The following is a 57,346-nucleotide window of genomic DNA, read 5'->3' as shown; positions in this document are numbered from 1 at the left end:
TGAGTGAAATGAGTATTGGGCAACTTTTTTTTTTTTTCCTTAAATGAATTAATTTAAAAACTGTTGTATATTCCGGTTCCCTTTGTCTAATATTACATTTTGTTTAAAGATTGGAAAATACAAAAAATAAAAGATGGGAGTATAAAGTTAAAATTCCTAAACTGTTATGAACATTAGCTCTATTATGAAGTTTGGGTAAAAAAAATAGTTTTTTTTTCATACAATTTTTTTCATACAAGCCAAAATTGTTTAATAAAGCTGATAAGTAAATAAATGTATGTGCTCAGAAGTACTTTGTGACACGTCAAAAAAATGAGAAAGCAACTCATAAGTCCATTGCTGCACATCAAATCACTTTTATACATTATATTGTTAATAGAAACATAAAAGGTGGGCTGCACTATGACTAGTATGTGGGTTTCCCTGCACACGGAGTCGACTTTTAGTGTGCGGCTGTTAAAATGGCCAGTTTATTTCATTTCCTCAATGGCCATGCGCTGATTTTCAAGTTAACAAGTGGCCATTAACCCGTGAGCCCTTACCAACACCTATTTAGTAGGCGGAAAGGACTCATTTGCTAACACACTAATCGGGTGCCACCTGGCAATGTAGCGGCGCTAAACAATTAGTGTTGGGCACGCCTACTCTCCACTCCCCAAACACACCTATCACTAGAAAAAATTACACACACACACACACCCTCGGTTACAAAGCCACACAGCAGTACCACACTACCAGCTGCTATCGCGGCTTTGTAAACAGGGGCCTAAGAAGTTGTTTTTTGGGTTTTTTTTTTTAAGCTTACGGGAAGCATACACAGATGCCAAAACTACTGTGGGATGCCTGAGCATGCCCCACAGTAATGCATTTTCCCACACGGTAAGTACATGTTAGTGCTTACTGCCGCTTAGTAAAAGGACTTCATTGTTTGAAGTTTTTTGTATGCAAAAATTAAAAGCCAAAAAAAAACCAAGATGATAGAGTTAGAATTTATAGCACTAAATGAAAATGTAGATACAATAGACATCTTTGAGACCTGGTGGAAGAAGAATAATCAATGGGATAGTGTTATACAGAGTACAGATTACGTCACAGTGATAAAATGGATCAAACTGGTGGAGGGTTAGTGCTATATGTTGGGGAGCCTTGAGTCAAATAGAATCAAAGTTGAGTAGGAAATAAAATATGCCTTGGAATTCTTTTGGATAGAAATTCCATGTGTAAAGGGGGAAAGAATAGTAATAGGGGTATACTATCATCTGCCTAATCAGAATTAATAGATGAATGTTGAAATGTTAGCAGAAATTAGTGAGGCTAACAAATGGGTGAGAGAATAATAATGGATGATTCAATTACCAAAAAATCATTTGGAAGGTAACAGAACTGTCAATACTTGATCACCACCAAAATATTATGTTAATCCACTGATTTGTATTGTAGACAGGCTCACAAAACACACAAAATCATTCAATCAAATATTAAATCACAGCATAAAAAGTCCTACTACTACTATTACTAGTCACTTTTATAGCACTACTAGACGTATACAGCACTGTATACTAAATAAGATAGTTCCTGCTTGACAGAGCTTACAATCTAATCAAGACAGACAAATAGGAAAAATAAGGGATTAGTGAATTTCTTATGGTGGGAATGATTAAAACAGACATGGGTACTGTGGAGAGAGAGACCTCAGAACACATGAGAGATCCCAGCACCTTGTACTCCTGGGATCTGTGATATCAATCATTAATTAAAAAAAAACAACAACAACTTTACTGCTGCTTAATTGAATCAGATTACAGATGTCAATTTATTATTCAATTATTCAACTTCATTTCATAAGCAGAAAATTTTTCATCACTGCAAAAAGCTGCTGTATAAGTTCAACTATAAATATATATATTATGGGAGCCACCATGAAAACTATTAAAAAAATACTTATCAAGATGTAAGCAGTTCTTTACGTTCATTCTAAAAATCTTCAGTGATGACATTTCTCCAGAATGTCTCCCATTACTCTGACAAGGGCCCCTATTTTACCCAGCAGCTGCCTCATGGGAAATTAACTATTAGTTTCTCTGTAAACCACATACAAAATGACTGGCCATTATATAGAGGATGCCAAATTTAAAAATGGTCCTTGCTAATATAATTCACAAAAAAAGTACAGAAATCCTCACTGCCACAAAATGTCAGGGAAAATAAAAGCACATTCTCCGAGGACAAGCAGGCTGCATGTTCTCACTGATGGGTGACGTCCACGGCAGCCCTTCCAATCGGAAACTTCACTAGCAAAGGCCTTTGCTATCTCTCGCGCGCCCATGCGCGGCTGTCTTCCCGCCTGAACCGGCTCGTGTTCGTCAGTCTTCTTTTGTCCGCGCTCGGGACGGTCGTGTTTTGCCGCCGTTTCGTGCCCCTCAAGTTGACCCTCGCGCGTCTTCGCGATTTCACTTAAAAAAAAAAAAAAAAAAGAGGCCTTCGGTCTTTGTCCCTTCCCGTGTGTCCAGTTTTTTTCCCCCAGCGTAAGTTTCTTTTCGCTTTCGGGATAGGCCTTTTTGGCCTCGGTAGGGGTTTTCTCTCCCTTATTTTTGGTGCCTTCCGTCATCATCGCGAATTTTGATTTCGCCGGCGTGATTTTTCCGCCCATGTCATCGAAGTCTCCCAGCGGCTTCAAAAAGTGCACCCAGTGCGCCCGGGTAATCTCGCTCACTGATAGGCACGCTTCGTGTCTTCAGTGTCTGGGGGCAGACTCAGGTAGCGAGATTGGCCCAGTGGAACGTGTTGTTCTCGGGCTCTTCGTCGACAACAGCACGGGAAGTATTGAGTGCATCGACTGCATCGACAGCAACGAGGCTTCGACCCTCTGCATCGTCGGTACCGAGACATCGGAAGGCTGCGTCGACGTCAGTGGTACTGGGACCTCCGCTGTTGCTGATGTCGTCGGACGGTGGTGCTTCGACTGGAGTGCAGGTGAGGGCTGTCCATTCCCCTGCTGGTGGCGGTGAGCCTTCGGGTGGGTCTCCTCCTGCCCTGAGGGCTCCTGCGGTACAGCCCCCCCCCCCCCCCGAGACCGACCTTCTTCGGCCTCGGCCCCGAGGAAGAGACGGTTGGATTCTACGTCCTCCTCGTCGGTACCAGGAAGCTCCGGTGACATGCTTCGTTTGAAGAAATCAAAGAAGCATCGGCACCGGTCTCCTTTCCGCCTCGGTACCGAGAGCTCTGGGTCGCCGAGGGAGTCGGCACCCGGTAGGCATCGGCACCGGGAGGATCGCTCACCCTATGTTCAGGAGGTGTCGATGCGCTCCACCTTGGACAGCCCGGAACTGCCTCCACGCCCGGAACAGACTCTGATCTCGACGCCTGCATCGGCTTCCCAGTCTTTCTCCACAGCCGCTCTGCACGAGTCTCCGGGCCGTTCTTCCAGAGATTCTGGGAGAGCTGTTGCGCCCTTCTCCGGTACTGGGGGTGCTTGCGCCACCGGTACCGTCGAGCGAGGCGACGGCTGGCCCTTTTTCCCGGGGTGAGGTCTCCAACATCGGTGCCGCTTGCGGTACCGGCTGCGGCCGCCTCCCAGGAAGACTCCCCGACGACGTCGGTGGAGGGAGCTTCGCCGGTGCTGGCGAGGGAGTCTACCTCTCGGCGCTCCCACCGTGGCCGTGTTTCCACGGAGTCGAGTCGGGCACGGCTTCAGACACAGGTTCATGAACTTGTGTCTGATACCGATGGTGAGGCCTCGTGGGAGGAGGAGGAGGACATCAGATATTTCTCTGACGAGGAGTCTGATGGCCTTCCTTCTGATCCCACCCCCTCCCCTGAAAGGCAGCTTTCTCCTCCCAAGAGTCTGTCTTTTGCGGCCTTTGTCCGGGAGATGTCTATGGCCATCCCCTTCCCGGTGGTCGTGGAGGATGAGCCCAGGGCTGAGATGTTTGAGCTCTTGGACTATCCTTCTCCACCTAAGGAAGCGTCCACAGTACCCATGCATCATGTCCTAAAAAAGACATTGCTGGCGAACTGGACCAAGCCTCTAACTAATCCCCACATTCCCAAGAAGATCGAATCCCAGTACAGGATCCATGGGGACCCAGAGCTGATGCGCACTCAGTTGCCTCACGACTCTGGTGTGGTGGATCTGGCCCTAAAGAAGGCTAAGAGTTCTAGGGAGCATGCTTCGGCGCCCCCGGGCAAGGACTCTAGTATCTTGACTCCTTTGGGAGGAAGGCCTAACATTCTTCTATGCTCGTGGCCAAGATTCAGTCTTACCAGCTCTACACGAGCATCCACATGCGGAACAATGTGCGGCAGTTGGCGGGCTTGGTGGACAAGCTCCCTCCTGAGCAAGCCAAGCCATTTCAGGAGGTGGTCAGGCAGCTGAAGGCGTGCAGAAAATTCCTGGCCAGAGGGGTATATGATACCTTTGATGTTGCGTCCAGGGCCGCTGCTCAAGGTGTGGTGATGCGCAGACTCTCATGGCTGCGTGCCTCCGACCTGGAGAATAGAATCCAGCAGCGGATTGCGGGCTCCCCTTGCCGAGCGGACAACATTTTTGGAGAAAAAGTCGAACAGGTGGTAGAACAGCTCCACCAGCGGGATAACGCTTTCGACAAATTCTCCCGCCGGCAGCCTTCAGCATCTACCTGTTCAGGTAGACGTTTTTATGGGGGAAGGAGGACTGTTCCCTACTCTTCTGGTAAGCGTAGGTACAATCCTCCCTCTTGACAGCCTGCGGTGCAGGCTAAGCCCCAGCGCACTCGCTCTCGTCAGCAGCGTGCGCCTCAGCAAGGCCCCACAGCTCCCCAGCAAAAGCAGGGGGCGAGCTTTTGACTGGCTCCAGAAGAGCATAGCCGATGTCAAGTTGTCCGTGCCGGGCGACCTGCCGGTCGGGGGGAGGTTGAAAGTATTTCACCAAAGGTGGCCTCTCATAATTTCTGACCAGTGGGTTCTCCAAATAGTCCGGCAGGGATACACTCCCAATTTGGCCTCGCAGCCTCCAAATTGCCCACCGGGAGCTCAGTCCTTCAGCTTCCAGCACAAGCAGATACTTGCAGAGGAACTCTCCACCCTTCTCAGCGCCAATGCGGTCGAGCCCGTGCCATCCGGGCAAGAAGGGCTGGGATTCTATTCCAGGTACTTCCTTGTGGAAAAGAAAACAGGGGGGATGCGTCCCATCCTAGACCTAAGGGCCCTGAACAAATATCTGATCAAGGAAAAGTTCAGGATGCTTTCCCTGGGCACCCTTCTCCCCATGATTCAGGAAAACGATTGGCTATGCTCTCTGGACTTGAAGGACGCCTACACGCACATCCCGATACTGCCAGCTCACAGACAGTATCTGCGATTTCGGCTGTGCACACGTCACTTCCAGTACTGTGTGCTACCCTTTGGGCTCGCCTCTGCGCCCAGAGTGTTCACCAAGTGCTTGGCTGTAGTAGCAGCGGCACTTCGCAGACTTGGGGGTACACGTGTTCCCATATCTCGACGATTGGCTGGTGAAGAACACATCCGATGCAGGAGCCCTGCAGTCCATGCAGATGACTATTCGCCTCCTGCAGCTACTGGGGTTTGTGATAAATTACCCAAAGTCCCATCTTCTCCCAGTGCAGAAACTCGAATTCATAGGAGCTCTGCTGGATTCTCGGACGGCTCGCGCCTATCTCCCAGAGGCGAGAGCCAACAACTTGTCCCTCGTCTCGCGGGTGCTAGCGTCCCAGCAGATCACAGCTCGGCAGATGTTGAGATTGCTGGGCCACATGGCCTCCACAGTTTATGTGACTCCCATGGCCCGCCTTCACATGAGATCTGCTCAATGGACCCTAGCTTCCCAGTGGTTTCAGGCTGCTGGGGATCTAGAAGACGTGATCCACGTGTCCACGAGTTTTCTCAAATCCCTGTATTGGTGGACAATTTGGTCCAATTTGACTCTGGGACGTCCTTTCCAAATTCCTCAGCCACAAAAAGTGCTGACCACGGATGCGTCTTTCCTGGGATGGGGAGCTCATGTCGATGGGCTTCACACCCAAGGAAGCTGGTCCCTCCAGGAACGCGATCTGCAGATCAATCTTCTGGAGTTACGAGCGATCTGGAACGCTCTGAAGGCTTTCAGAGATCGGCTGTCCCACCAAATTATCCAAATTCAGACAGACAACCAGGTTGCCATGTACTACGTCAACAAGCAGGGGGGCACCGGATCTCGCCCCCTGTGTCAGGAAGCCGTCAGCATGTGGCTCTGGGCTCGCCGTCACGGCATGGTGCTCCAAGCCACATATCTGGCAGGCGTAAACAACAGTCTGGCCGACAGGTTGAGCAGGATTATGCAACCTCATGAGTGGTCGCTCAATTCCCGTGTAGTGCGACAGATCTTCCAGGTGTGGGGCACCCCCTTGGTAGACCTCTTCGCATCTCGAGCCAACCACAAAGTCCCTCAGTTCTGTTCCAGGCTTCAGGCCCACGGCAGACTGGCATCGGATGCCTTCCTCCTGGACTGGGGGGAGGGTCTGCTGTATGCTTATCCTCCCATACCTCTGGTGGGGGAAGACTTTGTTGAAACTCAAGCAAGACCGAGGCACCATGATTCTGATTGCTCCTTTTTGGCCGTGTCAGATCTGGTTCCCTCTTCTTCTGGAGTTGTCCTCCGAAGAACCGTGGAGATTGGAGTGTTTTCCGACCCTCATCACGCAGGACGAAGGGGCGCTTCTGCATCCCAACCTCCGGTCCCTGGCTCTCACGGCCTGGATGTTGAGAGCGTAGACTTTGCCTCTTTGGGTCTGTCAGAGGGTGTCTCCCGTATCTTGCTTGCTTCCAGGAAAGATTCCACTAAGAGGAGTTACTTCTTTCTGTGGAGGAGGTTTGCCGTCTGGTGTGACAGCAAGGCCCTAGATCCTCGCTCTTGTCCTACACAGACCCTGCTTGAATACCTTCTGCACTTGTCTGAGTCCGGTCTCAAGACCAACTCTGTAAGGGTTCACCTTAGTGCAATCAGTGCATACCATTACCGTATGGAAGGTAAGCCGATCTCAGGACAGCCTTTAGTTGTTTGCTTCATGAGAGGTTTGCTTTTGTCAAAGCCCCCTGTCAAGCCTCCTACAGTGTCATGGGATCTCAATGTCGTTCTCACCCAGCTGATGAAACCTCCTTTTGAGCCACTGAACTCCTGCCATCTGAAGTACTTGACCTGGAAGGTCATTTTCTTGGTGGCAGTTACTTCAGCTCGTAGAGTCAGTGAGCTTCAGGCCCTGGTAGCCCAGGCCCCTTACACCAAATTTCATCATAACAGAGTAGTCCTCCGCACTCACCCTAAGTTCTTGCCAAAGGTTGTGTCAGAGTTCCATCTGAACCAGTCAATTGTCTTGCCAACATTCTTTCCCCGTCCTCATTCCTGCCCTGCTGAACGTCAGCTGCACACATTGGACTGCAAGAGAGCATTGGCCTTCTATCTGGAGCGGACACAGCCCAACAGACAGTCCGCCCAATTGGTTGTTTCTTTTGATCCCAACAGGAGGGGAGTGGCTGTGGGAAAACGCACCATATCCAATTGGCTAGCAGATTGCATTTCCTTCACTTACGCCCAGGCTGGGCTGGCTCTTGAGGGTCATGTCACGGCTCATAATGTTAGAGCCATGGCAGCGTCGGTAGCCCACTTGAAGTCAGCCACTATTGAAGAGATTTGCAAAGCTGCGACGTGGTCATCTGTCCACACATTCACATCTCATTACTGCCTGCAACAGGATACCCGACGCGACAGTCGGTTCGGGCAGTTAGTGCTTCAGAATCTGTTCGGGGTTTAGAATCCAACTCCACCCCCCTAGGCCCAGGTTTATTCTGTTCCAGGCTGCACTCTGTTAGTTGGTAAATTTTTTAGGTCAATCTCAGTTATGTCCTCGCCGTTGCGAGGCCCAATTGACCATGGTTGTTGTTTTGAGTGAGCCTGGGGGTTAGGGATACCCCATCAGTGAGAACAAGCAGCCTGCTTGTCCTCGGAGAAAGCGAATGCTACATACCTGTAGAAGGTATTCTCCGAGGACAGCAGGCTGATTGTTCTCACAAACCCGCCCGCCTCCCCTTTGGAGTTGTGTCTTCCCTTCTCTTTGTCTTGCTACATATGAGACTGGCCGGCACGAGCCGGTTCGGGCGGGAAGACGGCCGCGCATGCGCGGTGCGCATTGGCGCGCGAGGACTAGCAAAGGACTTTGCTAGAAAGTGTTCCGATTGGAGGGGCTGCCGTGGATGTCACCCATCAGTGAGAACAATCAGCCTGCTGTCCTCGGAGAATACCTTCTACAGGTATGTAGCATTCGCTGTTTACAACTGGTTCTCAGCTGATATTTTCGGTCGGGGTCCCCGGAGCTGGTTGCTCCGTGACCTTCAGGTAGCGGCCGTGATGTGATTTAGCGCACACACATTTAACACATGCGCTAAAAATGCTAGCTCACCTTTGTAAAAGGACTCCTGTATTTTTAAATATCTGGCAAGCCAAGCCCCCCTTCAGACCAAGATCCGAAGAACCGCCAAAAGAGCAGTTTAGGTTTAAAGCCCCCCACCCCAGCAAAATTAAGAGAGCAATTTGTAAAGACTGCAAATATCTTTTTGTAAAAGTTTTATAGGTAACATCTGCATGGCATACAACCAGCAAGGAAACTCCATTTTCTTAAATGATTGATTCCTACTTTATTAGGTAAAAGGAAGGTGTATTCACCCTAACAGTGTTTCAGAGGTGCTCTGTAACAAACTATCTATGTTGATGCAATAAATTTACTCCGGTCTTATGGTCTACTGGATACCAAGATAGCAAAAAGAAGGACCTACAATCTAAGGGTAAATGCACCTTGCCACTGCAAACAAACCTGTTCTTGAGACACCAGTGCTAAAGAGTTTGCTAAATTTAATTTAAAACCTGAGTAATCACCATATTTTACAAAGGTTTTCATCAAGGTGGGATGGGAGATCTAAGGATTGACCACATAAACAAAAGATCATCGTCAAATCGGAGATCTTAAAAAGAGAGCCATGAATTAGGAGGTCCAAAGTTAAAACAGAGGAGGGAAACGAGGGACATCCCTGATGGGTGCCCCCAACAGATGGAAAAGCGATCAGAGCAAACACCATTAGCAAAAATAAAAACTTGGGGATTGGAATAGAAGAGACATATTGCATCCATGAAAAAAACAGAAGTACCGTATACGCTCAAGGACTGAAACAAAAAAATCCAAATAAACCCATTCAAATGCCTTCTGTGCATTGAAACTAATGAGCAGAGAAGACAAGTTACGTACGAGCTTGAACATAGTCCAAAGTGAGGATTGCCCTAATATTCCTAGATGCTGTATGACCTTGCACAAAACCAACTTGAGCATCATCTATCAAGGTTAGCAAAACTCAAGCCAACCAACAACTTAGTCTCATAGTTCAGCAATGAAATAGGTCATTAAGATGTTTTCATTTTCTCAATATTTGTATCAGTGTCCACATATACTTCCGTTTTACAATCAACATATTTGCTCACTGTACCGTTTTTCCATACACACATTTGCATCATTATTTACTGTTCGAAGGTTTTACTTGTGGGTCTGTAATTTTTACTTAGATTGACAGTTCCTCTTTTTTTTAATGTTTTGTACATACTTATTGCTATAACACTTTTACCATGGACGTGTACAGTTTTTTCTCCCTTAAGATTGAGTCTCTTGTTCTCTTATGATTTACATGTATGTACGTACATGGCGTCTTTAGTCAAAAGTATTTACTCATAATGTTTCTGATGGAAACTATATTAAAAAAAAAAAAGCAAAATATTTTTTTTACATTTGTTATATTTTCGTCATATAGATGGCTGGCGCCGTTCGATTATGCCCCTCTGTTACTATGTAATAAGATCTACTTTTTTGACACCGTGAAGGCTGCACAGCGTTTTGTGAATGGATTGGCCACAGCGTGTGAAGGCTCCGAGGCTTCGGCTGTTGGAGTTCAACTGTCATGGCGACTAACTTGACTATGGGAAATGTTAAGCCATGTCTGCTGGGCTCAGGGAGCTACTTTTTGAGACCACTCTTGTGAATATCTGACTGAAGCATTCTTAGCAGCTGGAGGCCTTTGGATAATGTTCACCTGGCTCCCTTCTTTTTTGTCAGCTAACTGGTCATCTGCTATCTTCTACTTTTATCCAGAGACTTGTTTGTTCTGTCACTCTGTGTTTAGGTCGCTGCATGGGACACCTTTGTTGGGCCTGGATTCTTGAGAAAACTGCATTACCGAGTCCCCACTTGTTTTTTTTTTTTTCTCTAACCCAGGTGTGAAACGTTTCTATAATGTTTTAATTATAAGGTTTAATATGTTCTGCTTTGCTGTGTGTGCCTATAGCATTTACAGGGATTGCACTCTTAATATACTGACCAGGGTTTTTGTCTGGGTTTTTTTTCTCCCCCGAGTGTGACCCATTTCTATGTCCTATTTTTTTTATATCCAACAACAAAAAAACAGCGAAGATGACTGAAGATGAAAAAAAAGATGACCTACAGAAATCAATATTAAAAAATATTTTATTGATTATAAAAAATTTTTTAAAAAGTAGGTGATTGGGACTCGACAGAGCTGTGTTTCGGCCAAGGAGGCCTGCATCAGGAGTCTTTTCACCATACAAACAATCTTGTTTTCATTCACAAATGATTATAGTGTAAAGCTTGGGCTGAAGCTTCTACTCGGTCTGTTCTTCAAAATTCCAAGGATTTTCAGCCTGCATCTGCTTCACTGTACCCTCTATTTAGCAAATTCGCTTTTTCTTCATCATTATCTACCTAGCGGTTCGCAGCATCTTTCAGTCTCACAATTCCCTTTTTAGTCATTCTCCTTTCACTAATATACCTGAATAAATTTTTGTCACCCCTCCTTACCTTTCTAGCCATTTGTTCTTCTGCTTGTGCTTTCGCCAGACGTATCTCTCTCTTGGCGTCTTTCAGTTTCATCCAGTATTCCTCTCCGTGTTACTCTTCTTGAGTTTTTCTGTATTTAAGGAACGCCAACTCTTTAGCCTTTATTTTCTCAGCCACTTGCTTGGAGAATCATATCAGTTTCCTTTTTCTCTTGCTTTTATTTACTCTCCTTACATAAAGGTTTGTGGCCCTATTTTTAGCTTCTTTCAGCCTGGACCACTGTCCTTCCACTTCTCGTTCGTCCTCCCAGCCCATCAGCTCCTTCCTCAGGTATTCCCCCATTTTACTAAAGTCAGCATGCTTGAAATCCAGGACTTTGAGTTTTGAGTGGCCGCCCTCCACTTCAGCTGTCATATCAAACCAAACCGTTTGATGGTCACTGCTGCCCAGGTGGACACCCACTCGGACATTTGACACACCATCCCCATTTGTGAGCACCAGATCCAGCGTTGCTCCCTCCCTCGTGGGTAATGGATCCGCAGGCATGCTGGGTATAGTAATACAAATTGGACATGAGCCACAAATAGTGCCAAATATATTGGAGCAAAAGTACATCTTTTAATAGCCACCCCTGCATAAGCACTGCCACACTGGGAAAAGACCAAAAGTCCATCAAGCCCAGCACTTTGTCTCCACCAGCGGCCAATCCAGGCCCCAAGAACCTGGCAAAACCCCCAAATTTAATAATGATCAATGGACTTTTCCTTCAGGATCTGTCCAGACCCCCTTTAAACTCAGCAAGGCCAGTTGCCGTCACTATCTTCTCCGGCAGTGAGTTCCAGAGTCTAACTTCGCACTGAGTAAAGAAATCTTTCTCCGATTTGTTTTAAACCTACCACATTCTAATTTCATCTTGTGTCCCCTGGTTCTATTATTGTTAGAAAGTGTAAACAAACGCTTCACATCTGTCCGCTCTACCCCACTCATTATTTTGTAGGTCTCTATTATATCACCCCTCAGCCACCTTTTCCCTAGGCTAAAGAGTCCTAGCTGTCTTAACCTCTCCTCATAGGGTAGTTGTCCCATCCCTTTTATCATTTTTGTCGTCCTTCTCTGCACCTTCTCCAATTCCTTTATATCTTTTTTGAGATGAGGCCCACATTGCTGAAAGATCTCAGATAAGTCTGCCTTGGCAGTAATTGTTTTGGGCACTATTTGGTTCTTGGGTATTTCTGGTGCTTTATTTGTTTTTTTGGGTACAGCTTTGGATAGATTCTACAGATAGATTTTACAGGAAACACAGTCCACAAGTTTTAAGTTTAGGCCCACCCACCCCAGGGTTGACACTTCTTAAATAGTGACTGGGTGGCCTTCTTAACTATCACACTAATTATATCACACCTATACCACTGCTTATACTACTAGTTATCCCAGTTACTATTCATGGCTCCAGTACACTTCCGCTTCTTGGTACGGTCCCTGACTAATCTGTTTCCCCACGCAAAACCACTGTACACCGCCAGAACACATTGTCCACTCTATTCGTTATCTCACCATTTGTCATTTCACCATCCCTTTTTTTCCCCTTCCCTCTTCACAGCTCTCAACCTTCATCATTTCCTTCCGTCCATTCATCCCTCTACTTTCTACCTGAGTACATCTTGCTTTCATCGCCGTCGTCACACCTCTCCTACTCTTCTCCGTACTCTCTTGCTCCTTCTTCTGCTCTCCGCTGGGGATATCAATCCCAATCCTGGTCCCCCACATCAGCTCTCACCCTATCTACGCATGATAGCTCCAATCTACTTTCTGTTCCTCTCCTCCCCCCGTTCTTCCCTGCCCTTCTCCTGTACTTTGTGGAATGCCTGCTGTATCTGCAACAAACTCCCCTATATCCAAGATCTCTTTATCTCTCGCACCCTCCATCTACTTGCCCTAACTGAAACCTGGCTTCAACCTGAAGACTCTGCTTCAGTCTCGGCTGTATGCCATGGAGGCGGTGTCGGGCTACTACTTTCGCTCTCTTGTAGATTTCAACCTCTCCTCCCACCTCAATCACATTGCTTTTCTTCCTTCCATCCGCTTATTCGCTCCTATGCCTCTCCAAGTAGCAGTCATTTATCGCCCCCCCCCCCCCCCCCTGATAAATCCCTCTCTTCTTTTCTCACTGACTTTGATGTCTGGCTTTCCTTCTTCCTTGCACCCTCATCTCCTTCTCTCATTCTAGGGGATTTTAACATTCATGCTAATGATCTCTCTGACTCTCATACCTCTCAGTTTCTTGCTTTAACATCTTCCTTTAATCTCCGTGCTCCACTGCCCTGACTCACCAGAATGGCCACTGTCTCAATCTTATCCTCTCCTCAAACTGCTCACTCTCCCATTTCTGCGCCTCACCTCTTCCCCTCTTTGACCATCATCTGATAACTTTCACACTTAAACACCCTCCTCCCCAGGCACGTCTAATCCTAAGCAACACATTTAGGAATCTTCAGGCTATCGACCCTTCAACCCTATCCTCCGTCTCAAATCTCTTCTCTAACGCTATGGTATCCAAGTCCGTCAATGAGGCTGTCTCGGCCTGTAACACTATTCTCTCCTCTGCGTTGGACACTCTCGCTCCTCCCATGCCTCGTCCTGTAAAACGTACCAAACCCCAGCCTTGGCTGACCTCTACAATCCGCTACTTAAGTTCCTGCGCCCGCTCTGCCGAATGCCTCTGGCTAAAATCTCGTGCCCATACTGACTTCATACATTTCAAATTCTTACTGCCCTCCTTCCATTCTGCTCTTTTCCTCGCCAAACAGGACTATTACATCCAGTTGACAAACTCTCTTGGCTCAAAGCCTCGACGTCTCTTCGCCATTCTCAACTCTCTCCTCAAAGTGCCTTCTCCTCCAGCTCCCCCCTCACTTTCTCCCAAGACACTAGCTGAGTACTTCCAGGATAAGGTCCACAAGAATAAACTTGAATTCTCAACCAGTTCACCCCCACCTCTCCCTCCCTTAGTCCATTCTCTCAACCCCCCAACCCCCGCCTCCTTTTCTTCCTTTCCTGAAATCACTGAAGACGAAACTACACTCCTTCTCTCCTCCTCAAAACTAACCACCTGCTCCTCTGACCCTATTCCCACTCATCTACTCAACACTATCTCACCCACTGTCATCCCTTTCATCTGTCATATCCTCAATCTTTCACTTTCCACTGCGACTGTTCCCGATGCCTTCAAACATCCCGTAGTAACACCACTCCTAAAGAAACCCTTATTGGACCCTACCTGTCCCTCCAACTATTGCCCCATCTCCCTCCTCCCTTTCCTATCCAAGATGCTAGAACGTGCTGTTCACTATCGTTGCCTCGACTTCCTATCATCTAAAGCAATTCTTGATCCACTTCAATCTGGCTTTCGCCCCCGTCATTCAACCGAAACGGCGCTTACTAAAGTCTCCAACGACCTGCTCCAGGCCATATCCAAAGGGCTTTATTCTATCCTCATCCTTGATCTATCTGCTTCTTTTGACACAGTCGATCACAGCTTACTCCTCGATACGCTATCCTCACTTGGTTTAAAAGGCTCTGTTCTTTCTTGGTTTTCTTCTTATCTCTCCAAATGTACTTTTAGTGTATACTCTGGTGGCTCCTCCTCCTCTTCTATCCCGCTGTCAGTTGGTGTACCTCAGGGATCTGTCCTGGGACCTCTACTCTTCTCCATCTATACTTCTTCGCTTAGTACTCTGATCTCATCCCATGGTTTGCAGTATCATCTTTATGCCGACGACTCCCAGATCTACTTCTCTACACCAGAAATCTCAGCAGGCGTCCAGGCCAAAGTTTCAGCATGCCTGTCTGACATTGCTGCTTGGATGTTTCACCGCCATCTGAAGCTAAACATGACCAAGACTGAGCTTCTTATCTTTCCACCTAAACCGACTTCTCTCCCCCCTTTCTCTATTTCTGTGGATAATACGCTCATCCTTCCCGTCTCATCAGCACGTAACCTTGGGGTCATCTTCGACTCCTCCCTCTCCTTCGCTTTACATATTCAACAGACTGCTAAAACCTGTCGTTTCTTCCTCTATAACATCACCAAAATTTGCCCTTTCCTTTCTGAGTATGCAACCAGAACCCTCATCCACACACTTATCACCTCCCGCTTAGACTACTGCAGCTTCCTTCTCACAGGTCTCCCACTGAGCCATCTCTCTCCTCTTCAATCTGTTCAAAATTCTGCTGCACGACTAATATTCTGCCAGTGTTGTTATGCTCATATTAGCCCTCTCCTCAAGTCACTTCATTGGCTCCCTATCTGTTTCTGCATTCGGTTCAAACTCCTCTTACTGACTTACAAATGCATTCACTCTACAGCTCCTCAGTACTTCTCCACTCTCATCTCTCCCTACACTCCTCCCCGGGAACTCCGCTCACTGGGCAAATCTCTCTTATCTGCACCCTTCTCCACTGCTAACTCCAGACTCCGTTCCTTCTATCTTGCTGCACCGTATGCCTGGAATAAACTTCCTGAGCCGGTACGCCAAGCCTCATCTCTGGCCATCTTCAAATATAAGTTAAAAACCCACCTCTTCGATGCTGCTTTTAACTCCTAAACCTAACCCTTCAACTGTCCCCAATCCCTGATATGTCCTGTCTTAACCCTTATCCCTTACTTGTCCTGTCCGTCTGTCATAATTAGATTGTAAGCTGTATTGAGCAGGGACTGTCTCTCCATGTTCAAGTGTGAAGTGCTGTGTACATCCGGTAGCACTATAGAAATGATAAGTAGTAGTGGTATGAGGCGACCAGAACTGAACACAATACTCCAGGTGCAGTCGCACCATGGAGCGATATAATGGCATTTTAACATCCTGCAGAGTAGTCTTGAATCACAAAACGTTTTTGTTTTGATAAGACAAAGTTTTCCCCCAGGGGGAGCTTGTAACATAGCCACTTTATGGGCATAATTAAGGATCTTCAGGATTACCACACATGCCCGGGTATCTGTCAACTTCTGTGCTCCCAACCTGTGCACATGTTCCACCCTCAGGGCCCAAGTGATCTGAAAGGGCCAACTCTCGGGGGAACCAAGCTTCCGAGAAACCAACCAGCTTGGCATCTTTGACCAGCTCAGGAAATCCCACTAAAAGGAAATTGCTGTTACGGGAACGATTTACTAAGTCTTCTAATTTCTTCTGGCAGACCGTTAAGACATTTTTTTTGCAGATGAGCTTGGGAGGTCTCGACCACATTGACTTGGTTCTCTAGCTCTCCCAATCACCTTTGGAACTGGGCCACGTCTCTGGAAAGATCTTCCAATGTCGAGTTCATTTTGCCCAGCTTCTCCTCCAGAAGGGCTAAACGTTTATCCAGGAGTGCTTCCATCATAATGGATATGTCTGTTGCAATTTTGGATACCTATGCTGAACTAGGGGACTGTCCGACCGGGCTCGAGGGAGCCACCATTTTTTCCTCAGCCAAGCGCACAGTACCCTTCTCCTTTCGAACCGATTTTGCAGCCATCCTCAGGGCAGAGAGAACAACCAAGATATCCTGGTATCGTCAGCCGTCCAAGCAATCACTTGTGATAGCAATTAAAGACGTTTGAAGATCACAAAAAGGGGGCTCTGAAGGTAAGTAGCAGGAGAGGTACTGACTAGCATCCTCTTCCTTGCATGGCGTCATGTGTCGCTCAACATAAGAGGGTTTACAAATGTTTTGGACAAATTTGTTGAAGAAATGTCCATAAGCCATTATGAAGGTGGATGGGATAAGCAGCATGGAATCTATTTACTCTTTTGGGATCCTGCAAGTACTTGTGACTTTGGACACTGTTGGAAACAGAATGCTGGGCTTGATGGACCTTCAAACTGTCCCAGTATAGCAATGCTTATGTACTCATGGACCTTGTTTAGACAATACTAGAGAGGGAGTGCGGTTGGGGGCGGGAGGTGCTAGATATCAGTTGAAAAGTTTAGTATTTATGCATCAGCTTCTGGATATTTGGCGAGACTGCCTGAAGGAATGTTTTGGGGGAGACTCTTTCCTACATTTTAAGGCCATTTTTTACAGTGGCCATAAAAAATAAATGATTTTTCTATTTTTTCCATTTATAGCCATGCGCGAATGCTGCCATTAGTGTGCTGCCATTTTTTTTAATGCCAAAAAAAGGAGCAAAGCAGACAAAAAAGTTCAAGATCAGTTTATTAATGATTAAAAAAACAATACGCGACACTGGCCGTGTGTATAGACGATGTTTGTTTTTTGTTAAATATAATCTATATTTTAATGCTTTTATTGACTTGCCTTTTTTTGCATTTTGATTGATTTGCTTTTTTTAAATTTTGGTATTGATTTGCATTTTATACTTGTATTTGGTTTTAGTAATATGTATGTATATTTTTGAATGTAGCCCCTGATGCAACCCATATGTGGGCGAAACATGGCCCGTGTCTGGCATTGTTGGTTTGTTAACCATTAATAAACTGATCTTGGACTTCTTTTTTTTATCTGTTCTCCTGTTTTTGTTTTTGGTTTGTTTTTTGGCATCTTGGATTTTGAAGATAGACTGCCCTGTGGTTTCCTTGGCCATTGTTTTAAAATTTATTGTGGGAGTGCTCACCGATACCTGTTTTGTAGGCAGTAATAGCTTCTGCATTATCTTTGTGGTAATGTAAATGTGCAAACAGAAGAAACCCCCACTCTGCCTCTGCATTGCCTCCTTAAATATAATTCTAAAAAATTATTTATGGTACGCACATTCAAAAACTGTGTGAGGATGTAGCATATTCCATGGTAGTCCATTTTTTTGTTGCATTGGGTGTATATTAGTGCCCCATGCAGCTTAGTAAAAGGGCTCCTTAATGTATCATCTGCTGTTTACCGTTATTGTCACATTCAAGTGAATGAATACAGCAATCAGTTCTATGATCATAGGAAGACATAATCTAGAAACAGAGCCCATTTCAAAATTTAGTTCCAACATCCTACATGGAAAATATTATTTTAAAATGATTTTAAAAACTGATATTTCAGTATTTAATATGGGTTCTGTAAAAGACAGTTTACTTCTTTTTTTCCCAACCTATATTTGAGTTTCTCAATAAGACCCTTGGGAGCAAAAGCTTTTGCCTTGGTTTTATTTAAGAAAATCAATAGTTTGCTCGCTAGATGTAGCAGCCGCTAGTCTGGTGCAAAACAAGAACACAGATCAAATTCTTCAAAACAAGGTAACAAAGCCTTCTTAATGTCTTGGTCTTTTGTACTTTACTAGTTGATGTTACGTCATGCTATCTTAAGCACTGGCTCTAAAGATTGCTACTGATATGCACTGATAGGAGCAAAACTTCTTGTTTAAAATTCTAGTTATTTTTGAGAGCTAAAGAACTCTGAGAAATTTGTTGATGATAATTTATCATTTTTTTTTTAAATCATTTATCTAACTCAGGCCCCTGAACTATTCATTCTGAAATGTAAACATTGATATTGGAGGCAGACTGCCCAATTTGAGAAAATACTTATAATCTTGCAGAACACTGAACAAACGAAAATTACCTGCAGGGAAATATAGTGCTGCTTAAAAGAATTCCCTGCATCTATTCAGTAAAACATAATCATACTGTACACCTGATAAAAACTAGCTTGTGGTGGACAGCTGAAAAGGTACAGGGAAGCACCAGAGGATGCATGCAGCAGGTTTCTTTTTGCTTTGGCAGCTTGCTTAAAAAGGGAGGATATTAAAGCTTTGTGTTCTCATTTACAACTACTGGGAAGCAAAAGTAGTTGATCCACTCTGTACTGTGCTAACATTTGTTCATACAGCTGCCAATTAGAGTACAGAAGGAGTTGGATTCAGTCTGCTATGAATATTGGCATTGTTATTAGTCACCCTAGATAAATAGCAATATGTTTTTTTTTGTTTTTTTTAATGAAGTATTGCTTCATGGCTGAAAATGTTTAGGTGCTGTGCTTGGAATGTACTGGGCGTAGCACGTAAAGTACAGTTAAGCTTGACAAGTTGTAGCTCAATTGCATCTGTACATGAAGTTTTTATTTAAAGTTCCATTTATACAATGGAACCTGTACACTAGGTGTAAACTAGGTGCTCACTTATATATGCATCTTATGCACTTAAATGTTTAGAATAATGACACATACGGGCATATGTGTTCACATGTGTAAATGCCAATATTCTGCATAAGTACTATTCTGCAAGTATCTGCTTAACTTATTTGCAATGGAGGGGGGCAACAAGAGCAGGGCACTTTAGATTAATCCACATCCTTGCTGAATTTAGATGCCCGCACTAGCTTTATGTATGGCTTAAGTGCAAGCACCTACATGTTGGGCATGCTAATACTGGCTTACATTAGCATTCTATGATGGAAGATGGAACATTAGCATTCTATGAAGGTTTTGTTGTAGAATAGGCTCCTACAGTGTGGCCTTGAGCACTTAAATGGGCTCAGTTATATAAATGCTCTCATAGTGCTTATGGGCTTCTGCTTGGTAATGGGCTTCTGTCTTGTTTTCTCTGTTTGGACGTAGCTTAGAGTTGAAGATGGAATGGGAGGTACATAATTTGGATAATGATACTGTGATGGGAAATATTTTTAAGCCTTCTCTTTTTTTTTTCTTAAGGCTAATGTTTATCAGAGTATTTTAATCATATTTTGGTTGGTGGTGGTTTTTTTTTTTTTTTTTTTTTTTTGTGTGTGTGCTTTTTTATTCCTCTTTCAGGTCCTGCTGTAGACTGGTGGGCACTTGGAGTTTGCTTGTTTGAATTTTTGACAGGAATTCCTCCGTTTAATGATGAAACACCAACACAGGTCTTCCAGAACATTCTTAATAGAGGTAATCTATTGTTCTTACTATCTCCATAATTTTGTTGAATTATTTCTTTGGCAGTTTCATAAGCCCTTGTCATTTTAATTACAGACATTCCCTGGCCTGAAGGTGAAGAGCAACTTTCCATTAATGCTCAAACAGCAATAGAAAGCCTCCTAACTGTGGATAACACAAGAAGGGCTGGACTTAAAGGTTTGTACTTTAGGTCTAAGGTACACAGTGTTTCAGCTTTTGAGAGACAGATCAGTAAGTATGCACCAAAGATGAGAGCCATCCTCTCCAGGCTAAACCATTTGACAGCCTTTTTGCTACTTTGAAAGGAGACAAGTTGTCATGAAAATACTATCAATTTATTTTTTATCATTGGATGACTTCATATCAGTTCATTCAAGTAAGCTCATATGACAACCCCTGATACAGGCATATGTTGGGTCCCTCAATAAAGCTTGCTTTCTCTGGTTTGAGGCTCTGCCATCTTTTTCTTGTTCCATCTGGGCCCACTACAATATGTTCTTCTTGTTGCTTGGTTTATGTTGCTACTTTCCTCTGGTTTGTCCAGCATTTTGTGTCTGAGAGAGCTGTTCAGGGAACTATAAAGTTGTTTCTATACATTATGAAGTATGGTGTCAATTTGCTATCCTGAATGTCTTTAGCACTTTTCAACAGCTTGTGTCAGTGTTCTATCCAAATACAAGGGAAACACATTAGTTTCTTTGTTTTTCTCAACCTAATCTGTAGGTACAGTTTCCCTGAAGTTCAGTCTCAATACATTTTCATCATATTGTGTTTAAATTCTTGTCCTAAATAACTTATAAAAGTAGTTCCTCCTGAGTCCATAGTATGGTTGATAGTTTGGCTGCAAGAAGTCCTATTAAAGGGCATGTTTTAACATCTCTCCCTAACAACCAGAACTTGAATTAAAGCATCCTATCAATTTGTAGACTTGTTGCAAATATTCTTGTATATATGAAGATTTTAGTAGGACAGATTGATAAGTGGTTGATTAGATTATCCGAATACACATTTTTTATATTTCACTGAATCAAGTTTTCAAAGTCAACATGGCTATGTCATTAATTGGCAAGGGTCAGCAAGTAATTGTTATGCAGTTTGACCTTTCAGTTTAGTTGACACTTCTCTTAATGAGAATTGCAGATTCAATGTTAGGCTGGTTTGAGAGCTTTCTGGCAAACAGAACATACAAGGTGAAAATAAATGGTCATTGCCGAAATCTTGATGAGCCTCTTGCGGGCGGGGGGGAGGGGGGGGGGTTCTGCAGAGCTCTCCTTTATCGCTCATATTCTTCAATATATTCATGAATTATTTTGGAGAAAGTCTGAGGAATTTAGATGTTAGCTTTTGTGGTTATGCTGACGATATTACGTTGTTGATAACAATTCTGTTAGATCTGTCAGCCATAACTATACTAGTACAAAACTGTTTTGAGATAGTGGATAGCTGGTCTACTAATTTCTTGAAATTAAACAGCGAGTAGATGAAGATGCTTGGATTAGGTACCCATTATAAAACAAAACTTTTGATTACTTGACAGTGAATATTCCATTTGAGAAAACTTGATTTTGGGTGTGGTGATAGATCCATTTTAACAATGGAATCTCAGTCAAGAAGTATGGCTACAAGTGTGTTTTGGAGATTGTAACAACTTAGTTAATATAATAGGAGTAGATTTCAATGCTGCTGCCTCCTTCTGGAGAACAAACAATGAGGAATGTGAAAGTGTGTAATGGAATATATTTGGTTAGCACTCTGAAGTTATGGTTTATTTACTTACGTTCCCCTTTGAGTGGATCTAAGTTCCAGCTCCTGAACAATACTGACAAGCAATGAAACAGGCCAATAATTATAAAAATAAGTTTAATTTATTCAAAAGTAAGTAGCAGCCAAAGGTAAAAACAGTGTAGTTAGAATGTGAGACTTGTGCAGTGAACAACTAGGATGCTCAGAGAAATACAATAAACCTCTGTTATTGCATGGACACTTATCTTTAGAGTGAACACACAATTTTCCCTACAGGCCTTTAAATTGCGCCTCCTAATTTACCCACTAACATTATCAGAGCTGCATACAACCTGTCAGTGAAGAGAGGAGTCTTTGACCTTCTCCCTCGGGAGGCTGCAGGTACAGAGGAGTCAAGAGTGGCAGAGGAACTCTGAAGCAGTGCTGCCATGTAGAGTCCGGTAGAGGTCCACTAGTTGATATGAGCTGCAACAGCACTGGAACCCTTCTCAGCTCGAATCTGTCCAGGGGATCGGATAGCCTGGTGATCCCCAGAGATGCTTTTATTCAGTGCAATAGTGTGTTTGATGGTTTTAAATTTGTGATAGTTTTTTTTTCTTTGAAAAATTGTAATTTCCTTAGCATCCCTCCGGACCGGCCCAGGATTGGACTGATGGGTTGTGCTCGCCTACCAGCAGGTGGAGACTGAGAAAATAATATATATAATAGAGCAATTCCAGCTAGAGTTAAACTACCTGAACATTCTACTAATTTAGTAAATATTAAGCTCAGTCCTATACAAAATGTAAGTCAGAATGTTCCAGTTCCCTTTCTATACTTTAATGCCAGATCTATTTGTAACAAGGATACTTTGTTGAATAATTTGATAAGTCATTTATATGTAGGGTTAGTTATTACGGAAACCTGGGTACCAACAGCCCATAGCCTTTTTCTGTTAGAAGTTTGCTCATTAGGGCTTGTTTTCTTTAGTTGTCAGCTCTACAGCGGTTGCTGTTTATGCCCAAGAGTGTTCCTGGGATTTGTATACATTATAGGACCTCGCTCCTGAGGACTGGGGATAATAATCCATTTCGTTTTCTTCTTTTACTGTGTTTAGAACAATTTTAGTTTATGGCATAACCCTCTGCAGAAAACTTTAGGTTCTACACATTGTTCCTGTTTGCTGTTGTATATATTGTGCTGTAGAAATAGTTAATTTTGGATGTTTCTGCTAGTGGAAATACTGATTTGACACTTGGGGGGTTGGGGGAGTGCGGGGGCCCCATGCATTATACATGATCCTTTTTTTCACTGCTGCGTATTAGTGTAGTGGCAGAACGGATGGGTTATGTGGGTGGGGGGTGTTTCAGGGGATGGGTTTGGGGAGTCGGGTGGAGGTATGCGTGGGGTAGTGCTTGGGAGGATCCGGGAATGAGAGAATGTGGGAGAAAGGTGTGCGTGTGTGGAAGGTGCTATGGGAAACTTGGGGGGAAGTTTTGGCACTTCCACGGATGACGTTTTCTGCTTTGGGTGGTGTTTGATTGGGAAGTGGGGTAAGGGATGGGTACTCTGGTTCTTTTCAGAAGTTGTGCAGTAGTACCTTGACTTTTGCCAAAAGGATTAGATGAGTGTTGGTCATACTAGGATGCTTTTATGAATGTAGGTGGCGTTGCATCACCAATAAAAGTAAAATTATTTTGGTGTTAAGGTGCCATAGGACAGATGTTACCTGCTTACAGGAGACTCAGTTAACTGATGTAGAGCATGAAAAGTTGAGGCTTGGATGGGTGGGGGATATTTATTATGAATCCTCGGAGTTGAGGCAAGGAGGGGTGGCAGTGCTAATCCACAATTCTCCGAGGACAAGCAGGCTGATTATTCTCACCATTGGGTCGTCATCCGCGACGGCACAGGAGACCGGCAAAAACTTGAGAGCAAACGAAGAAGTCTCTCGAACGCTCCGTCACATGGTCAGAGCGCATTGCGCATGCGCGAACAGCTTCCCGGCCGTGACGCGTGAGTCCCTCAGTTGCTTTTTTTCCATGACGCTGGTAACACGGAGTTTTTTTCTGCTTCGCTGTTGCCTTCGGCCCAGGGGATCACGCGTGAGTTTTTTCTTTTTTCATTAGCATGCTCCGGTTAACTGCATGTATTTCTTTGGCCCCAGACCCTTGCACTTAAGCGGATTGCACTGTACTTATTTACTTATCTTAGTTAAAGGTACGCATTGCACAAATGTTTAGCACATTTACTGAATCCCCTGCTATAAACGTCACTGCATGCTACTGCCTGGGCCTGATGGGTATTCTGGGCAATTCTATAAAATCTTGCAACATCAGATTCTGGTGCCTTTGCGTGTTACTTATATAGCCATGGTGGAAGGGGGGGATTTTCCTTGTCGTCATGATACTGCCCTCATCACGCTTTTGTCTATACCCAATAGATCTTGTCTCGTACCTGACGCTTATCAGCCCATCTCCTTAAAAAAGGTGGATCTTAAAATTTTGTCTAGTGTTAGCCAATAGGCTATCTGAATTCTTACCACAGGTGGTGGATGTAGACCAGGTAAACTTTGTGAAGAGTTGGCAGTCCTTGACTAATGTGCGAAAACTGTTGCTTGCTATGTTGCTCTGCCAGAGATTTGGTGAGCCACCTATCTATTTAATGTGAAGCTGAGTATAATGAAGTAGCTGATTGATGCACTCCCTCCACCAATTATATTAATATATGCCTAGTGAATATGTTCTTAGAGTGACATTTGAGTGGACACAGGCAAAAAAGAAAAGAAGCAGAAAGAGCTAAAAGAGAAAGACCAATGTCATGTAGTGAGGGATGGAGTGGACACAGGCAAAAAAAGAAAAGAAGCAAAAATAGCTAAATGAGAAAGATCAATGTCACATGTAGTGAGGGATGGAACAAGACAGGAGAGAGGCAAAATGACAAATGAACAGCAGCCACTTGAAATAGCAGAAGACACATACAGGAACACAGAAGAGAAAAACTGAGACCAACATGATGGAAAAATAAAATGCTAAGACAGAGAAAAAATGTTTTATGTTAGTTTTGGAAAGCACCAAGAGCCTTCAAAATAGGGACAAAGTTTCTTTAATCATACTCCTTTGGAGAATAATCTTCAAAAATGTCCCGACACGGGCTGTGTTTCGGTGCACAGCACCTGTGTCAGGGGTCACAGAAGCATAAATCATCCAAATCGAAACCTTTTTTGCAGATGTCTATCTATACAATCCATCTGTAGTGCATCCAAATCACAAGGGGGTATGTGGGCGGTGGTATGAGGGCAAGCTTAGAGTATTCCTAACACTTGGATGTTTTATAGGTATACACAAAAAGTAGCACATATGAGTTTATCTTGTTGGCCAGACTGGATGGACCGTGCAGGTATTTTTCTGCCGTCATCTACTATGTTACTATCCTGCTTATTTTTGGAGATGGCCGGCCATCTCATGAACCCAGCCAAATCGGTATAATCGAAAGCCGATTTTGGCTGGCTCCAACTGCTTTCCGTCGCAGAGGCGGCCAAAGTTAAAGGGGGTGTTTCCGCAGGGTATGAAAGGTGGGACGGGGGCGTGGTTATGAGATGGCCGGCTTCGGAAGATAATGGAAAAAAAGGCCGGCTCTGACAAGCATTTGGCCAGCTTCACTTGGTCCATTTATTTTTAGGACCAAGCCTAAAAACAAAAGTGCCCCAATTGACCAGATGACCACCGGAGGGAATCGGGGATCACCTCCCCTTACTCCCCCAGTGGTCACCAACCCCCTCCCACCAAAAAAAAAAAATTAAAAAATTTTTTTGCCAGCCTGAAATGTCATACCCAGCTCCCTGACAGCAGTATGCAGGTCCCTGGAGCAGTTTTTTTGTGGGTGCAGTGCACTTCAGGCAGGTAGACCCTGGCCCAGCCCCCCCTACCTGTTACACTTGTGGTGGTAAACGGGAGCCCTCCAAATCCCCCCCCTCACCCCTTAGGGCTATGGTAGTGGTGTAGAGTTGTGGAGTGGGTTTTGGGGGGGAATTGGGGGGGCTGAGCACCCAAGGTAAGGGAGCTATGCACCTGGGAGCAATTTTTGAAGTCCACTGCAGTGCTCCCTAGGGTGCCCAGTTGGTGTCCGGGCTTGTCAGGGGGACCAGTGCACTACAAATGCTGGCTCCTCCCACGACCAAATGCCTTGGATTTGGCTGGGTTTGAGATCACCGGCATTATTTTCCATTATCGCCGGAAACCAATGCCGGCCATCTCTAAAGCTGGCCGAAATTATGAGATTTGGCCGGCTCCGACCATATTATCGAAATGAAAGATAGCTGGCTATCTTATTTCAATAATACGATTCGGACGCTGCTTTACGGGGCCGGCCATATAGATGGCCGGCGCCGTTCAATTATGCCCCTCCATGTTACTATGTTATAGCCATACTGGAACAAAGCAAAAACGTCTAGTGCTAAAACTTCAACGTTTTGTTCTAGACCTGTTTTTAGAACGAGTAAGGCAAATAAAGGTACCCTAAATGACCAGATTACTACTGGAAGGAATCAGGGATATCCCCTCCCACCCCCCAAAAATGTGAATAAGATATTACTTACCAGCCTCTATGACAGCCTCAGATGTTATAGCCAAGTCTATTAGAGCAGCATGCAGGTCCCTGGCATAGTCTAGTGGTTGGTGCATTGCACTGTAGACAGGTGGACCAAGACCCATACCTCCTCCTACCTGTTGCACTTGTGGTGGAAACTGTGAGCCCACCAAAACACCACAAATCCACTGTACCCACATCTAGGTGCCCCCTTCATTGTAGAAGTGTATAGTTGACAATAGTGGGTTTTGGAGGGCTTAGCAGACAAGATAGCAACGGTGACGTGTCTCCCTAGAAGCGTTTATATGAAGTCCACAGCAGTGTCCTCTAGGGTGCCCCACTGCTCTCCTGGGATGTCTGGTGGACTAATCTACTAAAAATGCTGGCCCCTCCTACATGCTAATGGCTTGATTTTCTATATTTTTCACTTGTACGTTTTTTTTTTTTAATGGTCTGAAAAGATAAATGCACAGAGCACAAAAACCAGTATTTAAAAAAAATTTGACGTTTTGTATTTTTTTAAATGGTTATGTTTTCTATTCAGATTTGGGACATTTAAGGCAAAACCGTCAAGTCCAATTTAGAGGTCATATTGAAAATGTCCTTCTGTAGGTCCATATGTGTAGTGTGAAACATATGTGAGTACTATCCACTAAGTATGCCCTGACTGAAAGGAGGTTGAGAACTGCTTGTTTAGAGTGAAAATTACCCTTTTTGTTGTAGCTTTAGTTGCTAAAATGGGATGCAAAAGGCTTTTTTTGTAAAAAGGTTTGCTGGGGGGCTATGTGTTTAAAAAGAATTAAAATTTATGGAGAAAACCACCAAGGAGCTCATTTTTCAAATGAGAAAAACATCCAAAAAGTGGCATAAATCTGCATTTGGATGTTTTTCAAAAACAAGTTTTAGATTTTTTTTTCTGTGAAGGTCATCAGAAGTGCATTCAAATCACAAGGGGGCATGTCAGGGGTGTGTTAAAGTTGTGATCTGGGTGTTCCTAACACTTGGATGTTTTTCAGCCATAACGGAACAAAACAAAACTGTCCAAGACTAAAAGTAAGACATTTTGAGCTAGACCTGTTTTTATAACGAATAAGGCGCAAAGGGTGCCTTAAACTACCAGGTGGTCACTGACCCCCCTACCCCCTAAAATGTAGTACAAATATGATTTAGCAACCTCTATAACAGCTTCAGATATTAGAGTCAGGTCTATTAGAGCAGCATGCAGGTCCCTGGAGTACTGTAGTGGTCAGTGCACAATGTGTGTGTGTGTGGGGGGGGGGGGGGGGGGGGACTCTGGTCCCTATCTTCCTCTTATCACACTTGTGGTGGAAACTGTGAGCCCTCCAAAACTCACCAGAAACCCACTGTACCCACAGCTAGGTGCCCCCTTCACCTCTATCGTATACAGCTGTTGGCAGTGTGTTTGGGGGGGGGGGGGGGGGGCTCAGCAGACAAGATAATGGAGCAATGGCAAGATGTGTACATGGGAGCACGTTTTTGAAGTCCACTAGGGTGCCCCATTTATCTCCTGGGATGTCTGGGAGGCCAGTCTACTAAAAATGCTTCTGCTCCTACATCCCAATGGCTTGATTTTCTACATTTTTCACTTGGACGTTTTTTGTTTTGAAAATGGACCACAAAACAAAACGTTCAAAGAACAAAACCTTGCTAGAAACAGTATTTTGTAAAACAAAAGATAGACTTTTTTTTTGGAAAATGAACTTCTTTCTTATTCAGATTTTGGACATTTTTTTTGCAAAACAGCTAAAGTTGGACTTAAATGTCATGTCGAAAATGCCTCTTAATATAAACAAGATAATTATAAATATATTTAGCACTACAGCACACTCTTCTTATAGTTCTTTACAGGTTTAACAAGTACAAGTTAATCCTAGGACATCAAGTTAGTAACATAGTAACATAGTAAATGACGGCAGAAAAAGACCTGCATGGTCCATCCAGTCTGCCCAACAAGATAAACTCATATGTGCTACTTTTTGTGTATACCCTACTTTGATTTGTACTCGTCCTCTTCAGGGCACAGACCATATAAGTCTGCCCAGCACTATCCCCGCCTTCCAACCACCAGCCCCGCCTCCCACCACCGGCTCTGGCACAGACCGTACTACGTCCCTTGATCAAATATACCAAGGAAACCGCCTCCTTCAACCATCTGGAAATAGTTGCCTTAGAAGCTGCAGCTCCCTTCTTTGGACCGCCCTACAACACAAACAACCTATCTGAAGACCGAAACTCCCGAGTCCTGGATAAATAAACCCTCAAGACTCGCCGAACATCCAGCTTGGCTAAACGGCACTGAGACGCATCTCCCAACTTATCTCCCAGCACTGGCAAAGAAATGTCCTGATTTACGTGGAAAGACGACACTACCTTGGGTAAAAACGATGGAACAGGCTTCAAAGAGACCTTTTCCTTCGAGAAAGCCAGGAAAGGCGCACGACAAGACAAAGCCTGCAACTCCAAAACTCACCGCGCCGAAGTAATAGCCACCAAAAACACTGACTTCAAAGTAAGATCTTTAAGAGTACTAGACCCCAAAGGCTCAAAGGGAGGCCCTACCAAGACTTCCAACACCAAGTTCAAATCCCACGGCGGTACAACCGGCCACCAAGGAGGACGAATCAGCTTTACAGCACGTAAAAACCGAACCACATCCGGGGAAGTCTTAAACTTTTTTCTTTCCAGTTCCAACCTTGGTTTTCTAGAGGAATTCTCTTTTTTTTTTTTATGTAGACTGTGCTTCCTAGATGAGCCCCATATGTTCACAGTTCCTTTGCAAGGCCACTTACAATATGATACTGCATTTTGCTATATAAATAGTTTATGAGAAGAAAATATGGGGAGCCAGGTTTAGTCTAGCTTAAAAGGTTCACATTTCAAACCAGTTTCAGTAGGAAGAGATGTATATTTATGCACCAATGATAGTTATTTGTATCAGTGCACATTTTCTAGCGAAAAAGGTGCCGGTACTCAAATGCCAGGCCACCCTTCAGGGGGTGGGGTGATCACTAAGGGACCCACCCCAAAATTGCCAGGCCCCCTGCAACCAGTCACAGAATCTATGACAAGGCAGAATTCGTGTGTAGAGCTTGAGGTCTTTCATTAAAACTTGGGGGTCCATGGGTCAATTTTAGCAGACAATGGAAAAGGTGCCGGTATTCAGTACCCCCTCAAAAAAAGCCCTGATATGTATATATAGAAGGTAGATAAAGGATAAGTGAATGTGGAGCTTTTGTACAGAAATACTGTGGGTTACTGCTTTAGATAAAATCTAAACCTTCATTAAGGATTTAAAACATTTCTTAACTCAGTACTATATCCAACCTTTTTTCAAAGTTTTAACTCTCTTTAAATGTTGCAGCAAACCATTTTGCAATTTTCTTTGGAGGAATGTGTGTATGATTCTACAAACAGAGTGCATCTTAATATGTACAATCATTGCTTGAGTGAGAAAAAAAACTTAAGTTTATTCTTAGTAGTCTCCTTTTTTTTTTCTTAACTAACTTTACTAAAGTGTATAGCCTGACAGCTGGATTGTCTTTAAGGATATAATAAGCTCTTTGCCTGCAGATAGAACCCTAATATCAGTTCCCATCTACTAAGACCAGCTCCCTGCCCCTGAACAGAGGCAGAAAACACCTGCTTTAGGAGCACCTCAATCATATGGCCCTGCTGGCCCTTGAGCACTGTGTTGCTCCTCCATAGGAAGTATTGTCTAGAGAGTAATTACTGTCACCAAGTATTCGCTCTTAGATGACTGAAATAGAGTCCAAATTCTCAAAAGGAAGAGGACAGAGCTTTGAAAGAATTTTCCCTCACCTCTCAATATGCTATCTGGAGATTCTCATTCTGCGAGGATCATATGGCCTGGTGAAGAGAAAATAAGTTTGAGGGTTTCCTGAAGCACCTGTTTCTATCAGTGATGTAAGCATGATATCAGTGGCACAGTATTTGCAGGGTTCACAGCCTAATTCTCAGACGACAAGTAGTTCTGTTCAACAGAACATCTTCACCTTGGGTACAGGGATCCATCATCCATGCCATCACCTATTTCATTTAATATCTACCTCAAGCCTCTAGCAGAGCTGCTTTGGTTGATAGACTAAAATTTATAGATCTATGCTGCTGATGTACTATTACTCATGGCCAATGAGTAAACTGACTAACTTTTTAACAGCAACTCAGAAATTTGTGGGGGTGGGGGACAAAAACACTTCAAAACAAAAAAACAGCTGCCTCAACTGAAATTAAAAAAAAAAAACCAAAAGGAGATGCAGTGGGTTCTTAACACAAGCACAGACGAGTATTTGACTTCAAAACACCATTTGAGATGTATGGAGTCACCCATGAAATATCAGGTCAGGAATCCTGAAATATTGCTAGACATCACTTACTTTGATCCTACAAATTCAAACCCTTAAATACTGCGTCTATCACTTGTGGCAACTTCAAAATCTCTCTCCATATATCAAAAAGAAGTCTCAGCACAGTGGTCCATGCCTTAACATCACAGCTCGACTACCAAATGCTAATTCAGAATGATGGAAGCACAACCGACAGAGGGTTGCAATCAGTGTGACTCATCACACCATTCCTGCAAGAACTGCACTGGCTACCAGTATCCTAAAGGACCAAATTTAAAACGGTTTGATTTTTAAAGGTCCTCAGATAAAATGGACCGGGCCTCCAAGATCCTCTCACGGAGCATTACTTATTTGTACCCTTGTCAAAAGAAATCACACAATGTGACATCTGCCAGCAAGCTTTCAAGAGTAACCCCCATGCTCTCTAACTCACTCACTAAGGGGTCCTTTTACAAAGGCGCGCTGAAAAATGGTTTGTGGTAGTGTAGGCACAGGTTTTGGGTGTACCAATCCATTTTTTTAGCATGCCTGTTAAAAAAAAGGGCCTTTTTTTTAAAAAAATGAAAATGGACGTGCGACAAAATCAAAATTGCCACGCGTCCGTTTTGGGTTTGAGACCTTACTGCCAGCCATTGACTTAGCGGTAAAGAATCCGGGTGCTAATGACCTTCGTGCGCCCAAAAATAAAAAATATTTTATCAGACGTATCAGATGCGCACCAAAAATGAAATTACCGCAAGAGCCACGTGGTAGCTGGCTGGTAACTCCATTTTGGCACGCATTGGGCATGTGTAGACGCATATGCGGCCTAGTAAAAGGGCCTCTAAGGGGCTAAGCCTAAGTCAATCTCTGCTTCAGAAAGCAGGTGAGAGCCTGGCTCTTCTCCCAAGCCTTTAATACATGTGGGGACTGACTATTTAGCATCTGGACTAGCTTGACACACATCTTGCAACTAGCTCCACATACCTTATTCCAATGCTTCTCAATGTTTATTTTGTGGCACATTTCTGAGTTTGTTCAATCCTTGTAGCATACCAAACCAAAATTTGAAAGATTCTCACTACCCATTTTCTCCCACTGAGAGGAGACACTTTTTACCTGTGTGTGCCTCATTTTTCTGGCTTCATTCTGTCATCTTAAACATACAGGCCATCAAATTCAGACAAGCTGGTGGAAAAAAGACATTTAGATAAGATGTGCTACTGTTCTACCAGTTGGCGGTAAGAGGGATGAGGGTTAAAGCTACCCGATTTCTAGTGGGTTAGTCTGGAATATTTGTTCCTTATAATGCTGATAGTGAACAATCTGTTCAATTTGGTGGGGAGGAGGATTGTCTCCTTGTAAATCTGAAGTGATCTAGTCTTAAAAACTATACCTAAAGGCATACTCTAAGTTTTGTTACTATAAATTATTTTTTGGGCCAATAAAAGAGTCTCAGGGATACAGAGATTTTATCAGACGTATCAGATGCGCACCAAAAATGAAATTACCGCAAGAGCCACGTGGTAGCTGGCTGGTAACTCCATTTTGGCAAGCATTGGGCATGTGTAGACGCATATGCGGCCTAGTAAAAGGGCCTCTAAGGGGCTAAGCCTAAGTCAATCTCTGCTTCAGAAAGCAGGTGAGAGCCTGGCTCTTCTCCCAAGCCTTTAATACATGTGGGGACTGACTATTTAGCATCTGGACTAGCTTGACACACATCTTGCAACTAGCTCCACATACCTTATTCCAATGCTTCTCAATGTTTATTTTGTGGCACATTTCTGAGTTTGTTCAATCCTTGTAGCATACCAAACCAAAATTTGAAAGATTCTCACTACCCATTTTCTCCCACTGAGAGGAGACACTTTTTACCTGTGTGTGCCTCATTTTTCTGGCTTCATTCTGTCATCTTAAACATACAGGCCATCAAATTCAGACAAGCTGGTGGAAAAAAAACATTTAGATAAGATGTGCTACTGTTCTACCAGTTGGCGGTAAGAGGGATGAGGGTTAAAGCTACCCGATTTCTAGTGGGTTAGTCTGGAATATTTGTTCCTTATAATGCTGATAGTGAACAATCTGTTCAATTTGGTGGGGAGGAGGATTGTCTCCTTGTAAATCTGAAGTGATCTAGTCTTAAAAACTATACCTAAAGGCATACTCTAAGTTTTGTTACTATAAATTATTTTTTGGGCCAATAAAAGAGTCTCAGGGATACAGAGAAAAAAAAAATCATATTAGCACACACAATCTAAGTAAAGGCTCAATTATCTTACGTAAACAGGACAGACCAGTTCTGAATGCCATCTTCAGACTTTCCTCATATTCCCTACAGCCCTTCCTAATGATATGTCCATTACCCTTTTCCTATTTCTTCTTTCTCTGTTCCTTCTATCCTATTTCATGAAATTGTAATTGTATAACAACTGGTCTGGCTATAGCCTTATCAGTACATTGTAAGCCACTTTGAGTCCGCATACCTGTGGAAAAAAGTGGGGATATAAATGTGCAAATAAATAAGGGAAGAGTTGGATAATACGGAAAACAATGGTAACCCTTCAAACAATGCATAAACAAGGCACAGAGTTTCCGGTTTTGCCATAAAAGTAGGGCCCCCAGGTCTCAGGTGTGAAACTTCCTCTGTGTTACGACAGAAAAAGGGAAGAGAAGCTGTGAGCTTCTTAAAAGTGATGTGATTTTGGTTCAGGCCCACCCAGCAGTGGAGGCAGCGGAGCGGAGGGAGCAGGCTGAGCTCCGATCCCGCATCTGCCTCCCCTGCCCCGCGCCCCGCCCGCCGTACCTTTAAATATTACAGTTTTGCTGGAGTCGCGGGCAGCCGGCATTGAAGACATCGGCAGGCTTACGCCGGTTCCAGCAGCCTTCCCTTCCCTCGTTGCAAGTCGGATGATGACTCCGCCCTCGTAGAAACAGGAAATACGTCAGAAGAGGGCGGAGCCATCATCCGACTTGCAACGAGGGAAGGGAAGGCTGCTGGAACCGGCGTAAGCCTGCCGATGTCTTCAATGCCGGCTGCCCGCGACTCCAGCAAAACTGTAATATTTAAAGGTACGGCGGGGGGGGGGGGGGGCGGAAGGAAACAGGGCAGACAGGAGAGGAGGGTTGCTGCACATGGTGGAAGGGGAGAGGAGAGGGCAGGGGAGAGGAGAGGAGGGTTGCTGGATGAAGGGAAGGGGAGAGGAGGGTTGCTGGATATGGTGGAAGAAGGGGAGAGGAGGGTTGCGGGATGGAGGGAAGGGGAGAGGAGGGTTGCTGGACATGGTGGAAGAAGGGGAGAGGAGGGTTGCTGGATGGAGGGAAGGGGAGAGGAGGGTTGCTGCACATGGTGGAAGAAGGGGAGAGGAGGGTTGCTGGATGGAGGGAAGGGGAGAGGAGGGTTGCTGGACATGGTGGAAGAAGGGGAGAGGAGGGTTGCTGGATGGAGGGAAGGGGAGAGGAGGGTTGCTGGACATGGTGGAAGAAGGGGAGAGGAGAGGGCAGGGGAGAGGAGGGTTGCTGGATGAAGGGAAGGGGAGAGGAGGGTTGCTGGATATGGTGGAAGAAGGGGAGAGGAGGGTTGCTGGATGGAGGGAAGGGGAGAGGCGGGTTGCTGGACATGGTGGAAGAAGGGGAGAGGAGGGTTGCTGGATGGAGGGAAGGGGAGAGGAGGGTTGCTGCACATGGTGGAAGAAGGGGAGAGGAGGGTTGCTGGATGGAGGGAAGGGGAGAGGAGGGTTGCTGGACATGGTGGAAGAAGGGGAGAGGAGAGGGCAGGGGAGAGGAGGGTTGCTGGATGAAGGGAAGGGGAGAGGAGGGTTGCTGGACATGGTGGAAGAAGGGGAGAGGAGGGTTGCTGGATGGAGGGAAGGGGAGAGGAGGGTTGCTGGACATGGATGGAAAAGAGGGAAGGGAGAGAGAAGAAATGCTGGACATGGATGGAGGGCATGGAAGAATGAGGAAGGAGATGAGATGAGGGAAAAGGAAGAGAGGAGAAAAACTGCACATGGATGAAGAAAATAGGCAGAAGCTGGATCCACTAGACAGTCAAGTCTGCAGAGGACCCAGCTTTTACTTATGGATATAGAGCAAGAAATGAAGAAGAAAGGAGGAAAGTAAAGAAATAAATGGAAAGGAAGCCCTGGAAACGGAGTTAAGAGGACAGATAGCAGCAGAATCGGATACTGGGCCAGCATGATCAGAAAAACAGTCACCAGACAACAAAGGTAGAAAAAAATCATTTTATTTTCATTATAGTGTTTGGAATATGTCCACTTTGAGAATCAGGTGCTCAACATTAAAAGTCTATATTTATTTACTTATTTATGGCATTTTATCCCACATTAAACATGAATTAAATTGGAACCTGGGATCATTTAATTTTTTTTTCCTGGAGACAGTAATGCATTGCCCCCCCCCCCCCCAGGCTCTCTCCCCGGCTATAGCCAGCTCTGCAATTTTGAGGGGAGGTGGATGGGGGGGGGGGGGGGGGGAGGTGGACCGGGGAGAGAGCCTGTTGTTAAACATTTACCAGCACACCACTGTCTAGTGCCCACCCATCCAACCTGTTGGCCCACCCAAAAATTGACTTCTGGCTACGCCACTGATATGCTGGATGGTTGGATCAGCGAACGTTAGATAATGGAGACTGTACTGTATATGCAATGTGTAAATTTTATGACGTTTCCTCCAGGTCAGAAAGATTTTGAACTGGGTTCTAGGGCATCCAGTTTACTCCAGGACACATGTGGAGGGGTATTTTCGATGTGACATCCAAATCTGATTTTGGATGTTTTACGAAAAATGTCCAAAATTCCAGCTGCAAACATGGCAATTTTCAAACCGGAAAAAGTCCAATCATTTTTTTTTCCAAAAATGGTCATTTGCTAGATGTTTTTGTGCTCAGTGAGTTTATGGTTTTGGGAAAAAAAAAAGTCCAAGGGAAAAACATACAAAAATAAGCCACTGTGATTTTTTTTTTTTTTTTTTTTGGGGGGGGGGGGGGGGGGGGGGTAGCATTCCTAGTAGACTGGCCACACAGACATCCCAGCAGAGCAGTTGGGCACCCTAGGGGCCACTGCAGTGAACTTCACATAAAAGGTCCCAGATCCACATCTCACTGTTACCCCCTTATGATGAGCCCTCCAGCAACCCTACTGTATCCAACTGTATACATCACTACAACAGACCTTATGCCTGCAGGTGTCACCTTTATATGTAAGTATAGTAGGTATTTACACTCTAAATGCACCTAGGTTTAATCTCTAAAATAACTGTAATTTAATAGATACCTATATCAGACCAAACAGTTATAGTACAACTTCTACTTTATTTATCTCTGCAAGAAAGATGCTTTTGCATAATGAAAGTGAATGACAAACCTGGAACATAAAGGACTTGTAAAGATTTAGATCACAGGAGGGAAGTGTTGTGACTCTTAAGGTGGTCCTATATAAATAGAGTTCTGCTTACCACAGCAGAGCTGAGGGTGGTAAGCTGCTCAGATGTGTTTTATGGCAGTTAGTTATTGATGTGCACAACCTGGTTGTCTGGATTGGTCTTGCAGGATGATATGGAAAGAGTTTTGCATCAAGAGTACAGCTGCTCCTTACAACAAATGTGTTGTCGCACTGCATTCAATTTCATGATTTCAGCACAGAAACAGATTATTCTCTCAAGGAAGTTACATGGAAACAGTGGGTGAAGGATTCCATCACGTTAGCATTATTTAAAATTTAATAAGCAAAGCTCTTCTCTAAGTATACACATATAGCTCTACTGTTGGCTCCTAGTTAAAAGCCATAGCAAGCCATTTACTTATCACTTGATCTATTGTTTCAGCCCTTAATTTGCAAATTCCTCCAACAGTGTTCTTTAAGTGTTCAGGAGGCATATATTTAGCAGGCAAGCTGGACAAATGGCAGTGATGGTAATACGCTTATGCACATGTCATGTCCTCTCCCTAAATTGTATAAGGTTCTTTGCTGGAATGCAATTCTGTACATAAAAGTTTTGCAATGGTGATAGTTATGTGCAGAATAGCATTTCAGCATTTGTACAGAAGCATACTGAAACCAATTTCTTTTTCTGCTCAGACTTGCATGCAACTATGGTTGCCTTTTGTGCAGAACTGCTGCCCCCCCCCCTTTTTTTTTTAACCCATACTCTGCAAGGAGGCAATGAAAAAAGTTGGTGGGTCCCATATACTCACACTAAAAGGCACAGGTTTTAAATCCTCACAGATGCTTACCTTCTACAACTCCTCAGACTTGGTAGTAAACCCATGAGTTATGCTCAGCTTTAAAGTCTTCACTTCTTGTCTTAGAGGTGGTGTAGCAAATAACTTCATTACCATTGATTTTAATACGCTGTGTGCTGGTGTCTAACACAAGGCTTTGCGCAGGGTTCTCTTTTGCACAAAACCCGTTGTTGCATCGTATGTAGACACTGCACCAACACTGTGCTTACATTTGCACACTTTTGCTGCACTAGTCACCCCCACCTTCTCGTTTGCAGTTGGAAGCTATCTTGAATTCTTAAGCACCACACTGTAGTTCATGCTTTAGGTCTTCAATCACTGTTCCCTTTCCCAACAGTTAAATGCTCTTATTGTGCAAGGAGTTAAGGATACTTAGCTGTGTTTCTGCATCCTAACTCCAAAATTCAGATCTGCCTCTAATAGTATATTGCAGTTTATGTAGCTAAGGGTGTTAATAAGCAAATATCACTATTCAGTTCCGTATGTAGTGGAATTCATTTCAGAGAAGTAGATAAAAATATTTCCTTGTTGTCTCGATTTGCTAAATATTAAAAACAATTGTGCGCACATGTGTTTGGGGTGGAGAGTTATGCAAATAGAAAAAGAGTACAAATGGACATTTCTTCACTATTAACACTAATTTAATCTACATAAAATTTGTTTTAAAACAACAGTCTGTAATATCGCAAGTGACATCCTACTTGAATCCTCATGAGCAGCAGCATGTGCAGTTTTATAGTCTGCCTTACTTTTGAGCAAAATAAACATGAAATAAAATCTGATATCAGCATCGAGGTTAATATTCCTTGTAGCGCTATAGAAATGCTAAATAGTAGTAGTAAATAGTAGACCACTGAATATCAGCATTAGTTGGGTAACCTCAGCTCTTCTCCTCCTAAATGCATAACTTTTGGCCCCAAGTCATGCAGCAGGCAGTCCTGAATTTTCTGCAAAACTGCAAAGTAAGCTGCATAAATCATTTTTGAGATCACCTTTATCAAATTAATCTCAAAATTAAGAGATTCTCTATTACAAAACTTTCCATGCCATACTTTCAATGTGTCTCTCATGAAACTAGTAACTTCATTTCTGAGATATACAATGAACTTAAAACAGGTCTTGGTGGAATGCTAACTGGGAAAGTTGCATTCTAAAATTGCTTAATTTAAAAACCATTCCTATTGTTCAGGGGTGGTATTATATATTGTATTCTAACTGCAACCCCAGTAGCTAATACTCATTCAAGGATCAGCAATATTAGTCCATATAAGCTAATTATTAAAATAGTAATTACAAGCAGCAAAAGTAACCACTGCTGATTCATGAACAGCCTCACAGGATCTTCCAGTGCTTTATCTTCAGGGTCTTCATAACCATAAACAGTGCAATTTCTCAGTTTGGTTTTCTGTGAGAGTAAAAAATAATTTAAAAAAAAAGGTCAACACATTTAAAGAAATTTCTGTTTGCTTTTCTTTTGAAATAAAATATTATGCTGTATATTGCTTAATGATAACTACCTACAAAAGGAAGTGAATACATGAGGTTCATATTCTTAATTACCCTAATTAAAAATACACTACAAAGGCTACTGAATTTTCAAGTGAAGTTGGAAGTCAGATGAGATTCATCCTTACTACTAAGCAGCTGGGGTAGAAAGTAGAGCCCATTGGAGAAAAATATTTCACAGTTCCATATGTGACATATTTCAGCTGTATATACATAAAAAGACTTTACCTTCGCTTTCGTTGAAAATATATGTGCACCAACCACTGGGTAACAAATGGCCATAACACAGCTAACGTCAGGGTACATGGACATATCTCAAAGGGCCACCAAGATGGTCTCTAATCAACACAATACAAATGAAGGCGTTAGTGTATTCTACTAAGTCAAAATTCTATTTATCAATATACTAGTAAAAAAAAAAACAACCCCGTTTCTGATGCAAATGAAACGGGGGCTAGCAAGGTTTTCTTCAGAGTGTGCATGTGGGAGTGTGTGTGTCCCTGCCCTCTGCCCTCTCTCCCTCCCCCCCTCCGAGTCCAGTCCTTCAGTGTTGTTTCCTGCTGTTCTGTGTTTTTGTTACAGAGAGAGTGAGGGCATCTCTCTCCCCTCCCCCCTCTGAGTCCTTCACTGTTTCCTGGGATTTCGTGCTGTGCTGTTTTCCTTCACTCATGGGGAAACCGGATATCTCTGGCGCTTCACACTTCCGGCTGGAGGCTTCAGTGGTGCCTTTTATATATATAGATAATTACAGATCCAGACACTGAACTTTTTATAAACAAGATGCCTTATCTTTATTTTGACTTGGACTCTCAACTCTCCCTGCCTACTAGCTACATTACAAGATTTCTACATCTGATTTTGCTTGCTGGATATTCTCACAAGCACTGAGATAGCTGTGGTATTAATACTTTGATGGAAGTGATTCACATTCCAAATTAACTATTTACTACACTCAGCATACATTCTGTATAAGTCAGTATTTTGTTTTCTATTTTGTTTTAAATTTTATTTAATTTTTTTAACTGAGTACATGTTGAGGTACCTTACACAAGGTCATTTTTACTAGGCAGTATTAGGCATTAACGTGCGCCTAATACAGAAAACAAAATGGCCTAATGTTGGACAAGCTAAAAGCATCATTCATTAGTTTTGAAATTTGTGTGCGGTAAATATATTTTTTTAATTTTTTTGAGAGGGCATGTCATGAGCAGAGAGCGGGCATTCCTGCACTAACCAATTAGCACACCTACTACATTATTGCATGCTAACTGGTTAGCGCACAGGTAATGTGGGAGCCCTTACTGCCTACAAAATAGGTGTATTTAAATGCTCCCATAGTAATCTTTAAAAATGGCCGCATGCTAATGGCAACATTGGTACACAGATATTAATAAATAGAAAACTGGGGTTTTTACAGACCCATAATAAAAATGGCCTTAGCGCATGGGAATGATCTGCACAAGGGTGCGTTAAGGCCATTTATTACCGTAGCTTAATACAAGGAGCCCTAAAGTAATGTACTAATCTCATAGACATATCTAGTCTTATCTTAAATGTCCTCCTTAGTAAGCAGATTGCAATCTTACCCTACTGGCAGATGAGGAAGGTGGATAAGTTGATTGAAGCATTATTGATCTTGCCTATAAAATATAATGCAAAGTTTGAAAATTGTGAACAATTAAAGCAAAAACATGTGATCTATGATCCTGATATCCAAAATCAAATATTCCTTACTAATGCAATCACAAGGTGCTTATACTAGGCATTGTATTATATAGCAAAATATTTACCCATTAAAATGATGGACCGTGTACTGCCCCCGAGGTTCAAGCAGCACACAGTGGCTGCACATGGGCACATAATACAGGTGATACATGCTCAGGACCAGAGAGAGAATGGGTTAATGAGGATGAAGAAAGATGATTATAATCCACTGGAATGGCAAAGGAAGTTTATTGAATGCACACAAACCTAACATGGCCATGTTTCAGCAGATGCTTGAATCAGGAGGGTGATGTCTGCAAATAAAATTAATGCAAACATAACTTAAAATGTAACAAATACAAATTAATTAAAACAAGGAAACTTAGATTAAGCCATGCTGTTGAAAAACAAATGCCATTGTGAAATGATGAACATGAAGAATGTACTGGAAACCAAATATGCATATGAAAATTAAAATCTATTTGTACATAAAATTCCAAAAACATCTTCTGTAATCATTACTACTATCAATATACTTGTCAATAAGCTGTATGATAGAAACATATAGATCCAATATATAAATTACCAAACTAGAAGTTGGTGGAAAACGATTGAGAAAGTGGGCAAAGCTCACAATTTCTTGAATTAAACCTATATGTAATCAAATTTTATATCACTTACATATTATGGGATCTGTTTACTAAGCCGTGCTAGCGGCTTCTGCGTGGCATTGCTGACACAGTTCAAAGTGAATGGGCTTTGTCGGCACTAGCGGACAGCCAGCCAGCTGCATTAGCGGCTTAGTAAACTCCATGTGTCTTATCTATCCTTAATCAGTACAGTATTACATAAAAATATGAAGCTTATGTATTCAAATAAAAGTATGTATTATAATTCATAACAATATTTTATAACATGTAAAGCTTTGCTATTGCAATAAAAATGTGTATTCTAATTCAAGAGAATTATTTCAAAATGCCTATGTATGTTATCTTTGACCTAATTGAATCAATTAAAACACATACTATAAATCTGACATACCAACTGGAAGAACAGAAGGCTTATCAAGAAATGACAAAAAAAAAAGACAACTTGTGTCTAAACAGGAAAATAAATAAATACACTTCATTAATAATTTGGAAGGCATATAGATGTAATGAAAATATTTGGAAAAATAAATATATAGGGAAGGTATTGCTTATGCCATGGGTTGATGCCTAAATTCACATTGTACTCTCAAATTGTTAAAAATTAATGAAACGAACTATGGCAGTAGTGTTTAAAATGGGACACTTCTATACTCTGAGTTACCAACAAGAATGTGTGAGATTCAAAATGTTTTCTTTCTAATCTTACACCTAGATATTTACTATAATGTTATTACTAAAGTCAATTGAGGTGAAAGCACTATGATGTACTTTGGACCCTTGTCTGTTCCTGGAATAGTTTGAAGGGCACACCACACAGTAACAGTGTTTTTAAAATACTGATGTAAACAAAAAATGTAATAAAACAAATATATGCATAAATGGCAAAAGATATACTTTGGGGTTCTTATACTACAGTGTGCTAAGGGATTAATGCACGCTAAATACTAAGAAGCCCATATGTATAAAATGGACTTATTAGCATTAGTGTGAGCTAATTGTTAGTACACCTTAATTAAAATGACCCCTTAATTCCTTACCTTCTCTCTGACTATAGTATTGAAAGAAGAAATTAGGTCTTACCTGAATTTTCTTTCCATTAGTCCTTCCCACTGTTCTAGAACCTGTGGGATAGTTGTGTCCAACCACCAGCAAGTGGAGATAGAGAACTGAAAACTAAGCCATCTCTCTCTCTTGGCCTCCAGTCCAGCTCCTCAGTATTTATGTAGACAAGTAGTAAGGAGAAACTCAGAATAAACACAACAACCTTAAACAACTTGCTAACCTAACACTAACCAGATGAGCAAACACATGTGGACCTCTCTCATCTCTGGACATCTGTAAGAGAACAAGGCGACAGTCATTATTTGACCCATTACTTTACACCAACTAAACATCTCAGAAACCTCAGGTGGGCCTCTGGAATAGTGGGAAGGACAGGTAAGACCTAATTTCTCCTTCCATTATGTAACGTCACACTATTCCATAACATGTAGATGTTTAAACGCAATCTCTAGAGTGGGTGGGATCCTGGTGCTGCCACTCTGAGGACTGAAGACCCAAATCTGGCTTCCAAATGTGCCGCACCATCTACCCTGTAGTGCTTAGCAAAGGAATGCAGCGTTGACTACATCACCACCTTGCAAATATCTGCTGGAGACAGTAAGGTAGTCTCTGCCCAGGATGTTGCTCTATGCCTTGTAGATTGAACCTGCAAGGCCTGAGGAGCCAGCTTCCCCGAAAGCAAATAAGCTGACACAATCTTCTTCAGTCATCTAGCAATTGTGGGCTTGGAAGCCATGCGGCCAAGCCTCTGCTTACCAAAAAACACAGCCTGTCCGATTTGTGAAGCTCATTCATGACTTCCAGATATCTAATGAGGACTCTAGCACTCTGCGAAAGGACAGAAGCTCCACAAATTGGTTGAGATGAAATGCAGATACCATTTTCGTTCGGAAGGAACTGTGCACAGGTAGACCCCCACCTCCAAAAAATGGAGAAATGGATCCCAAGAAGAGCCTGAAGCTCCGAAACCCTACGTGCCTACACAACAGCCACCTAGAAAGCTGTCTTTAGAATATGATCTTTCAAGGAAACCTTCTAGAGTGTCTCAAAAGGAGACTTCTGAGGAGCCTGCTCTCCACAAGAAATGAACAATATCTGAGTGAGCTGCAAGAGATGTCTGCTGTAACAGGCCGCTGAAACAGGCCAAAGCCAAGACCTGAACTTTTAGAGAACCCAATGCCAATCTTTTCTGAAGATCTACTTGGAGAAATGCTATAGGATGTGTGCAATCTGAACAGAGAAGGGAGAAAGTCTGTGCTCATAACACCAGCCTTTGAACATCCTTCACACCCTCACATTTCCAACCCTGAAGCAAGGTAGCAATGACCGAATCAGAATAACCTTTTCAAAACGGCCAAGCTGTAAGACCAAAGGGGCATAGATCCTCCATAAGCACTGGACCTTGCTTCAGTAGGCCGTGAACCTGTGGAAGACGGAGAGGATCCCTGTCTAGTAGATGAATCAGGTCCACACACCAGGGCCTCCATGCCCAATCCGGGGTTATGAGAATTACTCGACCCCGGTGCAATGTGATCCTTTTCAACACACAGCCTACCATGGGCCAAGGAGTGAAGATATGTCTCTGGCCAGGGATGCAGTAGGCATCAATCCCGGTTCTTTCCGATAGCTGAATATCTTGGGCACTTTGGCATTCTTTTCATCGCCATCAAGTCCAGAAGCAGAAAACCCCATTAGTCCACTATCAGCTGAAAACCCTGGCTGGATATTTCCCATTCACCTGGGTCCAAGGAAGGCCTGCTGAGAAAGTTTACCTCAACATTAAGGACCCAGCGATGTGAGCTGCTGACACACAGAGAAGATTTTTCTCCGCCCAACTCATAAGGGAGGTTGCCTCCACTGCTATCGGACAGCTGCAGGTCTTGCCTTGCTTGTTGATACAAATCACCAAAGTCGCATTATTGGAGAAAACTTGGACAGGGCCCCTGCCAGAAAGGGAGTGAAGTTGCATAAGGCATTCCTCATTGCCTTGAGCTCCAAGCAATTTTTTCAACCACTGAGACTTCTGTTCTGTCCAGGTGTCCTGTGCCAGATGGAACTTGTAATGAGTTCCTCAACCCGACTTGCTGGCGTCCATTGTCACCACCTCCCATTGTGTTATTGGAAAGGGAGCTCAAATGGTCAAATTCTTGGGTAACAACCACCACTGCATACTCCTTCTGGCAACCAGTGTCCAAGGAAGATGGATGTCCTACTTCTGTGATACGGGAGACCAGCGGCTGAGAAGAGTCTCCTGCAAAGGCAGCATATGAGCCCTTACTCATGGCACCACATCTATCATTACTGTCGTAGCCCCAGAACCTGGATGTAGTCCTAGACCCTGAGCCTGCCTTCACCAAGGAGACGGCAAATCTGTTTAACCAGCTTCAACCTCCTGTGTTCCATGAGGAAGATCCTCTCCCTTGCTGTGTTGAATAGAATGCCCAGATACTCCAGTGTCTGCGATGGAGTTAGTCTGCTCTTCTCAAAATTTATCATCCAACCCAACTGCAGAGGATGGACAACTCTGTCTGTTGCTACCACGCTGTCCAAATGGGACAACACACAAATGAGCCAGTGGTTGAGATACAGGTGAACTCTGATTCCCTGGGACAAAAGGAAGGCTGTCACCACCACAACCTTAGTAAATGTTCTTGGTTTCATGGTGAGACCAAAGTCAAAGCCCTGAACTGTAAGTGATGGCCTAGTGCCGCAAATGTAGAAACCGCTGAAGCCGCAGCCATATGGATATATGCAACTACGACTCCTTGAGATCAAATGCGGTAAGAAATTCTCCCACGAGCTGAGGCTATGACTGCTCTTAGTGTTTCCATATCAAAGTGGGACACTCAAAGGCAGCAGTTTAGACCTTTTAGATCTAAGACGTGACAAAAGGTGCCATCCTTCTTTGGGACAATGAAGTATCTGCCTTTCCCTGTTTGGCCTGGGTAACTAGAACAATGGCCCGGAGTGCCAGCAAGGAATCTACAGAGACCTGAACCTCGACCTCCTTGGTTCCCTTACAACAAGGAGACTTCAAAGATGAGAGGAGCACCCGGGCAGGAGACTCCAACTTGTAACTGTCAGTAAGACTATCCAGAACCCACTGTTCTGATGTGATTTTGGCACACACCTCCTGAAACATCTGAAGACATTCTCCCATCAGAGGAAGAGAAGAATGGGAGGCCCTGGGCGCTCTAGCTAACTGAAAGGACGACTTCCTTTCTGCACAAAAGGAAGAGTGGTGTACCTGAGAATGGGACTTCTGACCATCTGCTGTCTCTTTAAATCAGCAGTCTCCTGAAGATGGATGACCAAAGGCTTTTGGCTTATCCTCTGGCAACTGCTGTGGCTCAGTTCCCCCCAGTTCTTTCACCAAGCTACTATGATCTTCTCCAGAGAGACACTTGCATTGAAAGGGCAGTTTAACTAGATGTGACTTTGACACTGCATCTGCTGCCCAATGCTACAGCCAGAGTTGTTGACACACTGTGACAGCCACAGGCATACTTTGGGTCACAACCCGTAACCTGTCATAAATATAGGGTTACCATATTTGCCATTATAAAAAAAAAAAAAAAAAAAAAAAAAGAGAACACCTGCCACACCCCCGTCATACCCCTGGCACCGCAGTTTCACCTTGAGCCCCCCAAGAAAGTCAGATTTACTCCCTCTCCCCCCATGTATATCCTCTCCCCCACTTTTTTATTTTTTTAAATCACTTAGTTGAACCAGTTTTATTTTCTGTTGCATATCGTTGAATGATTTTCAATAATTGAGTACATAACAAAAAGTATTTCCTTTGTGGAATGATTAAAATTACAGTGATGTCCACCAGCGACTCCACTTGGTGCAGTTTGCCATCTCTAAGATCACAATAGAGAACATTACGGTCCCAGTTTACTAAGCCATGCTAACGCTAGAGACACCCATAGGAACATATGGGTGTCTCTAGTGTTAGAGCGTGATAATAACACTAGTGCACCTTAGTAAACAGGGCCCTAAGATATTTGAATATCTGTTTAAATTGACACATCAGTATGTGTTAATTGATTCAGAAGAAAGATAACATATCGATATATTGAGATAATTCTCTTGAATTAGTATACAAATTTTATTCCAGTATTAAACCTTTACACTTTATATAGTATTGTAATGAATCATAATACATAAGCTTCACATTTTATATAGTACTGTACTGATTAAGGATAGATAACACATAACATATAAGAGATATAAAATCTGATTACGTGTAGGATTAATTCAAGAGATTGATAAAGCAAAATACACACAATCATTTTTCTACCAACTGTTAAGAGTTGGTAATATCTATGTTGGATCTATGTATGTCCAGTGCTTTTTTTGTGCCAGTACATGCTAGTATGGTGTACTGGCACCTTTTTTTCCCAGGACTGGCTCATCTGCCCACCATCAGCTTCCCTATAGCCCTCCTTTCCATTCCTGCTGCCATCCTGCGTTTAAATATTTAAACAGCAGGCTCACCTCCAGCCTTCCCTTCCCTCTCAGACAGTGTCCCACCCCTGCGGAAACAGGAAATACATCAGAAGAAGGTGGGGCACTATAAGGGAAGGAAAGGCTGGAGGCAAGCCTGCTGCTTTCACTGCTGCCACCGCTGCGACTTGAGGTAAAATAAAAGATTTAAACGAAGGGCGGCGGCAGGAACGGAAAGGAGGGCTATTGGGAAGCTGGGTAGGTGGGGCTGGGGTTGGAACTGGAACTTGGGGGCTGAAGAGGGGGGCAGGTGGAGGCTGGTGCGAGTCACTGGACATGAAGGGGAGGGGAGGATAGGGGAGAGAGGAGAAATCACTGGACATGGATGGTTAGGGGAGGGCAGAGGAGAATCGCTGGACGAGGATGGGAGAAGCGGACAAGGGAGAGAGGAGTATCTCTGGACATGGATGGGAGGGGAGGATAGGGGCAAAGGAGAATCACTGGACATGGATGGGAGGAGAGGAGAGGAGAGTTGCTGGACATGGATAGATGGATGGAGGGGAGGGCAGGAGAAATGCTGGACGTGGATGGAGACGAGGGAAGTCAGGAAGGACATGCACATGGATGGAGGGGAAGGCAGAGAGGGGAAATGATCGACATGGATGGAGGGAAGGGAAGACAGAGGAGGAGATGCACACGGATTTAGGGGAGAGAGGAGAAATTCTGGACACGGATGGAGGGGAGGGGAGAGAGTTGAAATGCCGGACATGGATGGAGAGGAGGAGAGAGAAAGGAAGCGAGATGAACATGGATGGAGGGAGGAGAGAGGAGAAATTCTGGACATGGATGGATGCGAGGGAAGAAAGAGGAAGGAGATGCATAGTGACTGAGATGAGGGAAAGGGAAAAGAGGAGAAAAACTGCACATGGATGGAGAAAATAGGCAAAAGCTGGATACACTCTATACCTCCTCCAGTCAAGTCCATGAGGACCCAGCTTTTACCTATGGATGTAGGACAAGAAATGAAGAAGAAAGGAGGAAAGTAAAGAAATAAATGGAAAGAAGCCCTGGAAACGGAGTTAAGGGAACAGACAAAGTCGCCAGACAACAAAGGCAGAAATCATTTTATTTCATTTTAGTGTTTGGAATATGTCCAATTTGAGAATTTACATCTGCTGTCTTATTTTGCACTGGGTATACTGAGCTGTAACAGCTTACAGAAATTATTTATAATGGAAAAAAAAAATCACAAGTTATTTTTTTCCTCCTATACTGGTATAGTATTTTCAATGATACCTGTTTATATGCACAATGGCTGGTATAAGGGGTGTGGCTACCATAGGGATGGAGCCATAGATGGTGACCCCGCCCATAATGAGTACTGGTATCTTTTTTTCCTACAAAAAAGCACTATGTATTTCGATCATGAAGCTGTATCATGCAAGTGTATTGATAGTATTAACTAAAAAGATATTTTGGAATAGCCTTTTACGGCATTCATGGTTTTTTTTTTTATTTGTATGGCTTCACCTAAATGAACAAGGAAACTTAATTTGTATTGTTACATTTTAAAGTTATATTTTTATTAATTTTATACGTAAAAATCACACCTTAATGCAGGCACCTGCCACAATTTGGTTGTGTTGGGTTTGTGTATGTTCAATAAACTTTCCTTTGCCACATCGAAGGGTTATGGTGGACTACAAATTGTTTCGCCTTTGCCTCTTTTGGATCAGAGACAACAGAAGGCAGCCTTATTCCCGTCTGGTTACCCCTCCAGCCACGGAGAAACAAAAGTTCCTAGTCTCATCTAGAGATGCCAACCAAGGATAGGAGGCAATGTTCTGGTGTGGATTAGGAATTGGTTATTGGACAAAAACAGAGAATAGGATTAAATGGTCATTTTTCTCAATGGAGAAGGTGAACAATGGCATGCCACATGGGATCAGTACTGGGACCGGTGCTATTTACATTTATAAATGATATGGAAATTTGAACGAGTGAGATGATTACATTTGCGATGACACAAAACTATTCAAGGTTGTTAAAAACATGTGCGGACTGAAATATTGCAGGAGACCTTAGGAAGTTGGAAAACTGGGCATCCAAATGGCAGATGAAATTTAATGTGGCCAAATGTAAGATGATGCATATTGGAAAGAATAATCAAATCATAGTTACTTGATGCTAGGGTCCACCTTGGGTGTCAGCAACCAAGAAAAAGATCTAGGTGTCGGTGTAGATACTATGCTGAAATCTTCTGTTCAGTGTGCGGTGGTGGCCAAAAAAGCAAACAGGATGCTAGGAACTATTAGGAAAGGGATGGTGAATAGGACCAAAAATACCATAATGCCTCTGTATCGCTATATCACGTTGAGTTCTGGTCACCGTATCTCAAAAAAAGATATAGCGGAATTAGAAAAGGTTCAAAGAGCAACCAAACTGATAAAGGGGATGGAACGCCTCTCATATGAGGAAAGGCTAAAGCGGTTAGGGCTCTTCAGCTTGGAAAAAGAGATGGATAAGGAGAGATATGATTGAGGTCTACAAAATCCTGAGTGGTGTAGAACAAGTAGAAGTAAATCGATTTTTTACACATCCAAAAGTAAAGAAAGTTACATGGAAATAATAATAGGAGAAAATATTGTTCACTCAGCGAACAGTTAAGCTCTGGAACTCTTTGCTGGAGGATGTAGTAACAGCGGTTAGAATATCTGAGTTTAAAAAGGTTTGGACAAGTTCCTGGAGGAAAAGTCCATAGTCTGCTATTGAGACAGACATAGGGAAGCAACTGCTTGCCCTGGGACTGGTAGCATGAAATGTTGCCACAATTTGGGTTTCTCTCAGGTACTTGTGAACTGGCTTGGGCCACTGTTCGAAACAGGATAGTGGGCTAGACAGATCATTGGTCTGACCCAGTATGGCTACTCTTATGTTCTTATGTAGTGTGTAAATACAAGGGGGTGTTCACAGGGGGGGGGGGGGGCATTGTCAGGGCTGACATTTACACGCTTAGTTTATAGAAAAATGTAATTTATGCATGTAAATATCACATTTATGCTAACCTGTCTTAAATGCATGCACTTGCATTTAGGCACAACAATGCCATCATATGCTAGTCTTCCATAAGAACACTTAAGTGTTCCACTGCCTGTGGAAAGTATGCACCTACATTGTGGCATCCTGTTATAGAATTGCCTCTAGAATGTGGACAAAGAAATGGGAAGATCTTGATAGGATCTGTAAATTGGAATGAGAATCTATAGAGGGCCACAATGACTTTAAAAATAAACTGAAAAAAAGCAAAGATAAAATATAGTGAGATATTAAATTACAATTAATGTCTCTAGGAATGAGGGTCACGCAGAAATACTATGAATCTGCTAATAAAGCGAGCAGGATATTGGTGCCAAGATTGAAGCTTTCAATCTACAATCCAAAACTCAAGAAGGGAGGGAAGTACAGTACTTTGCTTTATAAGGACTCCAAGCTTTGGAAATAATTCAGACAATTTTATGAGAAACTATATACCAGTAAGGGAGGTGATTGGAAAGAGCAGGTGTTAGAATATCCATTGTTTGAACTGATTACTCAAATATAAATGTCTGCTGCTGGAACTCGTGGGAACCATTTTTACTGACTGACTGAGTAGGAGCGTGCGGGGATCACTCCTGCCCAGCTTGCCACTGGACTACTAGAGCTGTTCTGTAGGCTTGAGGGGGGGGGGGGGGGGTGCGGGCGGAGGATAGACACCTGAGGGAACAGGAGGAATACTGGGTGCCATGGGGGAGGAAGGTAGGCCTCAATATAAACCAAGATTCAATTTTTTATGTCTTTTGTGTGCCAATAAAATCTTGGTTTATATTTGCATATATATGGAAATTGCCATCAAGTCAAAGCTGACTCCCGTCTACCGTACAGATTGACTTTCTCCTGTCTTCCTATTTTGTGGAGGAGGCTTTTTAATGGAGCACTCATCATTGTGATTGTGCCAATCCATCTTACTGCTCATCTTCTTGCCCTTTTTTTTCTTCAAACCTTTCCAGCATAACTTGCTTTTTCTAGGGACTCTGGTCATTGCCTAATATGGTAAATATAATACAGTATCCATACCACCAGATAAAACACAGCTGTTGAATGAGCAATTCCAGCCTTTATCATTTTGCTACTTTTTTTATACCGTCACTATTTGCAAAGCAAGTTAGAACGGTTCACAATAAATATAATAATTATATAAAACAAAACAACAAAAAATACTAGCTACAAGAACTCCATAAAATTATAGGAAAGCAGACAAACAATCCATTCATACAAGGGACATAAATCATTCAACCAAATAAAATCAAACAACCCGTAATATATTTTAAAACATATTAAAAAAAAAATAAAAAAAAACAATGGGGAGGAAGTGACGTCAGAGGCTAGATGGCTGCCTGAACATCTAGCTCCTGCACTTTCCCGCACCATCGAGCCACTATCCGTGCCCATCCACCCTAATATTGCCGTTTCTTCAATTGGCAGAAGAGAGTGAGCTTTGCTGACCAACGATGAGCAAATTATCGGGGCAGCAGCATCGATGAGGGGGAGAGGCATTCCTACTCGGCAGTTGGCGAAGGGCCTGTCCCGCCATACGTCCCGGAACCACGGAGATCGTCCGATTCAGATACAGCGTCCTCTCAAGTGGATCAACGAAGCTTAACACAAAAAAAGAAATCTAACTCTAAAGATTTAACCAGATGCCTAGAAGCGATACGGGAAGAAATTAAGGCTTCCCGTCTGGAGATCCTGGAACATGTGGACGCCATCAGCCTTGACTTACGGGAGCTAGGTGGCCGCTTGGAGGCCCTGGAGGAACGAACGGAAGAGCAGGCTGAAACAAGTGCGGCGATGGAATCGCGCATTTCTCAGTTATCAGAGCAAGCCGAGGATTTACAATATAAAATGGACGACCTCGAAAATCAGGGTCGTCGACAAAACCTGAGATGTTCGTGGGGTACCGGAGGAGGCAGCGGCGGAGGAGGACGTCCCGGTTGTCATACGCACCTTGTGCGAACAATTCTGGGTGAGACCTGTGCTTCTGCCGAAATGATGATCGAGCGAGCGCACCGCTCTCTGGGCAAAGCAGTGGGAAACCGGCCACGAGACGTAGTGGTGCGCTTCGCGTCGTACACCTTCAAGGACCCAGTCTGGCAACGGGCTCGCCAAAATAACACAGTGGAATACAAAGATTCGCGAGTAACTGTCTTCCAGGATTTATCGTTATATACTTTGGCTCAGAGAAGGGCAATGAAGCCGGTCCTGGAGATTCTGCAGAAGGAGAAGGTTGCATACCGCTGGAGTTTTCCCTTTGCGGTATGTTTTGAACTAAAGGTAAACAGTTCCGGTTTCGCCGGGTAGCGGACGCATGGAAGAGCCTTCACGAAGCGTGTCTGACTAGCGTGGCGACTCCGCCAACAGAGATGGCGTCGTCCACGAAAGCAAAATTACAGAAATGGAAGAGAGTTGGGCAGAAGGCCCCTAAGTAACGTGACTGAGGTGTTTAGCACGAGTCTGCTGTAAAACTCAGCTCAAATGCTTTGGGACATGCTCTTCAGTTTGGACGCTGGTTTATGCTCAGATGGTAATATAATTTGATATGATGGATGGGTAGTGGGTGAATTGGTAGAATTTGCTAAAGGTATATCAAAGTTGGGGTGTGATTGTTGCGGGGGGGGGGGAAGGGTGGCTTTTCGGGTCTGTAGCTTGCTTTCTCTGTAATCCCATTCAGTGTCAGCTGACACTGACTGGTGGGTGGATGGCAGGGGGGAGGAAGTGGAGGGGGGGGGCAGGGAGGGGGGAGGGTTTCATGGGGTCCTCTATTGGAGGGGGGGGCGGAGGGAGGGGACAAGGAAGAGAGACAGAGGTGGGAGCGGGATAGAAGATGTAGGGTGCAAGGGGTAGGTCTGATGCTGGTTACGGGAAACATAGTTGCTGGGATTGGTGAATTAATGCAACATACTCAGGATGCAAGTACTAGTCACAATAGATGATGAGTATGGACTTAAAGGTATTATCTTATAATGTGAAGGGCCTAAATATGCCTCAAAAGCGGCAAAAGCTATATAAAGAGTTGCAGCAGCTCCAGCCGCACGTGGTTCTCTTGCAAGAGACACACCTCAACCGCAAGTATGAAAGGCTTCTGTCCTGCTCGGGTTACCCTGGGGTCTATTGTGCTTCCATGGCAGCTTCAAAAACATGTGGAGTGGCGATCATGATACACTCATCGGTGGGGGCGCAGGTATTACAAGTTAAGAAAGATCCGGGAGGGCGTTTTATCTTCATGCATGTTCAAATTCAGCAGGTGGACTTGACGATAGCTTCTGTGTATGCTCCCAACAGTGGGCAGGTAGAGTTTTTTGCTAAGGTAAAGAACTCATTGGCAGGGTTTGTAAAGGGCTCTCTAATACTGGGGGTGACTTTAATGCAGTTATGAATCCCATCTTGGATCGTTCTGGAAATGCCAAATCTGAAGGGGGGAAAAAAGAGACATTAGCTCTTGACTCTTTGGTACATTCCTTGGGAACCTTGGACCTATGGAGACTGACACATATGGTGGAGAGGGACTATACATTTCATTCGGGTGTTCATGATTCATATTCGCGTATAGACTATATATTTGTGGATGTTGTTGGCAGAAAGGGGGCCGACCGCGGGGTTGGGCAGTGCGACTATTTCAGATCATGCTCCAGTGTGGGTATCCTTGCCAAGTATACGGGCTGAAATCAAAGATAGGAGATGGGCCTTGAACACTAGCCTATTGCAGGAGTCAGAGGTGGGGGTGGGCTATCGAGAAATGTTGAAGGAGTACTTGGAGCTTAATATAGACTCTGTACCCTCGCACGCCATAGTATGGGACGCCATGAAGGCGGTATCAAGGGGTTATTTCTTAAAAATCGCCAGTAAGCGTTCTAAAGTGCGTAGGTTACAAATAGCACGCTGTCTGGAGTGTATACAACAACTTGAGGGGCAGCATAAGGCGCAGAGGTCCCCTCAGGTTTTACAACAGCTGCGAGAAGAGCGGATGATGCTGGACTCTATATATTCGGAACAACTTGGCTGGGTGCAGGATAGGCGCAGGGTGGGAGCCTATGAATTCTCCAATAAGGCAGGCCGTCTTCTTGCTATAAAGCTACGTAGACAAAAGGTGGATCGTACGGTGAAGCAAGTGCGTGATGATAGAGGCACAATGTTATCAACATCAGTGCAGATCCGTAAACGCTTTATGGAATATTATAAAGCATTATATGCCCAGGAGATTGCCCCTTCTTTGGAATCTATTGACTCATATTTGGCAGATGGTGAGCTTTCCTCCCTCGCTCAAAGGCATCGGGAACTGTTAGATGAGCCAGTCACTCCAATTGAGGTGCAAGAGGCTATTAAAGGTTTGCCATCTGGCAAATCTCCAGGGTTGGATGGACTCCCTAACGAATTTTATAAAAGTTTGCCCCTGAATTGGCGCCATTACTAGCTGACCTCTTCAACCAAGTAGGAGGTGGGGAGAAGTTACCCTCATCTATGATGGAAGCCTGGATCGCGGTGTTGCCTAAACCAGAGAAAGACCCAGCCGAGTGTGGTTCTTATAGGCCCATCTCGGTTCTGAATGCAGATGTCAAAATACTGGCAAAGGTGCTGGCGAATAGACTTGCGCCAGTGCTGCCGACACTCATTCACCCAGACCAGGTGGGATTCGTGGCTCATCGTAAAGCTATGGATAATATTAGGCGTACATTAGATCTTATGTTTTTGGCAAAGAGAAGCCGGAAACCTTTGTGCCTTCTTAGTTTGGACGCTGAGAAGGCTTTCGATAGAGTCCACTGGCCATTCATGTATAAATGTTGGAGGTAATGGGGTTTGGACATCAATTTAGGAGGTGGATCCAGGCATTTTACGATGCTCCTAAGGCATGTATACGAGTCAATGGGAGTAACTCAGAGTTGTTTATGTTACATAGGGGGACTAGGCAGGATGCCCCTTGTCACCGCTCCTGTTTGCCCCGGTCATGGAGCCATTTGCTTCAAAGATGCGGCTGTAACCGGGCATCTCAGGGGTGCGAATAGCCGATACCTTGCATAAGTTGGCCCTTTTTGCAGATGACATCTTGCTTTACGTTTCTCGCCCGTTGACTACTTTCCCTATTCTTATGCGTCTTATAGAAGAATATGCTGCTGTGTCGGGGTTTAAAGTCAATGACAAAGTCCGAGGCCCTTAATGTTACGCTCTTGGCGGAGGAAGTGGATTCCCTGAAGCAACGTTTTCCTTTAGATGGGCTACTAAGCGGATTAAATATTTAGGGGTAAATATAACATCGGACCTCTCTGAGTTATTTGTGGCTAACTACAAGGGGTTGGGTAATACCATAAAGGCAGACCTGGAAAGATGGGGGGCTCAAGAGTTTTCCTGGTTTGGTAGGATAGCAGTAGTTAAAATGAACGTGCTGCCCAGGCTGTTATATTTATTTCAAGCGCTGCCTGTGTTGATGCCCAGACGATTTCTTGCCTCTTTACAAGACTCTATAGTGCGATTCGTCTGGGCAGGCAAGCGTCCACGTTTAGCGCGTCAGCTTCTTTATCAAAGTAGAAAAAGGGAGGGCTGGGTGTTCCGAATCTCAATTGGTACTACCGGGCTGCTCAGGGGAAGGCCGCTATCGAATGGTTTCATGAATATCCTGACAGACAATGGATATCTTTGGAGCAGCACTCACTGGGGTCCAGGCCGCTGGGGGCGCTTATGTGGTTGCCCGGGGCCTTTCGGGCTCTGGGACAGGAAGTGTGCCCGTCCATATGTGTCACTTTCCATTACTGGGACAGTCTATTTCCTGGGGGACACTGTGTATTGACTCAGATGGCACCCATAGCATTTAATCCTCTGTTTCTGCCTGGGAGTATCATGGGGCCTTTTACTAGGTGGTACAGTGAGGGATTGAGAACTTGGGGTCAATTAATTGAAAATGATTCCATGCTACCGTTCACGATCTTGCAGCAGAGATATTCTGTTGCGGAGGGGGATAGTTTTGCATATTGTCAGGTCCACCATTTCTTTAACACAAAGGCTGTTAGGCAAGAATTACAAAAAGCGGCTGAATTTGGAGGAGATATGTAGTAAAGTTGTAGTTTCACGGGGCCTGATTGGATACCTATATCGAAATATTATAGCACAGGCTCCTGGTTATACTCTGCATAGGACGAAATGGGAAAAGGAGCTGGGAGTGACCCTGGGGAGACCGAGTGGGAGAGAATAGAGCGAGCGGCGGCAGTGTGTCTACGCACGTGCCACTCAAAGAAAACGCAGTGAAGGTACTGTTTAGGTGGTACCTCACACCGGACCGTATCCAACAAATATTCCCTAGCACCTCGGGGTTGTGTTGGAGAGGATGCGGTCAGCGGGGAACTATGGGGCACGTGTGGTGGAGCTGTGTAAAAATTCGTGCATTTTGGAAATCAGTTCAAAGAAGGCTGCAGAAGTGGGTGGGTTGTGAGGTCCCTTGGTCTTCTGGGTTATTTTTGTTCACTGCTAAGCCGCCAGGATTAAAACCACATCAACAAATATTGGTACAGCAGACAGTGGGGGCTGCGAGGGTGGTTATAGCAGCCCACTGGAAGCAGGCAGGGGTTCCTTCACTAACTAAATGGATTGCTAAGCTGAGATATATATGTGAGATGGAGAGGTTGCGGCTGAACGGAAACAACAGATGATATGGCAATCCATTTGGGAAACTTTTCTAAAGAGATTGCATCTAGTGTCAGGACTAGGCACTGAAAGAATAAATAGTATGGTTACGAGGGGGGGGGGGGGGTTGTCCTTTTGTTTGTTAGGGAGGGAGGGTATCTGGAAAAGAAGGGGGTGGGGGTTTAAGGGTTTTAGTACTGAAAAGAAATGTTACTAAAAGTTTGAAGTATACAGAGCTCCTAATATGACATTGTTACTTTGTCTGCTGGTTTGTCTGTTACATTGACTAAAATGACCTGGCCTGGTGGTGAGATTGTATAATCTACTTGTATTAAGTAAAGATGGTTATTGGTTGTGTTTGATTAACAATGTTCAATAAAGACTTCTATAAATCAAAAAAAAAAAAAAAAAAAAATGGATCATTAAGGGTCTGCCAGGAGATGAATCCTTGGTACTATAAAGGTTCACAGCTTGATTTTACAAGACTTATCAGGGTGAGGTAGTCAGATGTGTGGTATGACTGTTCAATCTCTTGAAGGGCACACCATTGCCCCAGTGCAGGCTGGGATCTCTGTGATCCACAGAGAAGGCAAGGATAGGACAGTTTGTAGTTCTTCCATGGGAAAATGTTAGCAAATCAATGAATCAGCAGTAGAACCACTCGCTATTTGAGAACAAAGTACACCTATACATGCTATTAAGAATTGATGCCAAAAAGGCATTAGAGCTTAAGCTATGAATTCATGCAGGGACACTGCAGCAAATGGATTTAGGGAATAATTGTATTCAGTGAATTAAATTGCTATATAAAAAACTGGAAGCATGTATAAAAGTCAATGGGGGACATTTGAAGTTCTTCCCCTTGGGAGAGGGACTAGGCAGGGGTTATTTGCTCCAAATAAAGTTGCTGGTAGAGGCAATTAGAATGAACAGTAACAAAAATGATAGCGTTTACAGATACGTGCTTTTGAGCATTACTAAAGTACAGAGGTGTGGTAGCCGTGTTAGTCCACTCTTAAGGTTATCAATAGAAATCAAACAAAATAAAACATGGAAAAGAAAATAAGATGATACCTTTTTTATTGGACATAACTTAATACATTTCATGATTAACATTTGAAGGTTGCCCTTCTTCGTCAGATCGGAAATAAGCAAATGTGGTAGCAGATAGTAAGTGAAACATCCAAGCATTACTTTGACAGTCTGACAGGGTGGGGGTGGGTAGGAGGTATGCATGGGGACATCAAAGCATTTCATTGATATTCTAACAGGATGGGTGTGGGTAGGTGAGAGGAGGGTGATAAACAGAGAAATACAATTTTATGGTTTATAATGGGCTAGAAAACCCAGATCCTTGTTAAGTCCTGTCTGTTGGGTGTCAAAATATTCAATCATTCTTACTTCAAAGGTCTTACGTTCCTGTATTGTTTTAAAGTTACCTTTCAGGATTCTTACTATGAAATCACTGGTGCAGTTTTCTGGTCTTGTAAAGTGCTGGCCCACCGGGGTGGGAACCTGACTGGCACCGGCTATCTTTATATGATGTCTGTGCAGATTAAATCTTGTCTTAAGCATCTGGCCTGTTTCTCCAATATAGCATCCTTCGTTACATTTTTTACACTGAGA

General features: G+C 43.7%; 1 long non-coding RNA gene across 1 annotated transcript; it reads right to left on the bottom strand.

The window, feature by feature from the left end:
- Positions 1-35,530: 35,530 nt before the first annotated feature.
- LOC115459186 lies at positions 35,531-53,025 on the bottom strand. The gene is made up of 4 exons (XR_003940213.1): positions 53,014-53,025; positions 39,737-39,790; positions 38,379-38,488; positions 35,531-38,049 (listed from the first exon to the last, which is right to left on the bottom strand). It is a non-coding gene; the product is annotated as an uncharacterized LOC115459186 (long non-coding RNA).
- Positions 53,026-57,346: the final 4,321 nt, after the last annotated feature.

The sequence above is a fragment of the Microcaecilia unicolor genome, unplaced genomic scaffold, assembly GCF_901765095.1.
Source record: "Microcaecilia unicolor unplaced genomic scaffold, aMicUni1.1, whole genome shotgun sequence".
Classification (NCBI taxonomy): Eukaryota; Metazoa; Chordata; class Amphibia; order Gymnophiona; family Siphonopidae; genus Microcaecilia; species Microcaecilia unicolor.
This window is presented reverse-complemented; position numbering and strand designations above follow the sequence as displayed.